This window comes from Mangifera indica, chromosome 3 (genome assembly GCF_011075055.1).
Source record: "Mangifera indica cultivar Alphonso chromosome 3, CATAS_Mindica_2.1, whole genome shotgun sequence".
In the NCBI taxonomy this organism is placed as follows: domain Eukaryota; kingdom Viridiplantae; phylum Streptophyta; class Magnoliopsida; order Sapindales; family Anacardiaceae; genus Mangifera; species Mangifera indica.
Window position 1 is genome coordinate 14,451,509 of NC_058139.1, and position 72,089 is coordinate 14,523,597.

General features: G+C 31.7%; 3 protein-coding genes, 1 long non-coding RNA gene and 1 other non-coding gene across 11 annotated transcripts in view; 3 read left to right on the plus strand and 2 right to left on the minus strand.

The window, feature by feature from the left end:
- The window catches only part of LOC123211312 (DNA ligase 1-like), a 13,421-nt gene extending 11,937 nt beyond the window's left edge, over window positions 1-1,484 (minus strand). For 2 of the 3 annotated variants that reach the window (XM_044629941.1, XR_006501384.1), the window contains exons 1-2: window positions 1,245-1,484; window positions 1-895 (exon numbers count right to left, since the gene is read on the minus strand). The exon at window positions 1-895 is cut by the window's left edge and continues 48 nt beyond it. In XM_044629941.1, coding sequence (XP_044485876.1) covers window positions 1-30 — 30 coding nt within the window. In that variant the 5' untranslated portion in view covers window positions 31-895; window positions 1,245-1,484. Of the gene's footprint in view, window positions 896-1,096 lie in introns of all 3 variants that reach the window. The other variant, XM_044629942.1, reaches the window with a different exon arrangement.
- A 15,219-nt stretch (window positions 1,485-16,703) lies between these two features.
- LOC123210067 lies at window positions 16,704-20,284 on the plus strand. 2 transcript variants are annotated; one of them, XM_044628251.1, is made up of 3 exons: window positions 16,704-16,962; window positions 17,113-17,164; window positions 19,674-20,284. In XM_044628251.1, exon 3 carries the CDS (start codon window positions 19,715-19,717, stop codon window positions 20,054-20,056), a length of 342 nt encoding a protein of 113 aa, XP_044484186.1. In that variant the 5' UTR covers window positions 16,704-16,962; window positions 17,113-17,164; window positions 19,674-19,714; the 3' UTR covers window positions 20,057-20,284. The 2 variants fall into 2 exon arrangements, with proteins under 2 accessions (XP_044484186.1, XP_044484185.1); XM_044628250.1 differs by having other exon boundaries at window positions 16,705-16,962; window positions 17,113-17,160.
- Window positions 20,285-34,978: 14,694 nt separating this feature from the next.
- On the plus strand, window positions 34,979-36,094 carry LOC123212282. Its single transcript, XR_006501518.1, has 2 exons — window positions 34,979-35,650; window positions 35,746-36,094. It is a non-coding gene; the product is annotated as an uncharacterized LOC123212282 (long non-coding RNA).
- A 4,013-nt stretch (window positions 36,095-40,107) lies between these two features.
- LOC123212617 lies at window positions 40,108-40,214 on the minus strand. Its single transcript, XR_006501577.1, has one exon. It is a non-coding gene; the product is annotated as a small nucleolar RNA R71 (small nucleolar RNA).
- Window positions 40,215-48,273: 8,059 nt separating this feature from the next.
- LOC123210037 (glycine-rich RNA-binding protein 2, mitochondrial-like) lies at window positions 48,274-50,734 on the plus strand. 4 transcript variants are annotated; one of them, XM_044628196.1, is made up of 5 exons: window positions 48,274-48,412; window positions 49,508-49,625; window positions 49,711-49,779; window positions 50,312-50,418; window positions 50,504-50,734. In XM_044628196.1, exons 2-5 carry the CDS (start codon window positions 49,514-49,516, stop codon window positions 50,618-50,620), a joined length of 405 nt encoding a protein of 134 aa, XP_044484131.1. In that variant the 5' UTR covers window positions 48,274-48,412; window positions 49,508-49,513; the 3' UTR covers window positions 50,621-50,734. The 4 variants fall into 4 exon arrangements, with proteins under 4 accessions (XP_044484131.1, XP_044484130.1, XP_044484132.1 ...); XM_044628195.1 differs by having other exon boundaries at window positions 48,285-48,430; XM_044628197.1 differs by having other exon boundaries at window positions 48,362-48,430; window positions 49,514-49,625.
- The last annotated feature ends 21,355 nt before the right edge of the window (window positions 50,735-72,089 follow it).

The window sequence follows — 72,089 nt, forward strand, 5'->3', positions numbered from 1 at the left end:
TGGTGGTGGGAACGGAAAGCAACGCGACATTGCACAAAATCCCAGAATATAGAACACAACCGCCTTCCACAAACAAAATTGCCTGAATTATTTTCCAATAGCAAAGTTCCGAAGGAACGGACCAGTAACTATGCTCCTGTCCATACACCATGTCCCCGCATTCATTTCCAGCTTCAATATTCCTCCATGAGCTTCCAAGTCACTCCAACAACTTTGGATATCAAATCTGACCAACCTTTAGCCACCTCCACTTCAAACTTATAGACAAATCATGTCAATTTCACAGATAAATAATTCAAGAAGTAAATGCCAACTGCTGCAGCTACTTATCCAAGCCTAATAACAACTACACTAGCTCAAGAACACACAGCTATAACGATAACAATAGCTCAAAATATGCTCTTTGGTCTTCAAATTAGCTCCAACTATGTCAATCCAAATGGTTTCTTGAGAAATAAAAAGAGTCCACCACAGTCTAATCTTCTATATTGCCTTCTGGGAGAATAAAGAACCATCACCTCCTCGCTATAATAAAAAAATAACACCAAATTCATTCACTAATGGAGATCACCACACAAAATATTATCAAAATCCACCCTTTCATTGAAACAACAGCTAAAACTCTCCCAATTGATTGCTGTCTACAAAACAATACTATATATGCAATCTTCTTCCATGACCAAACCAACACTGTTCGATCACCATGATTCTAGGCATTTTCAGAGCTCAAAAACTCAATCACACAACAGTCAAATCCAGAACTCCAAGTTCTCAAAAGATCCCAACTCATCCCCATTCTATCTGATCCCACACTCAGTCTCCACAACGCCCAAACCCTAATCACTCCCAAATTGACCCAAATGGAAGAAGTCCCTCACTTTGATGAAATGAAACCCTAGAAATTCAGCAAAAAAAGAGAATTACTAAGCACATATTCAGCACCCGATCAAACGTTAAAAAAAATAATAATAAAGAATCATGTTCCAGTCGAAAAATTAGTGGGACAATTCATAACTATAAAAAGAAGACAGAATTGAAAAGAAAAATTAAAAGCTTTAAAGAAGTTTGAAAAAAAAAAAAAACGAAGGAATAAAACCTTTTTTCATCATCTAAGAGTAAATGGGCATAAATCAATAGGTTAAAAAACTAAAAAAGGTCGGATTTGAAAGGTTAAGACGGGCGAAGCAATTAGAAGGGAACTTAAGTGAGAAAAAAGAGTTGGAAAAATTAGAAAGTGAGATTACCTTGTCCGCTACAAAAAGGGTATTGTAGAAGGACAAGATCTCCCCCAATTAAAGAAGGATTTGTGAGATTGTATTTGTTTGATTTTTGTTTTCGTTTTGTTTTGTTCGTGTTTATGTTTCAGAGAGAGAAACGTAAAGAAAAGAGAAAGAGAGAGCGAGAGCCCTCGGTTTGTGAGTGAGTTTCTTTCCAATGTTCGGAAATTACACGCGAGATTGAGAGAAGATGATAACGCCACCCACGGGCACTTTAAAAGAGTTTATATCATTTATATATTTATATATAATTATATAATTAGAGAATATTTTATTTTAACTTAAAATCATTTTATCATATAATAATACATATAAATATATAATTATTTAATATATATAAAATAGATATATAAATTTTAAAAACACATAAAATAGATATATATAGTTTTATTATTATAATTTATATCAATTTTGAGTGATAATATGTGTAAACATGTGTAAGTATGAATAAAATTATACATTAATATATAATTTAAATACATAAATAATATATTATTATTTGATTATATTATTTATATACCACTATATATATATATATATATATATATATATATATATATATAAATTCATTCTCAAACACATATATATATAATTTTAAAAACTCAAATAATTATTTATAAAGTGTTAAACGTAACTAAAACCATTAATTATGTGATAATATCGTTATTTTATCACTATACCCTAAAACTCTAAAAATTTTATCTCATTTCCCTCTTTAATTTAAAAAACTAACAATTTTTTTCCTAGCCAAAAGTTTAAAAAATTCACTTTTCCCCTATTAGGGTTAGAATCAGATTTGGATTGACTCTTAAAAAATTGGATCAGGTTCAGATTGACATAAAGCGAATTTGAATTGCCCTAAACTAACCCAAATATTTTGAATAAATTATTGCATAATATGATATCATGAAAAAATCTCTAATATTATTCATTTTCTTTATTTGACATGGAGAGTTTTAATACATATTTCATATTTTCTAATTCGATTCAATAAATGAATTAATATTGCATCACTAAACACCAAATTTACATCACTCATCAATTTCTTCTTAAAACATTGTATAGGTTAGCTAGATTTTTTTTTTAATAAATTTTAGATATTTACTTGAAGGAGCTACTCTTAGGGCTTTTGCCAAGATTTTATCACTTTCTATTAAAAATATTTATTATAATTTAATAACTCTTTTTAATAAACTTGTAAAACCTATTCACAGTTTTTTTATTTTATTTATTGGATTGTTATAGATACCACTAAATTGAACTTATTATGTTTAGTATGTCATATTCATATACTTGCTAATAATTTTAATATTTATGACAATCATATTCATTATATAAAATAAAAATTAAATTTTTTTATATATTTGATAGGTAATTATTAATCTCGTTAATTATGAATTGCATTATTTTGATGTTAAAGTTGTAGACTTATTTAAGTTTTTGATTATGATATTCTATTTTTACCTCTAAAATTGATTATATAAAGAAACAATAAATAAATTATTAGTATTACACTGAAATAGAGCAATTTTGTTTTGACAAAATATTGTTTATATCAAAATGTATTTTCACGTGTTATTTTGTAATAAATCAAATAATTCTTTGACATTTGATAAAATGTGGTATTTCATAATTAAATTATGTCATTACATGTTAGGTTTTGACACAACTTTATTTTTTACATAATTTGAATTAATTTGGATTGGGTCACGTCAATCCGCAATTATTTGGGTTTGGTTTAGAATTGAGAAATTTTAATATGATTTTGTTTCAGGTTAGGTTAGGATGCAGGATTTTCAATCTGAAACCTGAACTGACACGACACAAATATGATGCAATAATATCAATTGTCAAGTCTACATCTAGCCATCTTTTTCTTTTATTATACATATGTAGCCACATTTTGATTTGAATTTTTTTTTAAAGGGGAGCCCAGTCATCATTGTTTACACAATTTCATTCAAATTTAACAGACATTAAGGAAAATGATTATGTAAGAATGAGAGATTAATATGATAATGCAGGTGTGTAAGTGTGGTTTTGGTTGCGGATGGTGCAATTGGTGATACAAGAATGCATTGAGAGGTTTTCTAAAAGTAAGATAAGATTCAATCTCAATCACAGTAATAAAAAACAGGAAAGAAATGTATATATAGAGGGGAGGAATTGAAAAACAACAGAGAAATTTTGTAGAAATAGAGGGGAAGGATTGGAAAATCTTGGAGGCTTCAGGGATTAAAGTCTGATAAGTTTCTTAGAGATAAACATGGAAAGGTATGAGATTGTGAAAGACATTGGATCTGGGAATTTTGGTGTGGCCAAGCTCAAAGACAAGCTCAATTGGTGGCTTGGTCGGCCAACCATGGTCGGGTAGGTTAGCCATTGGATGGGTAGGTTAGCCATTGAAGTAAGATAAGCTTCCTCCTTCAACTCAACTAAAAGAACCAATCTGGTCATGGCCTGGGTGGGTTAGCCATCAAACTAGAAAAAAAAAATTTGCCACCTCATGAATACTCAACTACAAGTTAAGAAAAGGAAGGTAAAAAAATTATAAATTTTTTCAATTAAAAGAAGAGAGTAAAAAGGTCGGATTCTTGAAAACAATTTATAAAAAATTTTTTTAAAAATTTATAAATAAAATTGAGTAAGATAAGATTTTTGAAAAATTTTACAATATTGGATTTTTGAAAAAAGATATAATATCACTGTATGTTTGACTTTTATAATATTTAAATAAAATATTGACTAAGTAAGTGGTGAATTTTATGTTTTAATTAAGTGAGCAGATGAATAGAAAGTTTGGTTGGATGAGTTTCAATTTTTAAAAAGTATTTTAGATATTTTATATTTTAACCTTTATATATATATATAAAATAGAAAAAAATAGTGATTATATATATACACAAGATTAAAAAAGACTAAAATAATTAATATTTGTTTTTGGCCTTTGGTAAACCATTTTCAACTAGGGCTTGAGGAGAGCAACAACACGCTTAAGAAAGTGAGTTTAACAAATACATCTAAGAATTATGGTTAACATACCATAATATTTTCTTTATCTAAACATAAATAATTAACAAATCCATCTAAAAAAATTTATCAGTATATTATAATTATTTTTTCTCTAATTATAAAAAATTGTTTCAATAATAAACTTTTAAAAAACACTACATTTTTAAAAGGTAGATATCTAGGTTAATTATTTATCACTGTTGCAATAGATGGTAATAATAAGATATACCCATTGATTTTTGGCATTAGTTCTAGGGAAGATCATGATACATGTTGTTGGTTTTTAACAAAGTTGAAGGATCGTTTAGGTGAGGTATCTCATTTAGCAATAATTTCAAATTGACATGTCAATATCTTCTTTGCAATGGTTGAAGTCTTCCTAAGTGTGCATCATGACTATTATTGTCATCACTTTCACTGTAACATGTGATCCAATTACAAAAAGAATGTAAAAATCACGTGGATATATTGGAAAACAGCTAAGATATAAACATAATATGAATTTCAAGAGATAATAAAGTTATTGTCCCGTATGCACCCTGATGCAATAGCGTGCCTGTGTCAGGTGGGTTATGATCGATAGGTAAGGGCATATTTTTCAGGCCATGGGTACAATATAATAATTACCAATATCATCGAGTTATTTAATGCAATTGTCATGCATACTCGGGGTTTGCCCACTACTATGTTTGTCGAGTTCATCAGAGGTACATTACAATTATGGTTTTATGAAAAAAGAAATCATGCAAGTAAGTATCTATTCAATAATATAACATATTATAAATGTGTTTATGTATACTTATACTTAATTACTTACCATATGTGTTGATATTTATATGATTTGTAGATGCTTGCACCAACCTGATAACACCTTGGGTAGAGGAAAAGATCGTCAAATGTATGCAAAAGTCTTCAAACTTAGATATACATCCTATTACATCTCAATGATACGAGGTTTTGGCTAGTGGCCAATACGATAGTATGGTTGACCTTGCGAAATGGACATGCACATGTAAAAAATTTCAACTATCACAAATTCCCTGCACATATGTTATCACCATAGTAAGATATATGAAACCCATCACTTGTGTTCAATGGGTGCATCCTTACTACAACATCGTTTTTACCATGCAATTTATGTGGATGTTGTCAATCCATTAAGGGATCAATCAAAGTGGTTGCATATAGAGGAGGTACATGTTATCCATCTACTAATCATCTATTGTCATTGTGTGGGATGTCCAATAAATAAAAATTGACATCCTAAAGCCATCAATGATCACCGAAATCACTGTAACCATGCAAAAAGACCGTTTCTGTCAAATTCCAAGTAAGTGGAACAACTTCCTTTGTTTGATAATGAAATTTAAGAAGTTTTTCTATTATACATATAATCTAGAGTGATCTAGACATGATTGTGATGATCGAATTGATGAAATGGATTTCATATACAAATAGGATGAGTTATATGCTTGTCTAGTTTCTTGATTATGTGTTTTAGCTTGAATATTCCTAGTTCTTAGATTTGATGCCATGAAATTATGTATATATTTTTTATGGTTAAAAAAATAGTGGAAACAATATGTTTATGATGCTCAGAGACTATTGTTTGTACCTTGGTTATGTGAGTATTGCCAAAATATTAATCAGAAAGGCATAAAACCCTAGGACGTGATTTCCAAATCATGACACACAATCGTGTATGGTCTCATACACATCTATGTGTTGTTTCAAAATTTTCAAAAGTATGAGATTCTTTCACTTGTTCTAAGAGAAGATATACACAATCATGTGGTATGGGACACACATTTGTGTATAGTTTTCCAAAGTGCATGACATGCAACAGAAGACATGTGGCATATACACGTAGAGTAAAGTTCATGCGGGGTGTGTCCAAGTCACCTTATCTTCTGCACCTACTTTATGCATGACCATGTGTTGAGTGTCACATGCTTGTGTATATGGGTCAAGAGGCATACGGGCATGGGTAGAGAAGCACTAGACTGTGTACCCTTCGACAAAGATAAAAGATAATTATACCCCTAGGCTATATGCATAGAAAAGGAAAGCTAAGCAAGAAGAATAATGAACCATTAGAGAATAAAGAATTAAAAAAAGACACAAATTGGATGTTTGACTATATGGATAACAACATAAGCTCAACCAAATTGAATTTGGGTCAAAAGTCAATAACCTTAAGGTTAGTGTGTCACACATGTAGATAGTCACTAGTTACATGCGTAAGTGACGATATTGTGAAAGTGATAAGATTGAATACCCATGAGATACATTACACACTCAACACCTAGGGGTATAGCCACCTAGTTCAATTCATGTGTGTGTGATAAAGATGTGGCTTTTAGATATTCCTCAAATGATTAACAAGATGTACCACATATGTACCTAAGGTAGGGGTCATCTCTGGATGATTAGTTAGCAATTTCAATCAGCTTATACAATAAAAAAAAGAATTACTATCAGAGATTTTTTCATATGATTAGGGTGTCCTAGTTAGATAGCTCAATAGATTATTTGGATGTGCACAAAGCATATCACTAGGTTATCAAATATGTTGATTCTTGCTTACGACTCTTCAATTTCTATGGGTGATCCATATTAGGGCACCAAGGTGTTATAGTGTAATATCCACAGGTAAGCTTAAGGGTATTTTACTCTTTTTCTTAGTCTTAAATTTGATGATTTCTTTAAATTTCAATAGTACACACCCGTGTATGGAGATATACATGAATGTGTATGGTTAATAGAAAGTCAACAAGTAAATTAGATTGTGACCATCGCAAAACAGTAAGTTACCTTAGTTGTGCAGCTAGATACATGACCATGTTTGGTTCTATACACATCGATGTATCACTTCCAGAAATTAAAATAAAAATGTAATAACCCTAACTCTCTTGTATTATCTTTTCTAGTCATAGAAAGTAGAGAGTTTAAGAGAGAGAAAAAAGTCTTTTCGTCATCTGTGTAACTGCCAACAATCGCTAGAATCATCGTAGCTATGTAAGGGAAGCTTTATCACCAAAATCCAAGTAAGTGGAATGACTTCCCTTGTTTGATCATGTGATTTTATGGAATAGTTATATTATAAGCATGATCCAAGGATTTTTAAATATAGCAGTGATAATTTTTATTGATATAATTAATGATGAATGTGAATATGGAGTTATATGCATATTAGACCTATTGATTGTATGAAGGTTTAGTTTTTTCAAATTGATTAATGTCTAAAAGTCATGTATGTGTACTTTGCTTAAATATATCGTACGGGTATCATGCTTAAGGTTTATAAAGACCTATGTGTATGTCTTAAAAGAAGTAATCTTGTTGGATTTGTGATCAAAAAAACGAAAAAGCCCTAGAGTGCAATTTCTAGATCATGACACATAACTATGTATGGTTCTATACACACTTATGTGTTGTTTCAGAAAATTTGAAAGTCCAAAGATCTTGTACTCTTTTTGAAGGAAAAAATGCACAATCATATGGTATGAGACATACATCTATGTATGACTTTTCAAAAGTAGATGACATGTGCCAAAGGACATATGACTTGTACATGTGGATCTAAGTACACGGGAGTGTATCTAGGTTAACTCCCCATGTGCATTTGCTCTATACATGACCACGTGTTGAGTGTCACATATCCATATATATAGTTCAAAAGGGGCATAAGCGTGAGTTGAAAAGCACACGATCATATACCCTTAGACAAAGTCAAAGGATAATTATACCCTTAGGCTATGTGCATAATGAGCTAATCGAGGATAAAGAATTCAAGACAAATATAAATGAGATGTCTAACTATATGGACAATGATATAAACTCAAATCAAATCGAATCTGAGTTGAAAAGTTAGCAACCTTAAGGCTAGTGTCATATAACTAGATAATTACCAGCTATGTGTAGAAGTGATGATATTTGTGACAACAATAAGGCTAGATACCTATAAGATGCATCATACATTCATCACCAAGGCTTATAGCCACCCAGCTCTGCTTAGGTGTGCATGGTAAGGATATGACTTTTAGATATTTCTTACATGATCAATGGGATGTACCACATATATATCCAAGGTAGGGGTTATCTCCAGATAATGTGCAATAGCCCCAATCAACCTATATGGTAAGGAAATGAGCTATTATCAGAGATTTCCTTATGTGATTTAGGTGTCTTAATTAGATAGTCCAATAGACTGTTTGGCATGTGTGCGAGGCATCATGATAGTTTTTACTAAGGCATCAGATATGTTAATTCCAACTTGCATTTTTGTAGTTTTCATAGATGATCTATGTCAAGGCATTGAAGTGTCGTAATGTGACAATAGTTAACTTATAAATGGAATGTGAGTTTTACCTCTAGATAATTTAATAACCATGGATGTCGAAAGGTCTTCACTTATTGAGTTTTACTTACGTGTTTCCTTTATATGTTTTGTAGGTAAAGCTGAGTAGTGGGGCAAGCAAGGATCAAGTGGTCTAGTAAGTAGTTGCACGAAGAAAGGGACACTTAAGTTATCTCAGTACTGGTAGACATAGGTTTTTTATTATTATTATTATTAGTATTTTCAGATACTTTGATATATTTATTTTATCTCAATACTGGTAGAAATTTTCATATAACTATTATTTCATGAGTTTAACTTATAAAGTGTTTTTATTACATTGGTTTTTTGCATATTTTATAATTATGATCATGTAATAAAGTTTTCAAATAGTTTAATTGTGCATGTCTCTTTTAGTATATTCCCAATAGGGGTATATATCCACTCCTAAGAATTGATGATTTGTTTGACTAGCCTAAAGGTGTTTTAGTGTTTTTTAAGATAAACCTAAGCTAAAGGTATCACTAAGTTAGAGTAACAAAGTAGGATATACCCAAGATTCATTTCAGAATTAGATATAGGGATTATGAGTTTGTGGTCATGTCCTTCAAATTAACCAATACCCCAATAGTATTTATAGACCTCATGAACAGGGTGTTCCCAAGATTGTTTGGATATGTTCTTGATAGTGTTCATTGATGACATTCTAGTCTACTCCAGAACTTGAGAGAAGTATGAGCAACATTTGAGATTTGTGCTCCAATGACTGAAAGAGAGGCAGTTGTTCACAAAGTTTTCTAAATATGAGTTCTAGCTAGATAAAGTAGTATTTCTAAGTCATGTGGTTTTAACAAATGGAATATTAGTAGAACTCGGGAAATATGAGGCAGTGTTAGAATAGCAAAGGCCAAAGACAGCTAAGGAGGTAAGGAGCTTTTTGGGATTGACATACTACAGTAGATGTTTTGCTAAAGAATTCGTCAAGTTAGCTCGACCCTTCATAGAGTTGACATGTAAAAAGATTCTTTTCAAATGGTCAAAGGCCTATGAGTAGAGTTTCTAAGAATTGAAGAGAAGATTGACCTTAACTCATATTCTTGCCATGCCAAAAGAGGGTGAAGACTATGATTTATACACAAATGCCTCACATCAAGGTTTAAAAGTAGTACTGATGCAGAAAGGGAAGGTGATAGCTTATGTTTCCTATTAGTTAAAGGAGTACGAAACCAAATACGAAGCTTACAATCTTAAGTTAGTAGTAGTGGTGTTTCCATTTAAAATAAGCCGATACTACCTATATAGGGTGAAGAGTAACATCCATATGGATCATAAGAGCCTCAAATATTTCTTCACTCAAAATGAATTGAACATGAGACAAAAACAATGGTTAGAGTTGGCAAATGACTATGATTACGAGATTAAGTACCATCAAGGTAAAGCCAAAATAGTTGTAGATACCCTTAACAAAAAAGTGTTCTTATCACAGATTACTGTTCACTATAAGTTATTGTAGGAGTTGGTGAGAGAGTAAATTGAGATTATCATTGGGTAGTTGACAGGTCTCTAGATATAGTTGACTTTTTTATATAAGATCCATATAACACAAGCTTCAGATGAGGGATGTCTACATATCAAGTAAAAGATAACTAGAAATCTTAAGACTAAGGTCAATATGGTAGAGGACATCTTGAGGTTCCAAAAGAGGATATATGTTCCTCGAAAACAGAGTTTAAAAGATATGATCCTAGCAGAGGTGTACAGTTCCCTTTACACAGCTTACCCTAGGAGTGTAAAAATGTATCAGGATCTGAGAAAGATGTTATAGTGGCTAAGAATAAAGAAAGATATTACAAACTTTGTGACTAAGTGTTTTGTATGTTAGTAGGTTAAAACTGAACATCAGAGGCCATCTAGACTTTTGCAGCCCCTTAGTATTCTTGGGTCATATCGAAAGATTTGTGGTTAGATTGTCAAGGGTTAGAGGTGGCTATAATGTATTATGGGTTATAGTTGATTGTTAACCAAGTCGGCACATTTCATAATCGTTAATGACACTACGAGTATAAATCAGTAAGGTCAAATCTATGTGGGGAAGATTTTTAGGCTTCATAAAGTATTTAAGATGATAGTATCAAATCGAGACAGTAGATTTGTCTCAACATTTTGGTAGAGTATACAAAAGTCCTTGGGTATGAGATTGGCATTCAACACATCATATCATCCTCAAACTAATAGACAGACTAAAAGACTTAACCAGGTAATTGAGGACATGTTGAAGGCTTGTTGCTTAGATAGAGGAGTGAGTTGGATGGATGTGTTACCATTGATGAAGTTTGCTTATAATAATAGTTACCAAACAACCGTTAAAATGACCTTACAAGGCTCTGTATGACAATAGATGTATTAGAATGAGATAAGAGAGAGAGATGTTTTAGCTTAGTTATTGGGAACTAAGCTGACCTAAAGAATGATTGAGGATGAAAGGATGAAGCAAGCCCAAGACCATTAGAAGAGTTACACAAATTAGAAGAGACCCAATCTTGAGTTTCAAGTAAGTGATAAAGTGTTCATTAAAATAGGCCCTACAAGCATGTTATAAGATTTAGTAGGAAAGAGAAGTTAGTATCGAGATTTGTAGGACCCTTTGAGATAGTAAAACGTGTAGCTAAGGTTGTCTACCAACTTACGCTAACAATAAGCATAGATTACATTTATAACGTGTTCCATATATTGTTGTTACATAAGTATATTAGTGATCCCACCCATGTGCTTAATCTTAAGGATGTCGAGCTCGAGGATAATCTAGTCTATAAAGAACAACTAATTCAGATATTAGATAGGCAAGTTACGGAGCTCAAACATAAGCAGATTCCCTCGATAAAAGTTCTTTAGAAAAATCACCGAGTTGAAGAGGCCATATGGAAGGTTGAGCAAGATATGCAATAGAGATTCCCATATCCGTTCGAGTAAATTTTGAGAACAATATTCATATTACGGGGGAGGATTGTAACACCCACAGGTAAGCCTAAGGGCATTTTAGTGTTTTTCTTAGTTTTAAATTTGTTGATTTCTTTAAATTTTAGTAGTACACATCTATGTATAGAGATATACATGACCGTGTATGGTCAACAAAAAGTCAATAAGTGGATCAAATTGTGATCACAGTGAAACAATAAGTTGTCTTAGTTGTGTAGCTAGACACAATGTCATATATGGTTTTATATAAAAATGTGATAACCCTAACTCTCTCACATTTTTTTTTTCCAGGCACAGAAAGTAGAGAGTGTGAGAAAGAGAAGTAGTTTTTTCATTGCCTGTGTAGTTGTTAATGATCACTAAAATCACTGTAGTTGTGTAAAAAAGGCTTATCACTGAAATCTAAGTAAATAGAGTGGCTTCCTTTGTTTGATTATGTGATTTTGTGGAATAGTTCTATTATATGCTTGATCCAAGGATTTTTAAATAGAGTAGTGATGATTTCTATTAATGTGATTGATAATGAATGTGAACATGAAGTTATATGCATACTTAACCTATTGATTGTATGAAGGTTTATTTTTTTTTATTGATTGATGTTTAAAAGCCATGTATATGTATTTTGCTTAAATAAGTCGTATGAATATCATGCTTATGGTGTGTAGAGACTTTTGTGTATGCCTTAGAAGAAGTAATCTTGTTGGATTTGTGATTAAAAAAGCATAAAAACCTTAGGATGCGATTTCCAGATTGTGACATATAGCTATGTATGGTTCCATACATGTTTATATGTCGTTCTAAAAAATTTGAAAGTTTGAAGATCCATTGCTTGTTTTGAGGGAAGAAATGCACGGTCATGTAGTATGGGACATATGCTCATGTATGGTTTTTCCAAAAGTGGACGACGTGCACCAAAAGACACGTGACTTGTACACGTGAATCCAAGTACATAGAAGTATGTCCAGGTTAACTCTTCGTTTGCATCTGCTCTATACATGATCGTGTATTGAGTGTCACACACTCGTGTATATGGTTCAAGAGATATACAGGCATGGTTTGAGAAACACACGATCGTGTACCTTTAGACAAAGTCAAAATATGATTATACCCCTAGGCTATGTGCATAAGAAATTAGAGTTATATAAGAAGAATAATGAGCTAATAAAGGACAAAAAATTCAAGAAAAATATAGATAAAGTGTTTGACTAATGGACAATGACATGCACTCATATCAAATTAAATCTAAGGCAAAAAATTAGTAACCTTAAGATTAGTGTCATACAACTAGATTGTCACGAGCTATGTACGTAAGTGACAATATTTGTGAGAGCAATAGAGTTGGATACCTATGAGATGCATCATACACTCGACACTAAGATGCATAGTTACTCAGTTCAGTTTAGGTGTGTATAGTAAGGGTGTGGCTTTTAGATATTCCTCACGTAATCAGTGAGATACACCGTATATGTATCCGAGATAGAGGACATCTCTGGATGGTTTGTCAGTAGTTTTGATCAGCTTATGTGGTAAGGGAAGGAGCTGTTATCAGAGATTTTCCCATGTGATTAAGGTGTCCCAATTAGATAGCCCAATAGGTCTTTGGCATGTGCACAAGCCACCATAGCAGTTTTCACTACTTAGCTTACAAATGGAAGGTAAGATTTATCGCTACATATGTTGATTCTAGTATTTGGGTCTTTGCAGTTTTCATGGATGATCCATGTTAGGGCATCAAAGTGTCGTAGTATGACAATAGTTAACTTACAAATTGAACGCGAGTTCTATCACTAGATAGTTTAATTGCCATGGATGCTAAAAGGCTTTTTCAAATAGTCTAGTTATGCACATCTCTTTTGGTATATTTTCATTAAGGGTATATACCTAGAAAAATGGTTTTACATGTAGTATGACCATATTTAGCTTACAAATGGAATACAAGTTCAACATAAGATATTTTAGTAGCTTAAGATGTCGAAAGGTTTATACTTACTAAGTTGTACTCACTCGTTTTCTTTTGTATGTTTAAAGGTAAAGGTGAGTAGCGAGGCAAATGAAGGATCCAGCGGTTTAGCAAACAGTTACACAAATGTAAAGGCCCCTCTTAGATATTCAGTTTTATTTTATTAGACTTGTTACTATTATTAATATTATCAATATTATTATCGATATTGTTTTCAGACACTTATTACCTTATAAGTGTTGATTAATAAAATCATATTTATTACATCATCTTTTTGTACAGTTTCTAATTATGATCATACATTAAAGTTTTCAAATAGTTTAGTTGTGCATGCCTCATTTGGGTATATTCTCATCAAGGATATATATCTAGAAAGAGGTGTTATATTTGCAGATTCTAAACCTTCACCTAGGGTTGGATTCGAGTCGAGCTAAGCTCGAGCTCGATTTGGTTTGTATATAATAGAGCTTTAGTTTGAGTTCGAGCTTATTGAGTTCGTGGAAGTCTAGCTTGAACTTGACTAGAATTCAGCTTGACTCGTTTCGAGCTCAAGTTTTTAATTATTTCGTTATCAAAACGACGTCGTTTTGTATCAAAATTTTTAATTAGAAAATTTGACAAGTAGTTCAAGCTCGAGCTCGAGATTGACTAAGCTTATATAGGGCTGGCTTGTTTCAGGCTCGTTCTAACTAAGCTCGAGCTTGAATGGGCTCAACTCGAATCCAACGATACCTTAACCAAGTTCTTCCTCAAATACTAGACCTACTAGAATGCGTCAACTACCAGCTCATCTACATGACTATCATTGTTACTTTGTCATTGTTTCTTTGCATGCACCTTCCTCTTACATAGAAGTCAGTACAAATTCTCTTTGGTTACAAGCAATTACAAGTCTTATAGAATACTCATACTTAGAGCTTGGTTGACTTACCGCCTAGTAAGTCTACTATGCCTGTAAATAAGTTTATAAAATTAAAATTTGTGCTAACGGCTCAGTGGAATGCTATAAAGCTCGTTAGTGGCGAAAGGCTTTACTCAAGAGTATGATATTGATTCTAAGGAGACCTTTGCTCCAATGGCTTGTATCACTTCTGTTTACAGTCTTATTATTGTTGCCACTATTAAAAAATGACAACTTTTTTCAAATGAATTTGAAGAATGTATTTTTGAATGGAGTCCTTTATGAGGAAGTTTTTATAAAACCTCCACCTGGATACAATCATCTTTCTGACAAGGTTTGCCATTTTTGTAAAGCTTTATATGGACTTAAGCAGACTCTAAGAGCATTGTTTGCGAAATTATGTTCTATCATTAGCCAATTTGGGTTATTCTTTAGCTCTTATGATCATGCACTTTTCATTCATAAAACTGAAAGGGGATGTACTATGTTGTTGTTATATGTTGATGACATAAGTATTACTGGAGATGACATAAGGGTAAAATAGTTTCTTAGCTCAAAATTTGAAATAAAAGATCTTGGTTACTTGAGTTATTTTCTTGGGCTAGAAGTCTCTTTTGATGGTAGTGGTTATTATTTATCCTAAGTCAAATATGCCACTAATCTATTATCTCGTGTTGGTCTCTCAGATAATAAAACTGACAACACTCCATTTAAGGCCAGTATCAAGCTTTCTTCTACAGGGGGAACCATTCTATTTGATCCCATTCTCTATAGATCGTTGGTTGGAAGTTTTATTTACTTAGATGCAACTCGACCAGACATAGCATATGTTGTTCATGTTGTTAGTCAATCCATGATTGCACCTAGTAATACTCACTTTGTGGTAGTATTTGTATCATTTGATATATCAAAAGTACCTTATTCCATGATCTTTATTTTTCTGCTCAATCTTCACTTATACTACATGCATATTCTGATGTTGATTGGGTATGTGATCTCATAGATAGATATCCTACCATTGGCTATTGCTTCTTCCTAGGAGATTCTCTTATCTCTTGGTGTAGTAAAAAACAAATAATTGTTTTTCGTTCAAGTACAGCAACAGAGTATAGAGCACTTGCAAACATTACTTTTGAATTTCTCTAGCTTCAATGAGTGTTACAGGATATGAGAGTTTCTCTACAAAAAGCTACAACCCTCTATTGTGATAATCAAAGTGTCATTCAAATTGTTTATAATGATGTTTTTAATGAGCGCACCAAACAAATTGAGATTGATTGTCACTTTGTTTGATATATATATCCTCAATTGGCTAAATAGTTGATATCTTCACCAAAACTCATCCTTCAGGGCATTTTTATGAATTTATCACAAACTCAAGTTACCAAACTCTTTGCCTCCTTGAGTTTTGAGGTGGGGTAGGAGAGGGGGGCTATTAAAATATTTCTAGAATATATCATTTCTTATTTTAATTTTTTGTGTATATTAATTTTCCCATTTTATAATTATTTTATTCCCTTGTATAAGGTATTATCATGTATAAATTCACACATGTATCAATAGAAAAATATGTTCAAAGTTTATTTCACTACACTATTTAACAAATTTAAAATTAAGACTTTCTTGCTCTTGATTAATGATATCGATTAGTTCTATCTTGGGCATAACTACACCTTTACTGCAGTAGTTTTTTTTTTCTTTTAATGATTTGTTAGAATACTTTGATGTTCAATAGAAGTTAGGAAAGTTCAGGTCAAGAGGAGACGTCAATATGATCATTAGATGATAAGTGCATAAGTAAAATAGGGATAAACAATGTTATGTCTATAATTTTTGTGTATAATTTTGTATATAATTTTTATATATGATTTTATATATAAATAACGACGTGTTATTATCTGATTGGATAGTTAAAAGTTTAAGATAAATTAATACTCAATCATATGATAATATATTATTGTTTATATATAAAGTTATATATAAAAATTACGCATGTAATTTTATTCAATTGAAAATCGGAGGAGGTTAAGTTTAAGAGGTAATGTTATTTTATTTGGGTAAGAGTGACAGCTTTGCGATCTTACATTAGCCTAAATTGCACTCTTGGAAGCACGGATCCAAAATGTTTTGGTTTTCAAAATGGTCCAAAACCGGTACAAAACGTTTCGGGATCAATTCGTTAATTTTAAAAAAAGAAAACGCGTTTCTGTAAGGCGTTTCTTTGAGTTAAAAAAGGGCAACAAAATTCGTTCCCCTTTTACGCTTAAGCAACCCAAAAGCCCAGCCATCTCCTCTCCGTCGCTGTCAGCCTGTCACAAATCCTATTCGTCTCCGGCTTCTCGAAGTTTCGGAGAACGCATCTCCGGTTTCATCGGACATCAGTGCATCGATGGCTTCATCAGTTCTCAAATACTGACCTGTTCGTGTTCGACAGGCGACGACTTCATCAGTTTTTCCGTCTTCGACGCTCTGTTCCGTCTCCGGCTTCATGCTTTAGGTTCGTATGTTGCTGCAACTTTTGATTTTAATACAGTTTATTCTACACATGTAAATTATGTAATCTGTAATTCTTTTCCCATGAATAATTATTGAGTTTCTAGCTAATTTAGCCATTAATTTAGAGCAGTTTTTTTTCTTGTCGTTTCAGAATCTTGCTGAGCAGCTCAAGTGTAGTGTGACAGACTTCAGTTGCTTGGTGGGTATGCTTCAAAGCTTATGTCTTTGTTTTGTGATGAGTTGTTTTTTGGATTGTTATGAGATTTGGATCTTGAAAGTTTTGAATTTGTGTTGTGCTTTAGAAGCCTTTATTTACTCTGCATTTTGTTACTTTGAGGATTTGAAAATTACAGTTTACTGGAAATTACAGAACTTATTTATTTATTCTGCATTTTGAGGATTTTTTGTTTTTTATCTCTCTGTTTCTTTTCCATTTAGTTGTTTCCTACAACTTTAGCTTAAATTTGTTTACAATTCATTTGGTTGATGAGAAACTGGATGAGTGTCTTCGCTTGCTTACCATTCATTTGTTTTGTATGTTATTGGAAGAAATACAGGTGCTTTTGATAATAAAGTTTTAGTGCATTATGATGCTCACAAAGTGTTTGATAAAATTCATAATGAGTAATTAATTTTTTTTTTTTTTTAAACAAAGTCTAAGTGCATTATGATGCTCATTGTGAGTTCCTGCATTTGTGGAACAAAGTCTTACACACTTAAGAATAAATGGATGCCTGATATGTGTTTTTAAATAAAAACTCAATTAACCTGTAATATGCTTGTGCACTAGACATCATAGATGATCCATTCAATCTAACAAGAATCTAATAGTTGTATCTTTTGGATCCTGTAAGCAATATTTCAAAATCAGCATTTGACTCACTGGTAGGCCTGTTTCATATCAATTGATTCAACTAATCCAAGGGAGAAACTTGACTTACAATGTCCCACTTATTCAATTCGAGCAGCTTTAGATTTTAATATTGAAACTCCAATATGTTGAAAGTACCAAATCACCTCTCATTGAGCTTAAGCCAAAGCAGTAAACACCATCTGCAGGAAAACACCAAATCATTGCTGCACCAAGTATTACATTTTTCATGCAAATTAGGCTTCCATTAAATTTTAAAATGTTAAGCTATATCATGTTTAAAGAGTAGGTTATTACAACATATAAAGTCTAATTTATTTTGTATTTGCTTTAGTCCTTAAAAATGTCATAAATTTAACTATGATATATATATATATATATATATATATTTTCTACGTTTTTGTTATAGGTCACAACTTTTCCTATACTATTTTCATGTAAACATTTTGCTTGCATTTTTGTTTGTTTTTTAGGTGGCAAACTATCTCAACATCAAGAGCTTGCTAGATTTGATTTTTCATACAATTATTGACATGATTAAGTGTAAAACCCTAGAGGAGATTAGTAAACCATTAAACGTTATGTTACTCTATTTTATGTTTTACTACTTTGAACATGTGTTTACTTAAACTTGCTTAGTAAAGTGTATGATGGTTATTTGGCTATTGGTATGCGGAACTATACTCTCAACCATGATATTTATGAAAGGGAGATTCATAAATGATGTTTATGTAGAATTTATTTAGCCCTTTGTATTAGATCCTAATGATTATGATGATATTACTATAAATTAAGCATGTTGTGTTTATATGCCAATACTATAAGTTAAACATGTTATATTTATGATGCAATTACTAGGAATTAAGATGTTCTGTTTATCTATTACTTTCACACAAAGGAGACATTGTTACTGCGGTATGCATTGGTAGATACAATTGAAATATTAGGTTTTAAGTCCTTGATAACTATAATTCTTTTATTATTTATTAGAAGTAAATTATTTTTATTAGGTTAAAACTGTACACCAAACTGGACCAAACAATACTTTTTCAGTTTGGTTTGGTTTGAAATTTTTGTGAACTGTTTTTTTCAGTTTGGTTTGAAAAATGTCTTAAACCGCACTAAAACAAACTGTGCTTTGTGGATTCTGAAAATTACAGTCTTTGTGTTGTGCTTTGAGGATTTTATGACTATTTATTCTGCATATGGGTTTATGCAGGGCAAATTTTGTGACATAAATTTGCATAAAGGATATGAATGATTAGAGTTGATTCTAAGGAGAAGAGAAATACCATCCATCTTTTGAGTGTTGAATTGTAGATGTATTTTAAAAAAAAAATACAGGTTACTGTACATTTTAATAAAAAATTGATATTTATCAAGCAACCATATATTTTTAATATTTACACATTTCCCTACGTTTCCATTTCCTAGATTTTTTAGAAAATGTGTTTCAACGTTTCCGTTTCCATGCTACTTCGATTGCACTCTGTAAAACTAAGAAGGGCTAAACTGTAATTGTACCACTCTTATATATAAAGGTCCAAAATATCTCTATTTTCTTTCAAGGCTTTTCATTTGAATAAAATGGGTTTCACTCTCTTACTCTAGAGTCTTCTCCTGCTCTCCCTCTCTCTCTCTCTCTCTCTCTCTCTCTCTCTCTCTCTCTCTCTCTCTCTCTCTCTCTCTCTCTCTCTCTCATTCTACGATTAGGTTTTCCGCTTTCTTTTAATTTTTCGTTCAAGACTTGCTTTCAAATTGATTCTCAACAATTTGTGTTGTATTTGTTCTCTTATGGATAGGATGTCTCGAAATAACATTTAATTTTGTTTGGTCCTTAGATTTAATAGTTCACTGGGGTGTGTAAAGGCATATTAAGGAAATGGCTACCGAGCAGAAGGGAGAAGTGGATCACTCGCCTGCTGGTGCTCCTGGTGTTGGATTTATCAGGAAGGCAGAAGAACAGTATCGAAAAATCAAGGAGCATGCAGAAACGTATCCTTATGTGTGGGCTTCATATATTGTTGTGTACGGTGGTTTTGGACTCTGGATGACCTACAGGTGGAGAAAACTTCGTAAAACTGAGGACAGAGTAAGGGTTCTTCAAGAGAGACTTCGGAAACTTGTTGAAACTGAAGAGTCTGCAAGCTCTGCGGCATCTGTTGAAAAGGTTCCCAAATCTGCTGAAAAGACTTTACAATCTGGTGATAAAATTTCCAATTAAGGTTATTTGTCAATTCATGGGCTTTAGTTTTTCTTTAACATTAATTCAGTTTTGGAAGTGGATTGATTGCGCTTCCTCTAGTTGGGTATGATGTGGTAGATGCATGATTTTCAGAAATATTTTCTAGAATTCCTTATTCAGAACCTGAGCATTTGTTGTAGTATTTAAAATTTCGGAATCAAGATTTTTTTGAATTTTGGTATAAATGATATAATAGATTTTGGAGAAGATTCTAAAGTGTGCAATGGAGCATCGAAATAAGTTACAAGAACTAGATGACTGATCATTGTAATATTGATAATTTTTTGTTGAAATTGAGCTCAAGTTTTTTAAGTGCTTTCCCTGTTTAGGTGATCGTCATTGCTTTTCAGATAAAAGAGAGTTTGTTTCTTGTAGATTTCTGAAGAAGCGTAAAGCTTAGAAACCAATTTTGCAAATGTAGTTTTCGTTGTTTTGGTGGGATTCACTCGTACCACTATTCCCCAGTCATAAAATTGTCTTGTGTATTGATTTTATTTGGGGTATGTTTCAAATTTTGCTGTACAACATTGAGCATGTAACTTTGAAGAGAACTTTCTTTTTAATCTTTTATCAATGTATGTCATGTTAATTAAAAATTAGAAAAATGCATTTACATAAAAGACGTTTAGCTAAAAAGCATTGGAAGAATGTAGAAGCAATGTGACACTCGAAATTTCAATAAAGATTCACATACTTAAGTATAACCATGTCTCCGACCCATTTCATAGTTGATGACCTGTATGTTCAGCAAATATCTGATACTTGCGAAGCTGATGACCATAGGTCATCTTAAATTTTACTTTGGATTCGGATTACATTAGACTTCTTTGCGATTTAGTATTTTAAGCTTCAAATTGGTTGAATGAAGGAGAATGCAAATCTCAATTTTGATACTGGAAAGAAAGCAGGTTCCAGTAATAAACATTGAAAATGAAACTGATAACCTGACATGATTATTGAAACAGAATATAAATGGATTCTCTGGGAGACATTCCAGCATTGCTTCCTGAGGAAAGTCTGATTGAATAGAATGATATATTTGAATGAAATTTCTATTTTCTATCTGGCAATTTGCTCACAAATGTGGCAGATTTTGAAGTTTCAACAGATTTGCAAGTACTCGTTGAAGATCCTACTGTATCACATTGGTTGGTAATCCACAAGTGAAACAAGCAAATACAAGAAATGGTTGAGTAAAAAAGGGTTAACAAAACTGGTATAATATTAGAATTTTTAAGAAGAAATCTTAAGTTTAAGTCTCTATCATGCTTGTAAAACTCTCTGATTAATTATTTATAAAAAAAAATAAAAAAAGGAAAGAAAAGAAAAGAAAAAAATAAAAAAATAAAAGGTTGAGCAACCTTGCTAATATGGGTAAATGAATCAGTAGACTTATTTTGCAGTGTTGGTCTTCCTTCATTGTTATGCAACCAGGACCGATCTCCTTTAAGTTGAGATGCTGGAGCTCCTTGATTCTATACAATATTTCACAAATGTAAGCCCATTATTCAATAGCAGTAGGAGGAAGTTATACATAACAATTTCTTCAGGTTAAGGAAAGAAGGAGAGTGAAAAGTTAATCTCATTCCTGGGTACTCTCTAGTAGGATCTGAAGTAAATAACTAAATTCACAATATTATCCTATTATGCAATCAGAGCTAACCCGGAGAAAAGAATAAATTTAGATAGTCCTTTCTGGCTCTAGTGGAAATTAGATTGTTGCAGCATGAGGTCCTATGGAAGTTCAGTACGAATCAAAAAAATATCTTTGTATAAATATTCCAACAACTGGAGATCACATTTCTCTCTATAGAGAAATCAAAGAATTCTACTGGATATTGTTAAATGGGCCGTCGATCTGCATTTGGAACAGGAGAAATGTCTTTCAATTTTCTTTTGATCCATTATCCTGTATGGGTATGGATAAAAACTCTATCAAAAAATTAGAGTGATTAGAAATATATTTAATTTCAATGTTATATTCAGCCACCCAGATTTCTTATCTAATTAATCTAGTTTTGTTATCTTTTAAAGACAGTTTTATAAATAAAATTAAATACTTCGAATATGTCTTTAAAGTAAATTTTTGACTAATCAAGAATAATCGAAATCTATCAATACATTCTTTAACCATTAAAACTTTTTTTTCAGGAGTAGGATAATTTATTTCTACAGCTAAAAATTTTCCTAAAGCATATCGAACTATTCATTTAATATTGTCAGTTCTCTTGGCTTTAAGAACTCCTCTCTAGCAGTAATTAGAAGCATCACTCTCTATAATCATAAAATCTGTATCTTTTGGTAGAGTTAAATATTGCAAGTTCTTAGTCAAGTTGTTTATCCAAATTATATAATTAGTGTCTTCATTAGTCCATTCCCAAGGCACTTTTAAACTCACTTTCTTTGTTAATTCGTTTATTATCGTAGCCAAATTTAAAACATAGTCCCTAATTTGATTTGCTAGTCCAAAAAATTGTTGTAACATATGTTTTGATTCTAACACATTAGGAAAATCCAACAATTTCTTTGATTTGTGGTCTTCGAGCTGAATTCCCCCTTCTCCAAATTCTTCTCCTAAGAATTTGAACTTAGTTTGAAATCATTCTATCTTTCGCTCAGATAGAATTATTCTATTTTAAAAGAATCTTTCAGTTATTTGTTGAAGATGATTTATATGTTTTTTCCTAGTTTTGCTAAAAACTAGTACATCATCCATATAAACAATACAAAATTTAGACAAAGTCAAAGAAAACCTTGTCCATTTTCCTTTAGGATATGGATGATGCTTGTTTGAACCCGAAAGGTAAAACTAACCATTCATATAGGCCTTTTGGACATGTAAATGTCATCGAAGGTATACTTTCCTCAAACATTTTGATCTACCAAAATCCTAATGTGAGATCAAATCAAGAAAATATTTTTCCAAATCAAGCTTTATTTAACAAAGCTGACTTGTTAGAAATTTTATAGGCATCGTCTATAATTTTACTATTTAACGTCCTATAGTCAATAACCACTCAATATTTGCTCTATTTCATCAACTTGGTCACCAATTTCCTTATCCAAGGAATATAAATTCCTTGGAGTTAAATTATTTAGAACTGGAAGAGTTATGTCAACTTGGTCGCTAATTTCCTCAATTCAGCTTCATCTACACGAAAGATAATGAATCACAAAATTCATTGTCATGCATTGGTACAAGAAACTATAGATAGTTGTATCAAAGCGGAACTAGTATTCCCAGAATATAAACCTTATACTTTAGATATTCTGATAAATACAAGAGTGACTAAATGTATAGCTAAGAAATCTTGTTTTCCTCCCAAACTATGGAAACAATTAGACCAACCTATTATGAATATAATCATAGATAGAGAACAAAATGTAATTACGAAATATGTCCAAAATGTAACCATTCTCTTAAACAAGAAAATGTTCAAAGTCTTGCTATTAGACTATTTAGAGGTTGACTTTATTCTTGGAAACTCATTTTTGAGAGGACAGCCAAAAGTGAGGTCGTTCATCCAAGATAATGACTATATTATTCTTGGAGGACACACTAGTCCTATCTTAGTAAGACTTGAAGTTTTTAAAATAAAAAATGGTTTTAAACCAAAGAAATTAAAGCTTGAAATAGAACACATTAGCTTCTCTGTCAAACTTAAAGAAAAGTGGTGGATAAAAGAAGTTGAGCTAAGAAGAGATAAGGAAATGACTTTAAAAGAATATTTCAAACGGTCTATGCTTATTATAAAAATCGGATCATATGGGGTAGATCATAGGGGGAAAACACCTCTGAAGTATACCTTAAGAGCATGAAAGTAATAATAAGGTGAGAAAGCTCCGAAATATTAAAAGGTTATGATAACTCTTCAAATCTCGAAGACATTAAGAGATTTAAAGAGGAACTTTTCCTTATTTTGATGAAATGCCATTAAAACTTTGGGAAATGAACGATATATTTACTAAAATAAAACTAAAAAACCCTGATGATAAAGTCAAAACAGACTCTCGTAGGTACTTCCCAGACACAAAAGAGGAATTTAGGAAGCAAATACCGAAACTATTAGCTAAAGGGCTAATACAAGAAAGTAACAATCCACACTCTCACCTACTTTTTATGGTAATAAATAGAGTAGAACAAATAAGAGGAAAAGTTAGGATGGTTATCGACTATAGGACGTTAAATAGTCAAACTATAAACGATGCCTATAAAATTCCTAATAAGTTAGCTTTGTTAAATAAAACTAGATTTGGAAAGATATTTTCTTGATTTGATCTCAAGTCAGAATTTTGGCAGATCAAAATGTCTGAGGAAAGTATACATTTGACAATATTTACATGTCCAAAAGTTTATATGAATGGTTAGTTTTACCTTTCAGGTTAAAACAGGCACCATCCATATTCCAAAGGAAAATGGACAAGGTTTTTTTTTACTTGTCTTGCTTTTGCGTTGTTTATATAAATGATGTATTGTTTTTTAGTAAAATTAGGAAAGAACACATAAATCATCTTTAACAAATAACCAAAAGATTCCTTGAAAATAAAATGATTCTATCTGAACAAAAGATAAAATGATTCCAAACTAAGGTCAAATTCCTAGGAGTGGAATTTAGAGAAGGAGGAATTCAGCTTCAAGACCACATATCAAAGAAATTGTTGGATTTTCCTAATGCGTTAGAATCAAGACACATGTTACAACAATTTCAGGGACTAGCAAATCAAATTAGGGAATATGTCCCGAATTTGGCTAGGATAATAAACAAATTAACAAAGAAAGTGAGTTTAAAAGTGCCATGTGAATGGACTAATGAAGACACTAATTGTATAATCAGGACAAAAGACTTGACTAAGAGCTTACAAAATTTAACTCTAACAGAAGATACAGACTCTATGATTATAGAGAGTGATGTCTTTTATTACTATTGGGGAGGAGTTCTTAAAGCCAAGGAAATTGACAATATTGAACGAATAGTTTGAGATGCTCTAGGAAAATTCTCAGTTATAGAAATAAATTCTCCTACTCACGAAAAAGAACTTTAAGTAGCTAAAGAATGTATTAATAGATTTCGTTTATTCGTAATTAATCAATAATTTACTTTAAGGACATATTCGAAGTATTTAACTTCATTTATGAAACAACTTTTAAAGGATAACAAAACTAGATTAATTAGATGAGAAATCTGGTTTGTTGAATATAACATTAAGACTGAATAAATTTCTAATCAATCTATTTTTGCGGCAGACTTTTTATCTAGGTCTATACAGGATAATGGATCAGAAAAAGACTGTAATATACTTCTCCTATTTTAAATGCAGGTCGACAACCCATTTAAGGAGAAATTGTCTGAATAGGAAAAAAATCTAGCAAGACACAGAGGTTAAGTCTATAAATATTGTAATTAAATAGGTAATTACTACTTTATAAGAAAATACTGTTTCTTTATAGGATAATAATTATACTTTAGGAAAAACTTGCTACATCACAAGGATTAATACTTTTCAGGTCATCTCATTCATCAGAAACGGATACTTCTAATCAACAAAATCCTAAGTATTAGAAGGCTAGCACAACTAGCATAGTGGATACACAACAAAAGCTTACAGTGCCAAAATCAAACTATAATAAATGAAGAAACTTTGATAGAAAGAGGAACTTTGAAATTGGATAATGCAATAACAAGAACTCTATGTCAGATAGAGGAAAAGAAATCATTGTTACTACAAATGCCAATAAAAAAGGAAAACTCCAAAAAGATTGGAGGGAAACCTAAAATCGTTGAAACTGTCGAGAGACAAGATAAAACAACTATTAAAAAGTAAGATAAAATTGTTACAAAATAGGATAAGGAAAAGAAAAAACTATAGGAAATAATAAGTATTATAGATCACTTTGAATTTCTTGAACACCTTAAACTAACAGAGGCCAATAGAGTATTATGGGATGACTTGGAAGCTTAGTGTCGAATAGCCGTTGTGACAGTTCTAGGGCTAGTAGAGCTCAATTGGTTAATGCAGAAGCTAGTAGGTAAACTGGCATGGCTGGAAGCAAATAAGGTGTATTATAAATAAGAAGAAGTCGTAAGGAGATCAATTTTTCAGAATCAAATGTTTTTGAAAACTAGGATATTTAGAGACAACTAACTTTGTTATGCTTTACCTTGAACTAGTCACTTTAGAAACATTAATAACACTGTTACAAGAAAAAGATGTAAATGATTTTTTGACAAGTTTATCTGTATTTGTGGATGGAGCTATTGAATTGTATATTCCATGGAAACTCTTTAGAAGAAGAAATTTTGGACAACTCTTGAACAAAGGATGGATTGATGCAATGGGAATAGAGTCTAAGAAGCAATGGTGGATCCTTAAATATCAAACGTTGCAAAACAAGCATTATGCGTATTGGATAAAAAGATTCACACATTTACTTGTGTTATCACTTCTTCAATCCAAGAAGATGATAATATCCAACCTGAGCAGATATGAGAATTTATTGTAGGAGAACCATGGTATGGATTAATGGTTTGAGAAGACATCTCAATGGGATGGTATGCAATACAACAAATAATGAAAAACCTTAATAGAAAGGATTGACATTGGACTATGATCCATATAGGAAAAATATTACAACTTCAATCCAAGACAGATGAACTTTTGTAGAAGAACACTACAATTCATATAGATAAAAGGATTGTAGTAACTCTACCTAGTAAATATGCAAAAGTTCAAGGCACTTTATTCAAGGAAATCAGTCTCAACTCAGAAAAATAACAGAAGGGTTTAAAATCCAAAATATTTCTCAAAAAACCCTGATGGAAACTATGAAAGAAACTTTTTGACTGGTATTAACTGAAGAAAAAGCTGAAGACACTTTCAAACTCTTTATGAATTTATCAGACAAGCCTTATCCTATTTAAAGCCCAAAAAAGGATTAGAAAATTTAATCAACCCATAACAAATGATTAACATGGGGAACGCAACTGTACCAAAGATGCGAAAGACAAATGGAAAGACAAGATGTTGCCAACACTTGAAGATCAAAGATTTAGATTTTGCTAGCATATTTCCATTGGGATAAGATTTAAAATTATTATGTAGAACACATGGGAGACATAAAATCCAATGTCTAAGAAAAAAAGTAGTAAATATTTGTCAATAAGCATCAATTAATAAGCCACTTGTAAAGATAGTAGTTAGACTTTAATAATTATGTCTAAAGATTCAACAAAGGTTGAAATCCAAAATAGTCATTCTCCTATCTATATAAGAGAGAGCTTGTAAATTTGACAAGAGTATAAAATTTAAAAGGCATTCTCTCAAACTTGTGTTCTTTCAAATACTTTGAAAAATTAATCAAGGTACTCTTAAATCTCTTTCAATTATATTATGATCATGCATTTAAAAATATAATTGTTTAATTTTCATTAAGATACATGTATGGTATAATGAAAATGATAATTAAGTTTTGATGAAAATTAATCTTTTTATGTTGCTTCATAAATGGTACAAAGCCATGTTACTTTAAACCATGATTAATCAAAATTTAATGATTTAATAATATTATAATCAGATAAAAAATCAAGTTGTTTGGGATGTTATTGGTGGACTTTAGAACACTTTATTAATTTCTCTTATTACAATATTATGAATAATGAACTAAATGGAAGCAGGTGCTTAAGCAAATTTTGTTTTCATTTACATCATGAGATCGAAAATAAACTTGTCATAGGTTTATTGAATATTGTCATAGATAAACTTGAGGAGTTAAATACCAAGGTAGATAATTCAGACAGGAAACTGAATTACATGATTTATCGAGTATTTTCAGTGAGTCAAGAGCTAACTAAGATAGAGAAATTAATCTCTAAAATAAGCTTTGATTTACAGAGGATAATAGCTCTAGAACATGTTGCTTCATAAATAAAGTTTCTAGGTTTGAACCTATTCTTTCTAAGGAATTTAGTTCTCTTCCTATGAGTTTTCTTATTTTGAAGTTTATTCGATTTATTTTTAATACAACTATATTGTCTTGGGACTCCTTCAAAGTTGTAACAACAAGTGTCATCAAAGCTAAGCTTTTTAGCTTCTTTGTCAAGCTTCGCATTCAAATATCTTATTCTCACGAGTTGCCTTACAACTTTGATTTTTCCTTTTGAGGAATCAACTATTTGATTCTTTTTCTAGAAGCAGCTTAAAGGCCTTATTTGTTGTTTTATCTCATTTATTGGGCAACTTTGCAAAAAATGTATTTTTCATTACCTTATGTGTGCCTCCGGGTAGCTGATAAAAATATCATCTATATTCACAAAAAAAAATTTTGAATTGGCACATATCGCAAAGACGAAGCTTTGTTAGAGTTTTTAGAGTAATGATCTCTACAAGGTTTCTACTAGATATTATTATCCCAGTAAATTCTCTTGAGAGCATATCTTTGAAAAGAGCAAATATTCCTTCACAACTTTTCAAGTCCCTTACCATATCTAAGATTCTGGTACTGGCTTCTAGACTTATCTAGAAGCTTCTTGTAGCTCTTTCCAGTGTAGACCATAAGAATTGATAAGTTTGTCCTAGGTCAAATGACTTGTTTTGCACATAGACCCAATTTATAGTTTTCCAATTTTTGATAGCATCAATATATTACTAACATAGTCAATATTTAGGAAACTTCTACTAGACGATATTTTCACTAATCGAGGTGTCAGTCTTGACATAAATTTTGACTTTATCTTTGTAGGATAAGTCATAAGTGTGTACTCAAGCTTTGAGATTTCTTGTAAAAATCTTTCAAAAGGGTGTACAGGGTTGTTCATTCCTTTTAAAGGATCATCTGTAATCTTGGTTTCCCTGAGATTAGAGATTAGATTCTCTAGATCTTCCATTTTGGCCCTAGAGGGATCTTTTTAGTTTTCCCTTTCTTTGAAGTTTTTCTTTATTTCTTAAGTTTTTCTTCATAATATTTGCTGATTTTTTCAGCATCCAAAAGATTTATATCTAGAAGTCCTTCTTCTACTTTCCATTTACCTTCTTCTTTTGAAATAAAGTATTCCTCTTTTATTGCCTTTAAGCACAATTTTTTGACTTTTTCCCAATCTTTTTAGGATTCTTGAGCTACAAAGTTTGCATATCTTGGCTGTAAAGTAAGATACTATATAGGCTAGTAGTGAACTACTTGAGTGTTTCGTTGTCTACTATGCTTTTTCTTAATTAGGAAGTGAGGCAAGTGATATCACAAGTTTTTCTGAATTCTGAGATTCACAATACCAATACCCTATAACAACCTCTACTTTATCCAACCATTTATTCCAAAATTCTAGTTCGTGGGATTCGATGGTTGTAATCCAAGTAGGTATAAATTGGAGTATCTGCGTGGCACCTTGTCATAAGGCTTTATGAATTGTGTTAAGTAATCTTCTTACTTCTAACCATTCCAGATAGTCTTGTTGAATAGTTGAGTTTCCGTTACAGAGATCAAGAATACACTGTCTGATCTCTTGTTCAGTATATCCTTTGATAGGGTATACTTGCTCTATATCACAAAGAGTTAATGACATAGGATAATATGATTGTATTAAAAATAAATCGAATGAACTTCAAACTAGGAAAACTCATAAGAAGAGAACTAAGTTCCTTAGAAAAAATAGGCTCAAACCTAGAAACTTTATTTATGAAGCAACATGTTCCAAAGCTATTATACTCTGTAAATCAGAGCTTATTTTAGAGATTAATTCCTCTATTTTAGTTAGCTATTGACTCCCTAAAAGTACTTAATAAATCATGTAATTCAGTTTCTTATCTAGATTGTCTATCTTGGTATTTAACTCCTCAAGTTAATCTATGACAATATTCAATAAACCTATGATAGGTTTATTTTCGATCCCATGATCTAAATAAAAACAAGATTTGTCTAAGCACTTGCTTCGATTTAGTTCATTGTTTATAATGTTGTAATTAGAGAAATCAATAAAGTGTTTTAATGTCCACCAATGATGTCCCAAACAACTTTACTTTTTATCTAATTATAATATTATTAAATCATTAAATTTTGATTAATCATGGTTTAAAGCAACATGGCTCTGATGCCATTTACGAAGCAACATATAAAGATTAATTTTCATAAAACTTAATTATCATTTTCATTATATCATGCATGTATCTTAATGAAAATTAAACAATTATATTATTAAATGCATGATCATAATATAATTGGAAGAAATTTAAGATTACTTTGATTAATTCTTCAAAGTATTTGAAAGAACACAAGTTTGAGAGAATTCTTCTTAAATTTTATACTTTTGCCAAATTTACAAGTTCTCTCCTTATATAGATGAGAGAATGGCTATTCTGGATTTCAACCTTTGTTGAATTTGTAGACATAATTGTTAAAGTCTAACTATTATCTTTATAGGTGGCTTATCAGCCGATGCTTATTGACAAATATTTACTACTTTTTTTCTTAGACACTAGGGTCTATGTCTCCCACGTGTTCTGCATAATAATTTTAAATCTTATCCTAATGGAAGTATGTTGACAACATCTAAATTGTTGATCTTTGAGTGTCAGCAACATCTTGTCCTTCCTTTTGTCTTCCGCATCTTTGGTACATATTGCGTTCCACGTGTTGATCATTTGTTATGGGTTAATCAAATTTCCCAATCCTCTTTTAGGCTTTAAAAAAGGTAAGACCTATCTAATGAATCCATAAAGAGTCTAAAAGTGTCTTCGACTTCCTCAGTTTGGACTTTAGCTTAGGCTTCAACTTTTTGAGTTAATATTAGTCTAAAATTTTCTTTCATAGTTTTTATAAAGGCTTGTTGAGAAATATTTTGGATTTTAAACCCTTCTATTATTTTTCTAAGTTGAGCCTGATTGTTACTAGTTGGGTCGTTGGATCCCTTGTCTACCCCGTTACTCACTTTTATCTACAAACATACATAACGAAACACGTGAGTTAAACTTAGTAAGTGGTAACCTTTCAGTACCCAAAACTATAATATATACTGATGGTAAAACTTGCATTCTATTTGTAAGCTAAATGTGGTCACACTATGACACCTTAGTGCCTTGACATGGATATCCATGGAGATGGTGATGACCCAAGTTAAACTTGACATATCTGATGCCTTGGTGAAGCTATTATTATGTCTTGCGCACATGCCAAATAGTCTATTTGGCTATCTAACAGGGACACCTTGTTTGCAGTTGTAATTCTTGATCTTTGATACACACTTGAAAATATAAATTTTGGGATTTCACAATTGTATATTGAAGATGTGGCTACTTCGGTCTAATGTAAGGTGAAATTAGCTTTGAGTGGTTTACGTGATGAGCACAAAAAGCCAATTGAGCATACAAGTTTAACAATTGTAAGTTTTGATTCATGTCAACTAACCGAGAATTAAAAAGGATTAAGAATAGATTTATTGTTTAAAAATCTATTTAAGAAGCATAAGACAAGCCAAAGTATTGTGGAAAACAAAAATGAGCTGGATAAGCATTTGGATGAGGATCTCAAAGAGGATGATATTTCTTTTAACATTTTGGCTTGGTGAAAACTAAATGGCTATTGAATTTTGATAGTTGCATAAATTGCTCGAGATGTATTAACAATTCTTATCCCCACAATTGTGTTAGGGTTAGCATTTAGTGTGGGAGGTCGCATTCTTGATTCCTTTAGGACATCTTTACCTCCAAAGATTGTACAAGGTCTCATATGTATGAAAGATTGGCTTTGTCACATTCCTAAAGGTAATATGAATGAAATACTTGAAGATGCAGAGAAGTTAGAGAAATGTACATGTCACTTCCTTGAAATATATAATTTTAATTACATTTTTATATGCTTACACCTTAATATAATTTATAATTTAAATTATATTGTTTTTTTAATAGTTATCACTAAGTTTTCGATGAATGGTTTTAGTGCACAATCTGAAGAAGAATTTTAAAAGAATTTCTTTGGTAAAAAGAGGCACTTCTTTCAATAAGACATGTTTTATTATGAATTCTAATTTATTCTAGATTCATTGTTCTAAAAATTATATAGATACTTACATATTTGATCAATTATCCTTCACATAAGAATGTGATTGCTAGAGTTTTGTGCATGAAGTGGCTGCTTTCAAGACTTGAATTTTATTGCAACTTTAAACTTTTACCATTGCAACTGCTTTAGTCCCAAAAATGTCATAAATTTGACTACGATTAAAATATTTGTTTTGTTTGCATTTTTTTCTACATTTTTGTTATAGGTGACAACTTTTCCTATACTATTTTCATGTCAACAAATTGCTTTCATTGTTGTTTTGTTTATTAGGCAACAAACTATCTCAACATCAAGAACTTGCTGGATTTGACTTGTCATACAATTACAGACATGTTTAAATGCAAAACTCCAGAGGAGATTCACAATACATTCACCATTATGTAACTTTATTTTTTGTTTTACTTTGAACATATGTTCTGAACTATACTCTCAACTAGAGATATCGATGGGCCGGGCCGGGCCGGGCCGGGCTGGCTCAGGCTCGGCCCATCGGGCTAAAGGGCCGGGCCGGGCCTAAAGCCCAAACAGTGATGGGCTTTCGGGTCGGGCCGGCCCATTAATATATGAAGGCCCAAGGCCCGACCCATATATAAATGGGCCTTAAATGGGCCGGGCCGGGCCGGGTTTTGAATATTTTTTAAAATTTTTAAACAAATTATTTTTCAAATTATAAAACATAAATAAATATATATTATAATAATATTCAAATAGATTGAATTCATTTAATACTTAATCTATTTGTAACATTTTGTAATGATAAAATTAAAATAAAATTATAAACACAAAGAATTATTATTTACGAATTTAGATATATTTTGAAAGATAATTAATAAGAAAAAATGAGATTGAAAATATAATAAAATAATTGAGATTAGGATTTGTAAATGGAAGTGAAAATGAAGAAAAATTAAATAGTTTTATATAAAAAAAATAAATTAATTAAAAAATTAAAAAAAAAAAAAGGCCAAAGCTTCTGCTACAAGGCAGAAGCCTTGTTTGGCTTCTGCCTTGCGGCAGAAGGCAGCAGCACAAGGCAGAAAATCTGCCAATTAAAATTAAAAAAATGTATATATAAACAGTACCGGGCCGGGCCGGGCCAGCCCACGGGCTTAATATCAAAGCCCGAGGCTCGGCCCATGGGCCTAGCCCGACACGCTACAGTGTCGGGCCGGGCTTTCTCGTGCCGTGCTTTTTTTTCGTGCTTCGTGTCGTGCCTCCGTTCAATCCGGCCCAATTGACGTGTCTACTCTCAACTATGATGATTATTTGGCTACTTATGTTGTAAACTATACTCATAACTATAATGTTTATACATGGGGTATTCACAAACAATGTTTATGCAATAATTATTCATTCCTCTATATTAGAGACTACTAATTATGATGTTGTTACTATAAACTATTACTATAAATTAAACATGTTATGTTTAGTTATTACTTTCACATAAAAGAGATATTGTTAATGTTGTGTGCATCGGTAGATACAAGTGAAATATTATGTTTCATGTCATAAATAATTATAATTCATTTATTTTTTATTGATTACAAGCTATTGAAAGTAAATGATGCATATTAGGTTCAAATTGTAAATAAAATCAGAGAAAACTGTATTTTTTCTATTTGGTTTGTTTGGAATTTTTTTAAATAGTTTTTTTTTTCAATTTAATTTGAAAAATGTCTTAAACTACACTGAACTGGATCGTGCACACTCCTATCTATGAGAGATTGTGCACTTTTGATCTAAATGTCCTCATCCCTATCTATGAGAGATTGTGCACTTTTGATCTAAATATCCTCATCCATAGAGTAAAGAGAAAAAGCAAAAGAGGGTTTAACAAAGTAACGTGAGAAGTGGTACTGGTTGTACCTATCATTAGCGAGTGAGTGATTGAGGCAACTAAGAGTGGATACGAACCGAGTCAAGCCCAAAAACTCTTTCGCTTGGGTTTGCAGCTTGAATCAATCGTTCAAATTTGTAACTTGATTTGATAGTTTGAATTTATAGTTTAGATTTGTGACTTGAGTTTGTGATTTATTGATAAAATGAAGTTGTTTTAACTAATAATTTTCAAAATCACGAATTCGAATTGAACCGAGCTATGAATTCAAATGATAAATTTGAGCCAGTCTGAACCATAACTTTAAACAGAATCGAGTCATGAATTCGAACTACTAATTTAGGTTATGAATTCTAGTTGAACTTGAGCAAAACTGAGTCAAACACTTTCTTCGAGTTTGGCTCAATTTTAAAAATGAGGTAAATCTTCTAACTTAGATTTAGCTCAAATTTAAATTAAATAAACTTAAATTAAGCTGAACTAAACTAAACTGATTTTTGAAACTAAATTGGCTTAGATCATATCTAGCTCTAGAGACAACCGTGGGGAGTAGAACGTAACTCTGTTGGTTAGAAAGGCGTTTTATTTGGACAAATATTGTTATTGTCCAAGGAATGGGCATATGGGCCCTCTGACATGGGTTGGGCTAGACTGGAATTTGAAGTATTATATTACCTATGGACGGATACTAAAGAGCCCCGCATTCTTACTTAATTATATAAAAAATTATTCCTATTTAATTTAACAAAAAATTGTAAGTTTTTTCTTTATTTTTTTATAACCAGAATCATGTCTGTATTTATTAAATAAATAAACTTAAAATTAAGATTTTATAAATATAATAAAAAATTAAATTTAAATATTTATTTTAAAAATTTTAATATTTCACTAATTTTACTAATAACTAAGCAAAATATTTGAGAGTTCCCTTCCAACTGATTTGTTGGTGGCAGAAATATTATTAATATATTAGTGCATTTGGTTACTTGATAAACGGGTTAATAGAAATGACCGTTATAATATTCAACTCAAAGACCATTTTTTTTGAAATTGACAATAAATGACGTGCTAAATTTTGATTCCTCTAAACTTCATTCATTCTCCGGAATTCTCAAGATTTCAGTTTTCTCTGACTGTTACTTTTCTCTCTTCTCTTCTTCTTCTACTTTTAACTTCTCATTCTGCCTTTTCTTTTCTGAATTTCATGGTATCTATTGTGATTTACTTGTGTTTTAAAATTTGATCATGCTAATTTCTAGGGTTTCATGCTTTCCTTTTCGTTCTTGTATTTGAATTCCTTCACATTGTTGTATAATGGTATCTACTGCGTGAAACACTTTTTCTTTTATACTCTGTAACTTAATACAATTATTTAAATGTCGAATTTTAGGTTCTTTTTAGTTTATTGTTAATTTGTTATTTCACTTTTGTGCATAATTCTATTGTTCATTTATTTAATCTCTTGTCGTTCTGATCTTCAGGTTTTCCCTCTGAATTGAATTTGTGTGAAACAAAACTTGGACATGACGATTTTTAGTGAAACCATATCTGCGGATGTGCAGCATAAGGAAGAACAACATTTTTTTGAGCTCAGGCAGCAATTGAAAGAGTCTATTAGAAAGAAAATGAGAAAGGAATCTGGTTTTCTTTGGAACACTTCCCGGGAAAACAAGAAATTACCTAGTGACAAGTGAGGGATTTTCTTGTTTTCTATTTATGAGTTGATTCAATTTTTAACCCTTTTTTCTTTTTTAATCTTATAAAGTGCTCTTCTTCTCCTTGCAGCTATGGATCTTTCTTTGGCCAATCTCAACCTTCTACTGCGTGGAGAGTAATCAAAGAAAGCAAATTTGTGCTTGAGGCTAGGCAATCGGCAACAGATTTTTAGAATTTGTCTGCTTCAAAAGCTTAAGTGGCAGTGCAGAAAGTGAAAGCTCAGAAACTTAGGGTCTCTCGAGATTACTCTTTTATATTCTCGATGATTCTAAGAATCTCACTTGTCTGTCTGCTGCCTTGGGAAAGGCAACTTAACAACATCTTAGTTCTTGCATTCAAGGAGCTATTTTAAACTCTCTACAAAAGAAGCATTTGGACGAAGGAAAGAATAAATATGAACCCAAAAAGTCTCAACTGATTTCTAAGGTTTATGGAGAGCACAAAATTTCTCTATCAAAGGAAAGTATGGAACAATGCAAGAAGTTACTTGAACCCAATAATGATGAAAAAGTGAGGTCGAAGCAGGTGAAATCTAATGAAAAGTTTATATTAGAAGAGAAAACTAAAGATGTTGAATATATCAAGGCTGAAGTGATTCAAAAAAAGCTTCAGTGTTCTTCAAAAGGCCAGGTTTCTGATGTGGATAAAGATAAGTAGAAAAAGAAACATGATGAGATCAACAGATTTCAGTGTTCTTCAAAATGAGTAATATTATGTGCAAAAACAATGTATATAATTTTGTGTATACCTAATGACATGTCATCATGTGATTGAATAGTTTAAAATTAAAAATAAAATAATAACTAATCACATGATGATATGTCATTGATTGTACATATAGTTTTATTACTTCAAAATCTATTGAAAAGTTGATATGAGGAGAGAAAATTAAAGATGTTAAACATACCAAGGCTAAGGTGATTCAAAAAAAGCTTCAGTGCTCCTCAAAAGGCCAGGTTTCTGATGTGGATAAAGATACGCAGAAGAAACATAATGAGCCCAACGGACTTGAGTCTTCTTCACAGAACAAGGACCTTAATAGGTCGTCTAAACCAGCCTTGATAATAAGGTTGAAAATTCCACCAAAGCTGCAAATGGGAAAGGAAATGAAAGTCGGCAAGACTAAAAATGAAGCATCTATTCCGTGCCAGAAAAAGTTCTATAAAATGAATGCATGAGGACCAACGATTTCTTAAGAGAGGAAAGATTGAGGATAGTCTTTGTCATGGCAGTGAAGTTGAAAGGGCGATATATCCTTTCTATGTCAAAGTTTATTTAGGTGAGATTTTCAGTCATTTTGGTTCTAATTAATATCTTCAATGTTGTGACCTTTAAATCACTAACAAGTATGATCAGCTGAAAATCTGTAATTGTACAAGTGTTAATATTGCTTAGTAGCCTGCATCTTCTGTCATTGTCATATAATTATAACCACATTGGTTGATTAATATATACTTGATTGTTGTCATATTTGTTTGGGTTGATAGCTTGATCATTTGAATTAATGGTATAGCAGGAGAAGCTCCATCTCTTGCGAGGAGGAAGAGGATGATTGGGCATCCAACATACCTAAGTAGACAATAATGATAGTATACCATTGTGTAACCTCTTCAATCAGTGACGATCGCACAGGAAAAGTAGCATCATTATAATCATTCAAGTATATAATTAAACATATATAAATTAATCAATCAATTAATTAATAATTACATACCTTATCATCGGTGAATATAATTTTTATATAACTCCATCCAGAAATATCTTTCATATGCCACCTGAATATTCATGAAGACGCATCAATAACAACCAAGTCCACCAACTTATACAGGGTATTGATTGTCTTTAGATCTAAAACCGTAATGTAAACATCAATGTTTAAATTTCATTAATTATTTTCTTTCTGGCAATTAACATATATAATTTATAATTATACACTTACTTGGAATGTGAGTGGGAATATGTAAATATCATATTTATGCATATCTATTATCTGATTAGAGCAGATCCTTTTACTCACCTAGGACATCGATTTATATGTCATATCCCACACTATACACCTTGGGGGTACGAATTGAAACCATCCAAAGGATTGACCAATTAAAGATACTCTATAGATACCTTATTTCGTTTGTCGTTCTTTAGTAATACTATATAAAGACAATACAACAGAGCCACTTTGACAATGTCGATATTGTCATCCCCCTATGACCTTGCCGAGAAAACTCATTCCAAATCGGATGTTACACTTTCTTACATCCTCAAAAATAGGTCTCTCGAATCCTATCTCTAGAACCTCGTGGAATATGTGATGCAATGACAATGATCTGACTAAATGGTAGCCCTGTCATAAATGCAAATTTGAATAGGTTGAACTTCATGTCATTGCCATTAATTTTGAACCAAAACTCATTTCTCCTTACACCCCTGATATAACTGTCACAACATCAAGGAGGGCACCAACACTTTGATAAATCTCGTATTTGATAACTAAAACAAATGTCTAAAACATGTCTTCTCAAACAACCTCAACTATGTATGTGTTAATTGATAAGGCCATTAATTGTTACTATTTTAATTTATAATTCCCTTGTGTTATGTGGAAATCTGATGCAATCTAATAGGATTACTTATCTTTTTGCTTTTAGGAAGCTTTGAGCAATTTTGGAATAAATAGGGCCAAAAATAGGAAAAACTGTAGCAGATATATTAAACTGGAAATTTCGTAATGCAGACTAGGCGTGGGCACGTGAAAGAAGAGAGCAGAATTCGGAAAGCAAATCTGAACGTCCAGATCTGTTGCAAGAGTCCATAAAATAGTAAGATTCGCTTCCAAGGAAAGGGATAATCACCAGCTGGAAAAGAGGATTAATTGAGCTAAATAAGGAATGATATTTTTGGAAGAAGGATTTATATTAAAAATACATATCTTTTCCTTTCTTTTTGGGAAGATATGTATCACTTTGCTTGATTGGTTTAGGAGATTAGGATTGATTTCAATTTCCAGATTTTTAGTAGGAAGATAAATATATATATTCTTATTTTTATTTGAGAATGATCATCCATTGTATTAAGAGAATTAGAGAGCAAAACATGTTCTACAGTGGCTGAAGAATTTATCTTGGTTGAAGGGATCTGAAACCATGGAACTACAATGATTGTGAGATTTATTTTTGTTCTTTAATGCATCTTTTAATTATTTGAGTATTGGTTATCTTTCTGAATTATTTTTCATGATTGTGTTGGTTGATTTCTAAGATGCGCAATTAGTTTATCAATTAATATAATCTATTGCTAGTTTAGGTGCTGAATCCGTAATTGTTCAATCCACCTAATCGAAGTGGCAACTAGGTTTATCGTTTGCTGCGTCAGAAACTTTAATCCTAGGAAAATAATCAACTAGATTAAATGCAACGTCGTACGTTTGTGTTGTCTTGCTTCGTTGGTCTTTCTAATTCGTAATGCTATTGTTTAATTAAATTCGAGATCGTATCCGAATTATTAATCACTAAGGGTTAATTGGAATACATGTTTTTGGTTAACTAATCGTAAGGAAGGACAGGTTAATTTAATACCACAACGAATATTCAATTAATTAATTTGATATTTTGTTTCGATGATCAATCGTAGTTCCAATGGTGGATGTGACCAAAGACCAAGGTTTGTTAAATTGATTTATTTCTTTTAGATTATTTTTCTGAATTTTTATTTATTGTTTTCCATTATAATTTGCATTCAGTTCAAAACCCCCTTTTTATTTATTTGTTTCGATTTATTTGTGACGACATACTAATCAAAGCTCTTCGAGGGATCGATCCCTACTTTCCTTTACTACATTTTTTGTTGCAGGAATTTAGGATTTAATTTGGGTGTCAACGACAGCACATACCAAATTTTGGCGCCGTTGTCGGGGAGTTTTTAATTTGTATGTTCGTTACGCGATCTTTGAAACAAGCTAGTTTACAGTTTGATCCAGAAATTGAAAAGACTGCAAAAAGGCTGAGAAAAGAAGCGAAAAGGAGACTGCAAGCACACAAATCAGTTCACGAAACAGAGGAAAACATGGCTGAAAATCAGACTTTAAGAGAGCTTGCTGCTCCAAATTTAAATCAACAACCACACTGCATTACTTTTCCGAATTTAGATGTTAATACCACCTTCGAATTAAAATCTGGACTAATTCATCTTTTACCTATTTTTCGTGGTTCCGCAGGTGAAGATCCTCATAAACATTTAAAGGAATTTCATGTGGTGTGCACTGGAATGAAACCGAATGGAGTAACCGAAGAACAAATCAAGATGAGGGCTTTTCCGTTTTCTTTGAAAGATGATGCGCAAGATTGGTTGTATTATCTACCTGCTGGAAGTATCACTACTTGGCATGAGATGAAAAGATTATTTCTGCAGAAATTTTTTCCAGCATCAAGAGCAGCCAGCATAAGGAAAGAAATCTGTGGCATTCGGCAGCATACTGGAGAATCTTTATACGAATATTGGGAGCGCTTTAAAAAACTTTGTGCAAGCTGTCCACATCACCAAATTAGTGACCAGCTGCTTATTCAATATTTCTACGAAGGACTTCTATCAAATGAGAGAAATATGATTGATGCGGCAAGTGGTGGAGCATTGGCCGACAAAACACCTGAAGCAGCCCGAAATTTAATTGCAAATATGGCGTCGAATTCACAACAATTTGGAAATAGATTAGACCATTCGTCTCGGCGCGTCAATGAGGTAAATATATCTTCTCTTGAAAGCCGACTTGATGATCTAACTACTCTTGTACATCAAATGGCTGTAGGAAAAACAGAGGTAGCGAAAGTTTGCGGAATCTGTTCAGCAGGAGGACATCCAACTGATATGTGCCCAACACTTCAGGAAGACTGCTCTGAACATGCTAATGCAGTGGGCGGATTTTTAGGACAGCAGCAGCGAAATCATAATTATAATCCTTATTCGAATACCTACAACTCCGGTTGGAGAGATCATCCTAATTTTCGTTATGGGAATGCAAATGCGAATCAGCCTTCGAATAATTTTCAGCCGTATCAGCAGCCCTATATTCCTAGACAACAACAACCAAACCAAAATTCTAATTCAGGTACATCTCTTGAGGATATTGTTAAAACTTTGGCTACTAACACTGTGAAATTTCAACAGGAAACCAGAATGAGCATTCAAAATCTGGAAAATCAAATGAGTCAGATGGCTACTGCAATCAGTAGGCTGGAAGCACAAAATTCAAGCAAACTACCGTCACAAACTGTGATGAACCCAAAGGAGAATGTTAGTGCCATAATGTTGAGGAGTGGAAAGGAGCTGGAGATGCCAATTAAAGCACAACCTGCACCAGCACAGCCAACAGAAAACAGAGAAAAATTGGCAGCAGAAAATAATTCTTTCGAAAAGGTAGCGACAGGTAAATATCCTTCTTCCAGCGAATACAAACCTGTTCCTCCTTTTCCTGAAGCTTTAAAATTGAAATGCGAAAGTAATGCGGATTTATATGAGACCTTTCGAGACTGTGAAGTCAATATTCCACTGTTTGATGCAATAAAACAAGTGCCTCAATATGCTAAATTTTTGAAAGAGCTGTGTACATTGAAAAGAAAGCAAAAACTCAAAAGGTATGAAAAAATCAAGGTAGGAGAAAATGTTTCAGCCATAATTCGCAAAAATCTTCCTGAAAAATGCAAAGATCCAGGTATGTTTTGCATCCCTTGCACAATAGGAGGCACAAAAATTGAAAAAGTCATGTTAGATTTAGGAGCATCTATTAATGTAATGTCATATTCTATTTATTCTGCTCTTAATCTTGGACCTTTAGAAAAAACTGGCACAGTTATTCAGTTGGCCGATAAATCAAATGTATATCCTAAGGGGTTAATTGAAGATGTTCTTGTTCAGGTTAATGATAAATTAATTTTTCCAGCTGATTTTTATGTTCTTGACATGGAAAATAATGACCAATCTGCACCTATTTTGCTAGGAAGACCCTTTCTGAAAATAGCTAAAACGAAAATTGATGTTCACAAAGGCACACTGACCATGGAGTTTGATGGTGAAGCTGTCCAATTTAATATTTATGATGCTATGAAATATTCTGATGTGGATTTTCCTTTGTATTCAGTTGATTTAATTGATTCTCTAGCGCAAGATATACTTGATGGTGATGATGAATTAAATGTGGCTAACCATAAAAATATTTTGAAAGAAAGAGATGAATTTAAATTAATTTCATATGTGCAGAATGCAGGGACAAAGATGAATGAATTCAGAGAGTTGAAAAATACAGGTAATTTATTTTATATTGAGCTGCCAGTGCCTAATGAAAAATTGTTACCTTCTATTTTGCAGGTACCAGAGCTGGAGCTGAAACCTCTTCCAAATCACCTTAAATATGTGTACCTAGGAGATGGGAAAATCTTACCAGTGATCATTTCCAGCAAGTTAAATGAGCAGCAAGAAGAGAAACTGGTGCAAATTCCGAAAAAGCTAGAGATTCAAAGTGTAGCGACATCAAAAGTATTTCAAGTTAATGGCCATAGACTCAAACTGTTTTACAAAGGAATGCTAGCTGAAAACATCAAAGAAGTGGAGTTGAAAGATCCCGGATAAATAAATGAAGGCATTACGTCGAGCCAACGACTGTAAACAAAGGCGCTACTTGGGAGGCAACCCAAGCTTTCAATCTTAATTTTGATTAATGTTTCAATTTTAATTTTCTCAACAATTGCGTTAATTTCGATTTATGTGTTTAATCTTTCGTTTTAAATTTCGGTTTTAGTAGGTTTAGATAGTTAATTAGCAATTATTTTATGATTTTTTTTATTGGGTTTATTTTATTTTATTTTCAGGTTACTGTTCAATCGTCTTCTTCCTCTTGCCAGTCTCAATTAGCCTTCTGTAAATGTTCACGTGGGGAGGAATCTGCAGTTTGGTAATCTGGAGCTGGGTTATGTATTTCTGTCAAAAGTCCAACTTTTGACTTTGATATTTGCTTGAAACTAAGGGGGCCATATGAATTTGTGTGATTAAAAGGGCTGGGTTAATTGCTTCCAGAGACATAATCAATAAACACATGCCTCCAAAATTCCTCTCCACCTAAAACGTAACCCTAGCAGCCCCCTTTCCTCCATTTCGAACACCATGGTCCGAACCCGTTCTCAGCATCATCGAGCAGCAAAATCCAGCCATCGGAGACCATCCACACCAGAGCTGTTGTCCGATTCTGACGATTCACGCCGCCATCTCCACCATCTCCATAATTCAAATTGTTCTTCCTTCTCCACAAAACCAGAGAAGTTTCTTCTTCCTTTTTCTTTTAAATTTCAGTTTTATTATTATTTTATTTTGCTTCAACATTGAGGACAATGTTTGGTTTAAGTGTGGGGGGGGGGTTTATTTGTGTTTTAATTTTCTGCTGTTTATTTTTCTGTTGTGTACTATTCTGTCTTATTTTATTTTTTTTTTCCTGCTCTGTTTTATTTACTTGTTCTATTCTTCTCTGCTCTATTCTTCTTTGTTCTGCTTTTATTTTGTTTTGTTTCTCTGTCAGTTCTTTTTTCTGTCTTTTTTGTGTTATGCTTATTCTATTATGCCTAAATTTTCTGCTTTGTTTCGTCTATGTTGTTGCTCCTTGCTGGATAAAGTTTGATTTTTATGGCAGCTAGTGTATCCCTCCCTGTTTTTAGTCAGCTAAACTGTCCATTAATCTCACTTTGAATGAATTAATTTGTATGCATGCCTTGGAATTTAGCCGATTCAATAGGAGAGCATTGTGCACTGATTTGTTAGATTAATTAGGGGTATGCATTTAAACAAATTTTGATAATTGAGTGCTCGAGTTTGTTTGAAGTTAAGGTGAATTTAATTAATCCGTGAGTTTTGAGCCGTAAAAGATTGAAACATTCATATCAATTTATGTTTTCTTTGATGAGTGATATTCTTCCATGTGAATATATCTCTAGAACTTGCTTTGAACCGTTTCGAGACCACATTGAAATATGCATGCATGAAAATGATAAAGGCATTCTTGTTCAAACCCTTTAGCTTAAAAAAAACCAACCTATTTTAATTTCCCTAGTTAACCCTTTGAGCCTTACAAAACCCTTGATTCTTTGTGCTAAAACCATATTACAAACCCAAGCCTTCAAGTAAAAATCCTCACCCAACCATGAAAATTAGCAGGGCATTTAAACTAAAAATTTGTTGTTGGGTGAATTTGCTATCTTGAAGAATTTTAAGTGTGGGGGAAAAGGGGACTTAAATTCTCTTAGTTATTGCCTTATGTTGTTATTGTTACTGCCCTATGTTGCTAGCTTTATTGTCAATTCTCTTAGTTATTCAAGAAAAAAAAAATGTTGAAAAAGAAAACAGAAAAGAAAAAAAAAGGAAAAAGAAAAGAAAGAAAGAAAGAAAAAAAAAAGAAGAGTTGAAAAAGAGAGAAGAGAAAGGCAATAGCAAGTAGCGAAGAAATGTGGTGAATATGGTGGCTTTAGCTTTACATTTTTTGTTCCCCTTAGGTGTTTAAATGTTTTGTTAATATTCATGGTTTTAACCTTTTGTATCCATTAATCCTCACCTTTACCCAAAGCCCCATTACAACCTAAAATAAAGTCCTTTTGATTTATGCATGTATATAATCTAAGTGGTGGAGATTTGGTGCATAAGCAAGCTTATGGTAGAATGTTTGCATTGGAAGAATTTGAGCGAAACACCGAATCATTAAACACATGAGTGATATGAGTGATAACCGTGAGGATGATTCACCAAAGCTTTATACATGCTTTAGAATGCGATTATCTTGATTTGTCTTTGTGCATACTTCCTTGTAAAGTTTGATAATGATGTGTGTTGATGCTTGAATCTTGGTTGGGTTGAATTTTAAGGTATGCACACTTTTTGGTATCGTGAGAAAAGAGATTGATGGAACCTTTTTGTGTTTGTTTTGTTTTGTTTTTTTGTTTTACTCGAGGACGAGCAAAAGATAAGTGTGGGGGAATTTGATAAGGCCATTAATTGTTACTATTTTAATTTATAATTCCCTTGTGTTATGTGGAAATCTGATGCAATCTAATAGGATTACTTATCTTTTTGCTTTTAGGAAGCTTTGAGCAATTTTGGAATAAATAGGGCCAAAAAGAGGAAAAACTGTAGCAGATATATTAAACTGGAAATTTCGTAATGCAGACTAGGCGTGGGCACGTGAAAGAAGAGAGCAGAATCCGGAAAGCAAATCTGAACGTCCAGATCTGTTGCAAGAGTCCATAAAATAGTAAGATTCGCTTCCAAGGAAAGGGATAATCACCAGCTGGAAAAGATGATTAATTGAGCTAAATAAGGAATGATATTTTTGGAAGAAGGATTTATATTAAAAATACATATCTTTTCCTTTCTTTTTGGGAAGATATGTATCACTTTGCTTGATTGGTTTAGGAGATTAGGATTGATTTCAATTTCCAGATTTTTAGTAGGAAGATAATATATATATATTCTTATTTTTATTTGAGAATGATCATCCATTGTATTAAGAGAATTAGAGAGCAAAACATGTTCTACAGTGGCTGAAGAATTTATCTTGGTTGAAGGGATCTGAAACCATGGAACTACAATGATTGTGAGATTTATTTTTGTTCTTTAATGCATCTTTTAATTATTTGAGTATTGGTTATCTTTCTGAATTATTTTTCATGATTGTGTTGGTTGATTTCTAAGATGCGCAATTAGTTTATCAATTAATATAATCTATTGCTAGTTTAGGTGCTGAATCCGTAATTGTTCAATCCACCTAATCGAAGTGGCAACTAGGTTTATCGTTTGCTGCGTCAGAAACTTTAATCCTAGGAAAATAATCAACTAGATTAAATGCAACGTCGTACGTTTGTGTTGTCTTGCTTCGTTGGTCTTTCTAATTCGTAATGCTATTGTTTAATTAAATTCGAGATCGTATCCGAATTATTAATCAATAAGGGTTAATTGGAATACATGTTTTTGGTTAACTAATCGTAAGGAAGGACATGTTAATTTAATACCACAACGAATATTCAATTAATTAATTTGATATTTTGTTTCGATGATCAATCGTAGTTCCAATGGTGGATGTGACCAAAGACCAAGGTTTGTTAAATTGATTTATTTCTTTTAGATTATTTTTCTGAATTTTTATTTATTGTTTTCCATTATAATTTGCATTAGTTCAAAACCCCCTTTTTATTTATTTGTTTCGATTTATTTGTGACGACATACTAATCAAAGCTCTTCGAGGGATCGATCCCTACTTTCCTTTACTACATTTTTTGTTGCAGGAATTTAGGATTTAATTTGGGTGTCAACGACAGCACGTACCATTAATGTAGATTTAATCTTGGACATCGCATTTCACTATACACGTGAAGTCACTTTTGCTTAAAAGTGTCGTGCCTCATTTGAGATTCTTAATTAGTCACTGAGGTCCTCATGTTATCTTTTCTGGAAAACTTGTGGTAAAAAAAAATTATTATCATGACAAAGTTGATAAGAATTTCAGAAAAAAATACACATCAAATATGGAATGCATATCAAAAACCAGAAACCGTTCTAAAATTTGAAAACTATATGTCAAAACATTTTAGAATGAGAAAAATTAAAAAAAATCTGAAATTTGGAAACTATACGTCAAAATACCCAAAAATAAGAAAAATTGAAAAACTGATCTGAAATTTAAAAACAATATGTAGAAAAACCTTAGAATGAAAAAAAAAAATCTAAAATTTGAAAACTATATGTCAAAAAATTCGACAATGATAAAAATCAAAAAATTAATCTGAAATTTAAAAATTACACATCAAAATATCTTAGAATGATTAAATAAGAAAACAGATTTGAAATTCAAAAACTATACATCGAAATGTCCTAACATGACAAAAATTAGAAAAAAACCACACTTGAAATTTCAAAACTACACATCAAAAACTTTAGAATAAGCAAAATAAAAAAACCGATCTAAAATTCGAAAACTATATATCAAAAATTGTAGAATGATAAAAAAAAAAAATTGACCTAAAATTCAAAAAATGCAGGTAAAAAATTTGAAAATTATACGTAGAAAAATCATAGAATGAAAAAAAAATAAAAAATCAATTTAAAATTTGAAAACTATACATCAAAAACCCTAGAATAAGAAAAATTGAAAATAAATTTGAAATTTGAAAACTACATGTCAAAAAATCCTAGAATAAGAAAAATAAAAAAAACTTTAAATTCAAAAACTATAAGTCGGAAAACCATAAGATGAGAAAGATTGAAAGACCAATTTGAAATTCGAAAACTATATATTGGAAAACTCTAGAATATAAAAAAAAATAGATATGAAATTTGAAAACTATATATCGGTAAACCCTAAAGTGAGAAAAAAAATCAATTTGCCCCATTATTAATTTCCCATAGTTCCATAGATCTAAAATGTTTAAAAACCTTGCATTTCCACCCTCTTACGGGATCCCACGAGTATCACTATTTAAAAATTAAAAATTTTTGCCTGCCCACCCCCTCTCGAGGTTCCCTTGTGGGATACTGTTCAAAAAAGCGTAATTTTCTCCCTCCCCCGAAGACCCCAGATATGGATATTGTTTAAAAAATTGTATTTTCCCCTCTCCCTCATAGCATGATCCAACTTGGGGGATACTTACAAACCTGAGATTCCTTGGGGTGTAAAGTTTTCCCCCAATGTGACATGATGGTATGAAAAAAGTTAATATTTTTCAACTACTATTTTAATAACAAACTATCTTATACCTATTAAAACACAATAACTCTAAACTAATTCATCCAAGACAAATAAAAATCAAGTCACAAAATCAATTATTCAAAACACCAAATTTTTTTTTCTAATTGGTAAAATTTAAATACCAAAACAATTCAAATCAGATAAGAGACGATATACTCACATTTTTTATCATTTTCATCGTCGAAAAACGTAAAAAATATCACCCAAAAGTTGAAAATAGAAGCTATCATTGGAATTCTTGAAAAGACTTGGGATTTCTCAGATTATAAGAATAGTGATTTCAGAGAAAATATGAGTGGGGATATGAATTTTGTTTGTTTAAATATAAGAATATTTTGGTCATTTTATATTAACAGGGCATGTTTGTTTAAATTAAACAGAATTAGATAATTTTGTAAGTTCTTGATATTTAGGACAATTAATTTAATTTTTCTATAAAATATGCCAGGAAGTTTCCTCCCGATATACAAATTTGGAGTTGTTTCATGGTAGGACTACTAGTCCACTCAATTTAAGGTATAAGTATGATTGAAATTTTTAACAATTTTGAATTTTATGTTTGTATAATGAGTTATATAAAATATTATTGATATGTGCTTTCGCTTTGGTTAGAGTTTTGAATAAGATCCGTATAAGTGTTGGGTTCAAACCATAGAAACAGAAAAAATAATTTCAAATTTAATGAAAGTAAGGATAAAACAATAATTTTACGAAAATTTCTAACTTGAAGTTAACAAAATTGGATGAAATCAGGCTCAGGGTGTAGTTTTTGACTATTTACCACAAAAGGTCCACAGATTATTAGCAAAAAGTGAGGGTAGTTTCTGATATTTTCCCGGTTAAGAAGATTTTTTTGGAGAGAAATTTTTGACTGACAGCAGTATAAAAGGCCTTAAACCCTAGCCGCTTTCAAATATTTCTCAACGCTTGTCTCCTAAGCCCCTCTTTTCCATTTCTCCTTCTTGGCAAGAGGTATACTCTTCTTTTCATGTAAGCCCTTTCTCTTACTCCTCCTTTGATCATACATGTTTCCGCTTCGATTTTCTTTCGTTTTATTAATTTGATGTTGAACACTATAGTCTTTTGATTTTTTTAGTTGTTTTCTGTTCTACTTTTTGTTATAGCTTTACTCTCAATTTCTGGTACTATGGATAATATCAAAGTAAAAGGAACAACATGAGAAACAAGTTATATTTGTTAATATGCGTTTTTTATTTTGTTCTGTATTCTCTTAACGGTTTAACCTAGATCCGGGTTTTTGGAGATTGTCAGTAATTAATCTTTGTGGTTGCATGATTCAGAAACTTTGTAGACCGATGGAAAAATACATATAAAAATCTATTATTTTTATTTGTCTGAGCCTTTTGTAACGATATTTTGTATATATTTAGATTGTTAGCCGGGCAAGGAGCGTTTTGTAAGATAATCAGAAACAGTTTTTGAATTAGTGATATTCAGAATTTTTTTCTTTTATGAATTTCAGAGAAATATGGACTAGAGATTTTCATTAGGTTGATACGCTTTGTCTTCTGTGACTTCTTGAGCAATTAAGTACTCTGTTCGGTTAAATGTGTTCCATGCATTTGTGAAGTTATTTTATCATTTAAGTCTTTGTTAAAAGCTTTTTTTAAGTGTGATAAATAATACTTGCTTGAAATTGACTTGATAATTGTTTTTGTACTGGTTGACTGGAGCATCATTAAACTGAATTGCTGGGCAAAATGACATTTTACAGTTGGATTTCTTCATGGAAGTTCTACTTGCAATTGATGGTCTGATTGTATAGTACTAGCTTTGTTCTCTAATTTCTAAGTGTGTACAAGTTTTTTAACTGATGGTGAGGATTTTGACACTTGTATAATATATTGAATCATTTTCTGATTTCTGAAATTGAATTAGCGGATAGTTTTTAAGAATGATTCTTCCTCCTAATTGCATATAGGGTGCTGCTTTTAACTGTGTATGTTTGTGTATTGAATGAATTTATATAATTTACTTTTGAGGACTATCAAAGCAATAACCTTTTTATGACATGGTCTTTTGTTTTTGCTCCTCTTTTTGTGGTAGTTTAAGATGGCTTTCAGTAGCAGAGTTGGTATGATTGTCAGGCAAAACGGGCAAGCTTCATTGCCGTCTATGCTCAACTCTATCCGCTGCCTGTCATCATCTAAGCTTTTTATTGGAGGTATTCGATATAAGTTATTAAATATCATAGCAGATATGGATTTATTATTTATGTTTGTCTTTTGACTCTCAACTATGGCTGTCAGGACTTTCCTGGGGGACAGATGACAGGTCACTTAAGGAAGCTTTTTCCAGCTTCGGTGAAGTGGTTGAAGGTGAATTTTAATCTCTGTTGCTGGTGGTTATTTCATATTAGACTTTGTGGTTTGTTTGTCTTTATCATTTATGAAGATAATTGGTGTAACAATCATACTAGACTCTATTTGAGGTCTGTTCTCCTCTATCGTTTATGTAAATGATTGGCTCCAATTGCATCAAAGCGAATTTTAATATTATTCCTTCTGAACAGAGGTGAAAGTTTTGTCCATTCATATTTTTCTACTGAATGTTGCCACTCAAGTTTGTTGGAGCATCATTGAACTTTTAGTTAAATACTGTGAGCTTTAAAGTTAGTCATTGTTTCTTTTAGTTGTAAACCTTAGTGCAATCTTCAACTGCTTATGCGAATTCATTTATGGCTTTATAATGCCAATACCTTAATAAAGGGCTATTCTTTTTTTTTTTTTCTGTTTGTTTGTATGGGTTCTATGTTGTAGGGGAATTTATTATCTCTTCTCTGCACATACAATGTCTGTGGCACTTGATTCCATACATGTGCTCATTCTCAGTACTTGTTTTGGTGCACAGCAAGAGTTATAACTGACAGAGACACTGGGAGATCAAGAGGATTTGGGTTTGTTAACTTCGCCAGTGATGACTCTGCCAGCTCGGCACTTTCAGCTATGGATGGTCAGGTCAGATAATAAACAATAGTCAAATCTTGTTGAAAAAAATGCTAAAATAAAATTATACGTTGATTCATGTTCCATGTCATCTCAGGAGCTGAATGGGAGAAACATTCGCGTAAGTTATGCCAATGAGAGACCAAGTGGGCCTCGATCATTTAATAACAATTTTGGTGGTGAAGGAAATTTTGGAAGAGGAGGGGATTACTAGCTATCCTTAACTTTAATCTTGTAGCATGCAGTTCATTTTTTTATTAAGGATGCATTATTGTTTTAATGGGTTGAAATATTTGAACTAATGGAATTATTATGTGGTTTGCTACAAGTGTGTGCCCATTATTGTTGTTAAATGTGTTGGCAGGGTAAGCCTTTAAATTTCTGTGCATATGTTGTGTAGCACTGAATGGATCAGTGTTGAAAATATATTATTAATTGTCTGATTACTGCAGGTTGCAGTTGCATGGTAATGCAGTATAAGACTGCCAGTACAATACTATTCCTTCTTCCCTTTGCAAACTGGATATTTGTATGGCTAATTGAACCAAAATCTGCACATTAATATTAGTGTCCTCACTATGAAGCTTCAGATCTAGTTGTAGTCACGGTATCGTGCATAGGCAACATCTAATCTTTAAAATAGTCTCCTCTATAACTTGTTTGTAATAATAATGGTAATCGCACCAGAGGCAACAAATACCAACTTATTCTCACAATTTTTCCACTCTTAACTTCTTCCTAAACTCTGTAACTCCTCTATAGCACTGAGTTCTGGTTGGGAAATGTCAGTTTCTTCTAGTCCCATTGATGTCACAATGTGTTTTTGACCAATATTTTAGAGTTTTCTTAGTTTGTGATTTGAATGTGATTATGTGCTAACTCATGTGGCATTGTTTGAGTGTATTAGTAGTGTGTCTGAATCATGCAATTATATTTGAAAATTTTTGAAGTAAATGTGTTTAACTGAAATGAAGAAGATGTTATTGGGAATCTAAATGTGTTCAATTCTTTTAGGGTTTGTTGCAGAGAGTAATGGATTGTAGATTTATTTTAACTGCATAGCATTTAAATATCCAGTTAGTGAAGATATTGTTAAAGCTTATCATGTGAATTCGTCTACTGATAAATGTATTTGGTTAGTTTCTCACACTCTAGTTTTTGTGTTCTTTGAAATGCTTTTACTGATTCACTTAGCTTTTGGATTAGTAGAAGTAGGTGAGTTTTGTGTTGTTTGATGGTGTTATTTTGTTGGTTGCATATAGTGCTATTAGTTGTCAAACAATTGCAGCAAGCCATTGTGCAAAATTATAACACACTTGGTGTCCAATTTTCCATTACCATCTCCTGAAAGGATATAGTCTTGTTTGTTGTTGAGGATCTCTTACTGACTGTGGAAGCTCTGTCTAAGGGATGGGTTATCGCATGCTGATGTAGGGCATTATGCTTTAAGAAGATTTGATTTAGTATTCATTTTCACTTATAAAGGGAGCTTGTTAAAAAACATAGTTTTGTTCTTTTATTTTGTTGACTGCACATATCATTTCAGCCATTGGTGCAATGACTTCAACTTTGCACAGCGGCCTTGCATGACGGCAGAATTTTGCTTTGATCGAATTGATATTGTCAGTTAGGTGAATAAATTATCATGTATCTATGTATCATTTGAATAAAAATTGATATGGTCAGTTGGGGAAAGTCGATGAGGGGGTTTGTGTTCTCTAGCCTCTTCTATTCTAGCTTTGGCCACATTTCCTGGTTTATATATGAATTTTCTTTCCTCTTTAGTTGATTTTAATTTTAGTATCTGTTACCTTCGACAGATACATTATGTGGATTTTACATGTTAGTATATTATACATATGAGTGAGTGTTCAAAGTTTGTTAAATATTTTTATGTACGCAATACATGTTATAATTATTGTTATTATTGTCTTGATAAATTAGATATATTTTAGCTTTTGTGGAGTAATAACTTATCCAAGTAATACTAAGTAGCTGGTCACTGGAATTGTGACGCGGCCTAGACTTGCCCAGACTGCTAATAGAGGCAGCGGTGGGAAAGTTTTTGGAATGGGCGAAAGGAGCAATGTTGCGTGGGGGTAAAAGCCCCTCCGAGAAGCAATAATGGTATACGGGGAATTCTATAGTTGGATGCAAATCGAGTTTGTTCGGATTTGAAAGTTGATTCAGTTCGGTTTGAATTTGTTTAGTTTGAATTTGAGTTGAATTCAAATCAAAAGGTTTAACTCATTTTGAAATCGAATCGAACTCAATTGAGAGAGTTTGGTTCAATTTGACACGCGAGCAAGGTAGTTTGATTCAGTTTAAATTTAATTCGTGATTTAATTGGATTTATGTTATTCAATTGTTAAAATAATATTGTTTTATTCATTATTAGATAAAATGATATTTGTCAATGAGTCACGAAGTTGAATTATGAATTTTATTCATGGGTTTGAATTAAATTTGAATTGAATTTTAGACAAATCATTTTTACTTAAATTAAATTATACCTAATTTTGGTTTGACGGGATTGAGTTAAATTTAAATTGAATTATTTTTTGTTTGAATTAAACTCAAAGAATGTTTGAATTCAGTTTGGTTTGTATTTATCTCTCTAAGTAAATTTATAGTTTTAACTACACTATCTTTGTAAATAATTCAAAGCCACCACACCCCCCCCCCCCCCCCCCCCGGCCTGGCAACTTACCAGTTTCTAATGGATTCGTCGAGGTACGGTAATAGCAAGCATGTGTCATATTGTGTTGCTCGTTTATTCTACTTTCAAATTTTTATTTATCTATATAAAACTTTGGAATAATTAATTATGAATCTGAATTTATTTTCTGGTATAAATAAATTTACAGAAGTCTTCTCTTTACTCAATCTAAACTCAAAGACAGTCACTATTTTCTTCCCCATTGGTCGGCCAAATTCTATGAACTCGTGCAATGAACGGGGTCTATTTTATTTACTTACCTTATCAAAGCAATTAGGGGGAAGACGATTTCCCACCCCCTTTGGGTGCCTGTATCAGTAAGGGGAACGGCTATTTCCCATCTTTTTGTCTCTCTGTGTGTGCAGTAAAAAATTAAAACAAATAAATTAAAAGAAAAAAAAATTAAAACAATTATCAACGGTGTAAGTCAGTTGTAATGATTACAATCGCACCATTCTACTGTGATTATTACTTTGTCACATTGATATAATGCAACCTTAATAGGAAATAACATTATTTTTATAGGATTGTTAATTTTTTTTCAATTCAAAGTAGGGGTCTAATTAATAAAAATTTAAGTTATAGAAAAATGTAACTTTCTTGTGTATTTTAAAAATGTAAGTGATATTAATCATATAATATAGATATACGTAAAGACATAATAAAATAAATAGAAGATGAACAATTTTTATGTGGCTCAACTTCAATAGCAACATTTTTCAACTTTAACAGTGGAGACAACTGTGGAGTTTTGTTTCTTTCTTTAGCGGGCCACCTGTTTGTTTTCAAGATAAAAATATTCTTCTGAAGTGCTTTTTCTTGTCATCTATGCTTCCAGCTCTATCAACATTGCTATAACCGAAAAGAGCTGAATAATAACCAAATGTGTAACATAAACCATATTTACATGTTTAAATCCCTTGTTCAAACTACATATTTCACAATCCGTTTTATTGTTGACAAGTGTGATTCTTGTGGATTAGATTTATATCTCGCAAACATCTTTATATTAAAACATATGTCAAGCCTACTAGTTGTAAGGTATAACAAAGTTCTAGTCATATTTATACAAAGCTAGTATGGACTTAGCTTATGTCTATCTTTAGTCAGTTTTAGCGTTGTGCTCATAGGTGAGTTCACATTTTTACATGCATCCAATCCGAAGTTCTTTAGCATGTTTTAGCATATTTGGATTGAGTTATGACAATTCTATGTTCAAGTTACTTAATCTATATTCCTAAAAAGATGCTTAGCTCACCCACTATCCTCATTTCAAATTCATGTTGCATTAAGCTAATGAATTCTTGAGTGTGTGCACATGACATGAAACCAAAAACTATATCATCAACGTAAAATTTGCCATACATTATGTCATTTTTAATATGCTTAATGAACGAAGTTTTATCATAAATACCTTGCTTGTGGCCATTATTTACAATAAAAGTGGTCAATCTATCATACCAAGCTCTTGGCGCGTGTATTACTCTATGCAACGCCTTTTTGAGCTTGTATGCATGTTTAGGAAAATGAAGATCTCAGTATCCGATTGGTTGTTCCATATCTTCAAGAAACCATCCAAAGAGGAACTTTTTACATCTATTTGGTAAAATTTAAATTTTCAAAGAACATGTAAGAGCAAACATCAAACGAATAGACTTAATGAAGTAAATGTTTCATTAAAAATAATCCCTTCCACTTGAGTGTACCCATGAGCTATAAGTCTAGTTTTATTACTTACAGTGTTAACAAATTTTTTAGATTTATTTTTAAAAACCTATTTGGTTCCAATAACATTTCAATAAGATGGTTTTGATAAAAGACACCATACATAATTACTTTTGAATTGTTAAAGCTCTTTTCTTGCATGATAGAAATCCAACAACCATCCATCAAAGCTTGTTTAGCATCTTTAGCTTTATCAAAGAGAGATAACACAAACAAATAATTTCATTTTAATATTTCCTCCTAGTTACCATTACTTTTTTTGGATTTTCTATGACAATGGATGGTGAATGAACTTTCTTGTATTAGAAATTTCCTGATGTTAGTTAACATTAATTATGATTTTTGATTTAATAAAACCGGATAATTGAATAGTCCAATGATAGTTTATAGATAGGCTTAAGTGATCATTAAGGATAAGCCTAATACACTTAAGGTTATGATCTCGGTGGACAACACAAGTGTGAGCCTTAAAATTTATTGGACTTTGATAGGGGGTCAATTAACCTACTATAAATTGACTAGGCCCCTACTCCAAAACCCAATACAGAATAAATGCAGTATAACTTACCAATTCAAAGCTATCATTTAGAGAGGTTTTTGGAGTAGAAGACTAAGTCACAAAGAGGTAATCTCGACAAATAATTTTAAGTGATTTCAATAGATTTTTCAGTTTCAAATTACATAGTGATCTAGGTATTTCTAAAACCCTAAAGTTTAATTCAGTATTTTATAATCTATGCCTAAATCTTGAGATTGTAATTGAATGATTTATTTTATTCTGTTCTATGAAATAAATCTAACATGTGGTATCAGAGCAATATGCATTAGATTATAAAATCTGAATCTGGGAATTAAACCTTGAAATTATATTTTGAAAACCTTAAATCTACAGTTTTAAAAATTTTTTTATTATTGCTTTTAATAATTCTAATTCTGAATTAAGGTTCTTGAATCAAAATTGGGGTTTCAATTTTTTTTTTAAATTGGGGATTGATTCAACTTCAGTATAAATCAAACCTAAGAGATTAGGATTTATGTTGAAATTAGGGATTTGGTTTAATTTTTAAAATAGGGGTTTCTTTTAAATCAAACTAAGGTTTAATTCAATTAAGGTTTTTAATTGAAACTAGGGTTTAATTGAAATCCTATGAAGGTCTAAAGTTTCTGAAATTAGATTAAAATTTCAAAATTAGACTTCATAGGTTTTAGTTAATTTTGATTTTAAGGTTTAAAATCAATCCCTTTAATCTTGAAATTAGGGTTCCAAAAATTCCCAATTTTTATAATTAAGGTTGATTTTCAGTTTAGCAAATTTAATTTTTGGATTCGAATTAGTTTTCTGATCAAGTCTCAACCCAAAACCTATTGTGTGTGGCTTTCAATTATGTCCAATTATTGGCAAAATTGGAGGTGGTTGGACCTTCACTGGCATGAGCTATGTGCTCACACCCTTTTTCCTTCGATTAGCATTGCAGTCAACGTCAGCATTAGGTTGAAAGCACCGCGCACGTCATTGGCTCTTCCTTGTTCTGCCATGTCTTGCTAGCAAATGTCCGACGACCTAATCACTTGTAAAGGAAATTGAGTGAGCCGGTCGTTGATTTCCTCCTCAATAGAAATCGGTTGGATGATTGTAAGTAGAAATTACTGTCGTCAGTGCCCCCAAAATCTTTTCTAGGGTTTCTGTTTCATGGTTTAAACCAGTTTAGGAAAACCTGGTTACCCGATCTTAAACCCAAATGGGTCAATCGACCTAGAAGTCTTCAAAATAAAAAAAAAATAAAAAAAGGTCAACCTAGTCAAAGCATAGGCAAACTGACCTGATAAACTAACCCGGAATTGACCCAATTGGTCAAACTCGACCTATAGGAAATAGAGATCTAGTCAACAGTCCACTCAGGTATAATTTGACCCATTTACTTGACCTATTCAGCTACTTGACCCGATCTGGAGCATGAGCTACATGCATGGTAGATGAGGCATGGCGTGTGGAATGCGCGTGCCTAAAGAATTATATAAGTCAAACGTGTGCACATGTATGATTGCGCATGAGCGTGTCCTTGAGGAGCGTGATGGAGAGTGTTATGGGATTAGGGCACGTGTCTACTATATTTAGCACGTAGGAGCATGTGAAATATATCTGGAGGTACGTGCAGGAGTGTGAACTGTAGTGGAAGAGCATGAAACTATTCTGGGTAGGCATGAGGTGCGTGAACATGCTCTCAAGGTATGTTCGGTGCGTCAACAATTCCTAAAGGTATGTACAAGCTTGTAGTTTGTGTAAATAACATGTATAGTCTTCTAAAAGCATGTTCATGCATAGAAATGACGAATTATATTGAATGATTACATGTGATTGTGTGTAATTTGTTCCTAACATGTACATATGCATGCATAAAGAATCATTTGGATATGTTTGTGTGTGTCAAAATCCTTTGATAACATGTAATAAAGTTTTAAAATTTTCTTGGGGTAACACATGAAAGGTTTTATAGGGTGTATGTGAGTATATGAAAGTTAATTAAACACATTAGTGTGTGTAAAACCTTAAGGCAGCGCATGAAACCCAATAAGAACATGTGACCGTAAGTGATCTAAAGGTTTAAGGGTACACATTACAACATATGAAAGGCAAACAACAACCCTTGACTAGCATTAAAGACAAATATCAGCACATGAATGGCTTGGGGTGGCATGTAAAGACATATTAGACATCTTATAAGTCTCCATTTGAGATGAATTGAATTTTAAGTTAACTATTGTAGCATAAAGCACTATCTGAAAGTAAAAATTATTGTTCAATGGGATAAATGCAATAATTTAAGGAAAATTGTCAGAAACAATAAAGTATTATGTCTCATGAAATCTTACTTAGGGCAATAATATTTAGTATCATTGGAATATTTTATGTGTTTTCATGATAGTAATTACTAAAGTGATACATTATTAAGACTTATAAAATTTTCTCTTTGATAATGATACATTTTTTGGTTTTTAAAGCATAAGGTTAATTTTGAAAATGCATTGGTCATGAAGAACTCAATACACCTAAAGGTGATTAGGCTTATTCAATTGACATATGCTTTCTTATTAAACAGAAGAGGAACAATGGTCTAGAAAGTTTTATCTGCCCAAAGGTGATATTTCTTTTGAAAACCATATGTTCTGAAAGTCTTCATATGGTTTTAACCTTGTATTTGAGATCCTAATAGCATGTCATTTTTCTGCCCAAAGGTGATTTAATGATGATACACCAAGAATCCCTATGAGGTATGACTTATATAGTTTTAAAGCTATTTTAATTATTGCTCAATGCGAATTTGTTACAATATTTAATTAAGATTGTTAGTGGTAATTTGATATTATATCTCATGAAATCTTAATTTTGACATTATTTAGTCTCAGTAAAAGTTATTGTAAGTTATCAGAATGTTTAATTGACAAAACAATGCATTCATTGAAGTTTGCAAAATTTCTATATTCGGTGAAAAAGACATTCTTCAATTGACACATACAATTTCCTGCCCAAAGGTGGTTATTATGTGTTAAAATTGATGGTTGTATAAGGTATTTGTGGAATTACATTGGTCGTGAAAATTTTAATTAACCCAAAGGTGGTTGCGATTTTCAATTGACATATGTTTACCTTCTGATGTGAAAAAGAGCAGTAACCTAGGAGATTTATCTGCCCAAAGGTGATTGATTTCCAAAAGTCATTTATTCCTCTTATTTGTAACCTTATGCTCGAGGGTCCTAATTACATGTTGTATTCTCTGTCCAAAGGTGGTTATATGATGATGCACCTAGAACCTTTATGGATAATAGCTTATAAGGTTTTCAAGCTATTTATTGTCAAACGACATTGTTTATTTATTACATCCGTCTCTGATGGACTTCATCATTGTTAATAATAGTAATAAAGCCACGATTGAGGTCTTGATTGACTCTGACTTTAAAGAGTTAGACATAAAGGTTGATTTTTGCACTGCTAATTAAGAATATATCTTTGGCCTAGTGAGTTGATGAACCATCTAAGCTCGAGATGAAAGCTCAATTAAATAAAAGGATTTCTAGGATGAGTGGGAGAAATCCATCAAGTTAAAGTGGTTTGTCATAAGAAATCTCTTGTTGATTACTTCGTTAGAGGTTTATCCTGAGGATTACTAAAGTGTCTCATAATATTGGAGATACTCTTTAATTAGTAAAACTTTGAAAAGGTATGATATTCCCAAAGGAGTCAAAGATTGATGAGTATGTGTTAGTTTTCAAAAGGCCCCATAAAACTAACTTTTGACTTCAATCAAATTAAGATTAGGTATGGTTTAGAATCAGATATGAAGTTATATTAATCTAATTCATAAATGTTCTCAAATAAGGAAAGCATAAAGTGAAGGAGCCTTAATAGAAGCCTTAATGGTAGACTTGATTGTTCAATTGATACTCAATTGTAAAGGAAGGAGCAATAATAAATGGTACTAGTTTTAATTGCTCAAATAAGGTTAAGGTTTTGAATGTAAAGTTGGTCAACAGATAAAAGCCAAGTAAGTGGGAGCCCACCTTTAAGTTGAAAACTATATGGATATTAAGGTTAGTAACATGGGCATAAAGAAAATTTTACCAAATTTCTAAGTTCTGGGACTCCAAAATGACATAGCTATAAAACTCAATTGTAGTTTTAAACCCATGATGAGAAGCAATAGTGATTGAGTATTCTTGGGGTAAAGTAGACAAGAAACATAGTATGTTTTAAAAGAATTTCTGGTAAATCTATGTCGAAAATTTTCTTTGAATCCTTTGGGCTTGAAGAAAACCTAGTTTGAATTGTTGGCTAAGTTAGGAATGGTTTGCTTAAAGTAACCTTTATGATCTTATTGAAAAGAGATTAAAATTGATATTAGTTGTTTTTTCGTCATCAGTCACTTGGGGTATTTTAAAAGATAAGATATTTATCACCCAAATCAAGATACTAAAGTGATTAACTCCAATATAAAAAAGTTCTTGGGCTTTGAGCTTTCTAAAAGTGATACTCTTCTATTTTAAAGAAGGTGGAATGGATAAGTCTAATTCTTAAAATTTCTGAAGGTATGAAGGTGTTATGGCTAAAATAATAATGGGAGTCAATGAGGTTTACAAAGACCTATGAAATCTGAGATTACTTTAAATAACGTTTCCCTAAATAATTGATAGCTAATCTTATAATAGGATAAGTCAAATGTAGTTGATGAAGGTAAAGCAATTCTGATATGATTGTCTATTATAAAAGGACGATTTGTCATAATCAAGAATTATTTTATGTATCTTAGCAAAGGAGACCCTATGACATTAAAAGCTCATTTGAATTAGAGTTATAAAAGGTGAATATTAAAGTTGTCTTTCTAAATGAAAACCTTAGTAAAAGAGGTTGTATGGTACAATTAGGTTTATCAAAAGCATAAGGGATGAAACCTTTAATATAGGTAGAGATAAACTTCTTGACAATGGTGTTTTAATAAAATACATTTTTATAGCCTCATAAAGAATAAATTGGACCAATATAGGAATATGAAGATCAGTCGGAACAAATTTATTTTTGTATGGTTCAATATTTGAAGCTTGATGAATATACAAGTAACTTTTGCATTTATGGTTCTCAATTTACACCTCTCAAATCCAAGGTTAATTATTTGGTTGTGGTTTAAGAGGTAATGAGATGCTTGCAAAAGATCAAATTTTGGTAGTTATAAAGATGATCTAAAGTTTATTTTAGGATATATTCTTATTCTCGTTCAATGGCCTATATTTGGAAAAGTGCTAAATAGTCATGTGCAGTAGCCTCAACCATAAACATTCAATTTGTAGTTTACCATAGAGTAGCTTCTTGAGCGTGTGGTTGAAGGATTACTTAAATAAACTACTTAGTGTCAACTATTTAGCAGTGCAATCAGGTAAAAAACCATTGATAGATTAAAACATACAAAATTATATTACAATCAAGAATCTCATAAAGAAATGAGACATTCGGCTAAAATATAATGCAAAATTGATAAAGGTTAAACCCCTAACCAAAGGAATAAGGCTTATAACCCATGAAGTCATGTTGAAAATATAAGGGTGTTTAAGGTCTTTTGACATGTAGGGTTAGTGGGAGTTTTTATTATCATTGTTTTTATTCATATGTTTCGTTACTTATTCTTTATTTATTAATCATGATCATATTGATATATTTATTTGTCTATGAATGTATGCGCATATATACGATTAAAGTACAACATGTGTCTCAAGATAAGGTTTCTCTTGAGTATGACAGTTGTATGTATATGTTTTACAAATCTCGAGCGAGGTTGAAACATATAGACTTCGTTGGAAGTAAAAAAATTTCTCTTATTTCTTTTGAAACATAAGGATAAAGAGAAATCATAAAGAGGACTGACAGAAATATAGCACATGTTTGTGATCACATTGTTGGGTGCTATTTCTGCCATACTCCTAGATTTGATCCGTGTCAATTTGATTATTAGTAATTGTGATCAGAGATAATCTTATGTTGATAAAAAACATAAGTAATGTCTTGGTTCGTTGTTAATGGTCATATTAACTGGATTGTTTATTAAATTGTAATTTATCTTTGGACTATTTGGTTTTTTAAAATAGTAGTCACTTAAAGTTAAAAATGTTAATTACCTGAGAGTCAAAATTGTTTTTCTTTTCTTAAAATGAAATAAAAATAATTAATGTTGCCTAAGTGGGAGAATGTTAGAAATTTCCTGATGTGGGCTAACATTAATTATGATTTTTGATTTAATAAAACCGGATAATTGAATAGTCCTATGATGGTTTATAGATAGACTTAAGTGATCAATAAAGATAAACTCAATACACTTAAAGTTACGATTTGGATGGATAACACAAGTATGGGCCTTAAAGTTTATTGGACCTTGATAGAGCGTCAATTAACCTACTATAAATTGGCTAGGTCCCTGCTCTAAAACCCAATGCAAAATAAATGTTGTATAGCTTACCCATTCAAAGATGTTATTCAAAAAGGTTTCTGGAGTAGAAGACCAAGTCACAGAGAGGTGATCTTGACAGATAATTTCAAGTGATTTCAATAGAGTTTTTGGTTTCAAATTGCATGAAGATCCAGGTATGTCTAAAACCTTAAAGTTTAATTCAGTATTTTATAATATATGCATAGATCTTGAGATTGTAATTGAATGATTTATTTTATTCTGTTCTATGAAATAAATCTAACATCTTGATCAACGAGAAAGGTTTTTTTCTTAACCAATCTCTTAAGAAACTTGATTAGATTCACCTACTTCTTTATCTTGATGATTTTTAGTTTTTTCTTCAGGAACAATAGATGTGCTCACATTGAGATCTTGTGTGGGTACAATATTTTTTGTCTCACTTTCTTTAGAATTTCCTGCATAATCTTCTTCCTTGGAAAAAAAAAAAGTATATGGATTATATAATTTGCTCAGTTCGCATATTATAGATTTTATATACTCTACTATTAATAGAATAACCCAAGAAAATTCCTTCATCACTTTTAGAATCAAATTTTCTCAAGTGTTCTCTATCATTAATTACAATGCATCTACAATAAAAATATGAAAGTACTACAGATTAAGTTTCTTACCATTCCAAAGTATGTTGTTGTTTCATACCCGATTTTATGTAAACCTTGTTGCTTATATGACATGATGTATTTATTGCCTTGGCCTACAACTATTTTGATAATTCTATTGCATTAAACAATACTCTGGCCATCTATTGAAAAACCTTATTTCTCGTTAGATTATCCCATTATATGGAAGTGTTTTTGGAGTTGAAATTTCATGCTTAATACCCCGTGCATCACAAAAGTTATATAAACTCAAAATTCTCAAACTCTTTTATAATCATAATGAATTCTTATAATACTTGTAACTTTACAATTTTTTTCAACCTACAATATAACTACAAGATTTGTGAAACACTAAATGTACTAGATTTTTCTATAAGAAAACCTACCCATGAGTATCTAGAAAAATCATTAACACATACAAAACATACCTTTTTCCACCAATGCTTTAGGTTTGCTTGGGACCCATAAGATCCATGTGTAAAAGTTCTAACATGTTTGAAATGGATATGTGTTTCATTGGTTTGTGTTAAGACTTTGTTTGCATACCTTGTTGACATGGTCCACAAACCTTTCCTTCAGTTAGCTCTGAAGTGTTAGTAATCCTCTCACCACTCCTCTCTTCGATAATTTTATAAGGTGTATAAAATTTGGATAACTTATAGTGCCAAATTTCAACTAAATAATTTTATAATGAATTATACAATAACCATATTATTGACAAATAAAAATCAATTATCGATACTTCATTGGTTGAGCAATTTTATGTTATATACTTTTGAATATATAAATGAGTGTACACATACATGACAAATAGGTCGGATCAGAGTGAGACATGACTGTAAAGCATGATCCCTATTATACGGGTCATGCCACAAGCCAGTTTAGTGTAATCCAACATTGTAACTGTGCCTAAAAAAAAAGAATTTAAAATTTTGTTGGCTTCTGTGGGTGTGAAAGCCATAATGACTTCTACACCTGTGGAAGCCATTTTGTGCTAGGCCACAAAGACTATTGGCAAACTAATAGCTACTAGCTAGTAAGGATGGCAACGGGGAGGGGCGAGGAGGGGATCTCAATCCCCGTCCTCGTCCCCGTAGGGGATATCAATCCCCGTCCCCTACCCGTCCCCGCTACGGGAATGAAAATGATTCCCATTCCCTCCTCACAAAGAAAAATCCCTTCCTCATCCCCTCCCCGTCCCCGCGGGGAAAAGTCCCTTCCCCGTACCCACAAAAAAATATATTCTTTTTACTTTGTAAATACAATATAAATATATTAAATAACAAAATTAAGCAAAATTAAAATTAATCTACTATTTCAAATATCATAAATATAATATATTAACTTCTTTAATATGCACAACAAAAAATCTAAATAAATTTGAAAAACATAAATAATTTAAAACTATAAAAATATATTAGTATTTTAAATAAATATATTAATATAAAGGGACGGGGATAAGGGCTGGGAGGGGATACATGTATCCCCATCCTCGACCTGTCTCCGATTGCGGGGATTTTTTTATCCCCGTCCCCTTCCTCGTTTCTATTGGGGAATCCCCTCCCCGTTATGGTCGGAGAGGGTCGAGGCCCCTAAAGTCGGATCTAAATTGTCATCCCTACTAGCTAGGCTAGTAGCCATTGTGGCCTAGTAAAAAAAAAATTATTTTTTATTTTTTTTCAAATTTTTTCCTATATAAACCTTCCTCTCCAAAAATTCATATATACCCTCTCAATCTTTCATTCTTTTCAATTTCATATCCTCTCATCAATCCCTCATTCTTAGACTCTTTGAATTCTTGAGCAATATTTTTTTTGTTTATAATTTAGTTTTCATTTTAATTTGGTTAATCAATTATTATTTTTCGTTTATCGAAATATTTTACAAATGGATCTACTCAAATGAGTTCAATCCATTTAAATATTATGACATTGATAATATTATTGATGGTCCATGTGGAATAGGACTATGGGCATAAATAGGTGAAAGTAGGATAACCATAGGTTCGACATGAAGAAAAAGAAAACAAAAGTCTATGGTGTGATATCACTTTGATCAAATTTAGGAAACATTTAAAAGAATAGTAACTCATCGAGTAGTGTGTAAATATTGCAGTTCATGTTTAATATATGCTAATCAGGTGGCATAGGGTATCTTTGCTAACATATTACATATTATTGTAAAAAATTTTCACATGAGATGAAAGTGCAACAACAAATTACCTTCACCAGATTATAATCCATTTGTCCTAGAGCCAGTATAACAAGAGGTCTGAGCAGATTTGGGCACAAGGGAGATATATCCACTTTCATATACGATCAAATGAAAATGTGAGACTACATGAGAAAGTATGGTGTCACTTTTGATCAACTTTTTTCGCACGTTAAATATAAACTATTAGAATGGATGATGCAAAATAGTGTTTAAACCATATTTAAAAGAATTTCTAAGTTTACTTTTAGGTTAGATATTTTTAGAAATTATGAATTAATGAAATTAAAAGTTATTGAAGAACTTTATAATTTTAATGATGTTATTTTAATAACTTCAGACTTATGGGTTGTCATAAATCAAGACATAGGGTACCTATGCATAACTGCCTATTACATTGATTTTAATTGGTAGTTGTGCAACAAAGTAATTGCATTTAGAAATATAGAATATCCACATAATGGTCTTACAATTTATCAAATATTAGCTAATATTTTTTATGAATATAAAATTAATAATTATATTTTTACAATGACTTTTGATAATACAAAAAATAATAACAAAGTTATCAAATTAATGTTTAATAATATATCTGTTCCATTTAATAGAAGATTATTTTGCATTAGATGTGCATACCATATATTAATTTAATAGCTCAAGATGGTTTGACATGACTAATGACAAGATATCAACAATTAAACATGTCATCACATACATTTCATTATCTCCATCATGAATTTAAGCATATTATGAACAATGTAAGTCAATGTGGTTAAGACAAAAAAAATTAAAAACAAATGTTAGAATTAGGTGGAATTCAACATACCTCATGGTGAAAACATGCAACATGTATGAAGTACCTATAACACGGTTCTTCTATACCTAACCAAAATATAATTTTTTTAACTTGTAATACCCTCTTCAAAAATATTGTGTTTAGGAGGAAGATGTCACTAAATTGATTATTTGAGCATGCATTTATTTCAAAAACATATAACAATATTCATACAATCTTTAAATAAAACTTCATTGATTAATCTTGAAAAATTACTGAAACACCTTATCAAAATAAAATGTCAAAAACAAACAAAAGATGTCCTAACTCAAAACATAAATTGGAATGTCATAATATGTGTAGTTAAATACATAAAGATCCATGATAAAATAAAACTGATAAAAAATGAAATAAATGAAATGCCGTTACGACTTTTTATGCTCGTTAACCATTACTTGTCTCACAGTCATCATAATCACCTGTATCTGAGGTGTAAAAGTAGAGGAGTGTATGACAAAAATCTCAATAAAGAGGAGATTCTACTGCTAACTTTTACATAATCCCCAAAATGCTTTTGGCTCAATCCATATTATCTTTGTCATCTAGAGTCAGCATTAAACTCTCGTAAGGATGATGGTGGGTCTTATCCTATCATTTCTATGCTCAAACTAAATTACAGGGAACGTTTAGGCTACCTTTTTGAACTCTCAAATTGAATTATGTTTCATTCGATTACTAAGGAACTACTCATTGAATTTCTATTTGGCTTGACCATAACTTTACTTGATGGAAGCATTATCATCTAAAAGCTATAACTGATACTATATACTAGATTGATCCAATCGAATCGGATATAGAGATTTGAGATCTTGGCTATGCAAGTTATCTCTCTATTTCACCATACCAAAACTATGTCTAATTGGCTGTATTGCGAGTAAGTATTCTACTATAGGTACAATGTCCTATTATGGGTGGTGTAAGGAATTTGTACTCATAATGCCCTTTTAAAATGATTTTATGATGTCTAGTAGATATGCATCTCAAGCGTTAACTTAACTTTGCCTGCTCTTACTACGATCTAAAACATATCTTGTCCCTTAGTAAAACTTCATCTCTTAAGCACTAGGTACTACTATGTACCTGTGATCTCTATACTATCTCTTAGGATAATCCCTTAATCTCTAGCTTATTTTACTTACTCTTTTATTTCTTCTGTCGTTCATACATGGGTGGTGCTTCTTGACATATGGGGGTGTATATCCCTTTGCACATACATGACTATCTTTCTCATAACCTTTCATTGTGTGACTACATTTCCATATTCATTAGGGTGTACCCTTTAGATATTTAATGCATTTTCCTTATTCAAACTTGTCTCAACTACACCATTTCTTAGGGGTATTCTAGTTATTTTACTCTACACATGGTCATGCTAAAACTATACATGGGTAGCCTACATGTCATAGTTGATTACTCATCGATCAATAACATCTAATGATTGTTAGAATATTAAAAAAACTTGAGCTAACTTCGGGGTGTCGCATTCACAAGTATGTGACCTATACCACACAATCATGTGGCAAACCTAGAAATTAGACTTTGTTTCGTACTCTAGTTTGGTTTTTATGCATCTTATTAACATCTTCTCATATTTAGCACAAAACAACACTTATACTAAGACTATATTCAAGCAATGATCACATGTATCATATCTAAATAATCATCAAATAGAAACTTATAAAAGCAATAGCATAAACTATGAACCAATTGTCCCTCTCAACAATATTAATCGACGTAATAGGGATTATCATGACAAAAATCACTTTATGGTTCATATGTGTATCATAATTTCATCTCAATATCATTTTATATATACATATAGGTTTTAATCAATAAGTCAGATGATGATTTATTCAACTTAACTTATCTGAATCAATGGTAACAACATACAATAATCTATGTTCATACACTTACACAAACATGGTCAATGCCCATAAGTAATCTCCAGGCCTTATTTTCAATAATAAACATCCTCAAATGATCACATCATCATCATAATTGCCTTAATAGAAACAATGATAAAATAGGCTTACTTACCTCAATTTTATAGAAAATAATTCATGTAAGTAAGCCTCATTCTTTTTAACTTATCTATTTCCATACAACAAAAAACGATCATCGTAGCTGCCACATGATAGCCTGGTCAATGGGCTTCAATGTTCCACCTTCTCTCTTTACGATCGTGTGTTTAGGGATTGAAATAGTATCTCTAAAATACAATGAACATGCTTTTTTAAAAACTAAAACCATGTACATTATACACAAATGTGTATTTAGCATATATGACCATGTATCACTTAATTCAAACTTTAAGTGGAAATCATCTTATCCAGCTGATGTAATAATGACACATGGGCATGGCCTTGACACAAAGGTGTGACCTTCACTTATAGAGTCGCGTATTAGTTCATATTTTAGCTTTAAGCTCACTTAACAACATAAATAAACATATGAAAAGACCATTGTGCCACAGACTAATGCTCAGGTATATACTATCCAACTACTTAATTTTTTGTAGTATGTTAGAAATTAGTGATATTTTAAAGAGTTTAGGTATCATGACACTTTCCAAAATATATCTAAACAATTGGAACATAAATTTTAAAAAAATTGGAATGAGATTACTTTACCTTAAACTGCTAACACAGTTTTAAATCTTAGGGCAAAATTATTAGGAGTAAAAAATTTATTAGATGCTATTAATGAAAATTTATTAGTTTCCACCAGTAATTGCATAAACGATGTTCAAGAATTTATATTGGATATGTATAGTATTTATGAAAATAAATATGGAAGGAAGACACAAAGTTCAGAACTTGAGATAAGTTCTAATAGTTCAAATAGAAGAAAGTCACACATATGATCCCTCTTACACAAAGGTATGCAGTCTATAGGTCAGAGTATAAATTATGGTGATTTTTATAATTATATCAATATCGATCATTATCCAAAAATTTTTAAATGATATGGTGATGAGAAATTAGATGTTTTGGCATGGTGGAAAACAAATCATGGAAGTTTTTGTTAGGGTGGGTGCCCTAAAGCCATTCACATTTGACTTATGGATGAAATTTTGTATTAATCATTAATAAATAGATTTATTGTTATTCTATTCATATGTGCTTAATCACATGATAGTGTGAATAACATACCCTTAAAATTATAGAACTGTGACAAAGGAATAAGATAACTGATTATGGGAATCTTATATGCATATTAAGTGATCATATTGGAAATGTTTATAATTCTAACATTGTAATGAACAATGACATATGTAAAGATGATGAGATTATCATAGTGTTGAGTGACCCTATAAAAAATGACAACAATTCTCACGTTTTGAAACTATTATAGACAGCTTGGTGTAACATATGGGTGTACATTATAAACTTGTTCATCAGACTAACTTAACCAGATGATATCCATATAGATGGGTGCTTCAGTTTTTATGGAATAAAACCTCTTAACACTATAGGTGCATGTGATCCCTTGATTGAGGTCGTCAGATTGTTATATGTAAGGATAGGTATGCTTTGACATTATCTAATGTGTTATTGTAACTGAGGTATCTATAGAGGTGGTAATCGATCATATTGTGAGATACATGGAGGTTATGATTGATTAATAAAAGATTTATCACTCTTAAGAAAAGAAGAAGATATCTCACATGAAAATACTAAATGATATCCATGATTGTTTGAATGGTAGCCATAATGGTATTAGGCTGTAGCCTAATCTATGATGGTCATTGATGTGTATATACTGAGATAGACACATTTCTATGTCTCAGTCTCATGAGATATTGGTTGACAAAAAGATTGAATAATACGTAACTATAATGTTGTAAAAGCTTAAGAGATGTCCACTAACACTCTATCAATTGAGTGGCTAAGATGTTTTGCTAGAGGTCAATCTTAGTCTGTGTTTGGATTTAACCCAAATTTGAACATTATTGACTCGATAGATAGCTTATGGGTTATACACATAAAGAAGTTGAATCGAACTCAAAGGTAAGAATTGTTTGTTGACAATCTTGGTGTTCAGGGTCGAGAGAGAGATTACGAATAAACTAGGTTTGTCATTTAGGATTGAAAGGATACAATTGATCATGTTTTAACCTAGTGCATAACCATGCACCTTATTATGCCAATCATGCACTTGGTGGGATAGTGCTAACCATGCAAATGCATGATACCAACTGTCACCATGAGGAAAAAACATGTTGGTCAACATACACATGTAGTATTAGTTGTGCAAGGTTTTAGCTATGTCAGTTGGCACATATATATGATGCTGGTCGTTTAAGTGTTTTGATGGAATACCAGTTATGCATTTTACATGCCAGTCATGCATATGTGAATTAATGAATGTTATGCTTGGTTAAATTTGTAGCTATGCTTGGACACCTGCACATATAAATTTAAAGCATGAGTTTGAGAAAACAATAAAAAAAAACACCAAAAACAATAGCCACTTTCTATGCTCTTACCTTCTGATGTGAACATATCCATCCAGCTAAAAAAACCTAATAGCCTTTTTGCTTAGATTTCTACTATTTATGTTTATGCTCTGCATGAATACTAAGGTACTGCCTCGTAAGGGTTAGATAACGTTGTATCTTAAGCCACGTGAAGTTTGAAGGAGCCATTAATGCAGGTATAAAATCTAAAATACCCTACGAGTGTTTTGAATGTTTCATGAATTTTACAATTAAAATGGGTATCTTGGTTGAAGTTTTTTAAGATTCTTTTAATTTTTTTAAGTTTTTAATTTTGTTGTACTACCAGTTATTGGTGCCTTGAAAACCCTACAGTGGTATCAAAACCACTGTTTAGCATAATTTTTATGAAAATTATATCTATAATTAGTTTTATTTAATTTTTTATGCTGATTGCATATAACTGGATTAATTAAAATAGGGCACAAAATTAGTAAAGATGATTTGCAATCATGTTGTTATATGATACATTGAATATTATGTACAACATAAATTGTGTTAAATTATTGAGTGATGATTTCTGATATTTTGTTTGAGTTTTAAATTATTGAGTGTTGATATATACGGATTTTAAATTGGTTTAATATCATAGGTTTCATGTTGTCACATGAAATCACTTTTGAACTTTGTTGTTTGCATGATATGACGGTTATCACTAATATGAGAACGATTTACATGTTGTATTCCTTCACCCTGATGACTAGCTTATCAAGAATTGAAAACTTTAAAGGTTTCTTTTGTTACTGGAAAAACCTAAAAATTGGGTTTTGTGAAAAACCACTATGTTCTACTGGAACCAAATCATACATGATGGTTGTCAGGTGCACACTCTTCAACACCACATGGTGGTGCTAGGTGGCACTTCTTGGCACCATGCTAAGGTGCACAACTAGACATTCCTTATCTAGTTGCAACCTTAATATTGTGCCAACTGTGCCCATGATAGATTCCAACCATGCCCATTGTCTTCTAAGTCGTGCATCATTCTAAAATTTTGATGAATTTTAGAAGTACAGTTGGATATTTTACCTGCATGCCTAACAAAGTTAAAAATATTAGTTTAGTCTTGTTTTGTTGAATTGAGACTAATTGACATTTTCTTAAGCGTTAGGATTGAATTACAATTTTGTAAAACTTTAGGGATCAAAATGTAATTTAAAACTTTGAAAAATAATAATAATTAAAATTCAATTTAAATTGTATGTATACGTATAGATTTATGTATGCATGGTGCCAAGTATACAACCAAAGGACCTTATGAATGTCTTTTATTTATTTATTTCTTTTAGGTTGTAATTCTTCAATGGGGCCTATGCCTCTTGCTTTTTTCCCTTTTCTTCTTTTAGATTAGGTTGTTTTTATTTTTTTAGAATTACGTAACTAGGAAACAAAGCCTTGTAATAATCAAAGACTGGAGACAAAATGACAAACACGAAGACCTAAAGAGGAATATCCACTTAGGTTAACCAGTCAAACTCCTCTTGGCTTGAGGGTTTTAACATTAGTTATCCATAAAGCCTTGTATGTTTTATTTTTACACTGCAAAATGTATGTATAAGTTTTATTTGGCATATAACACCTAACATGTGACTTAAAATTTGATAAGACTAATTATTGAAACCTTCAATTTAAATATTAAGTCTAAGATTTAATTAATGTTTTCAAATATGATGCCCAAATTAAGTCACTATTTCATTGGAACCTTATTCGCCAAAGCAAAGGGTAAGTTTCTATCAGTCGAAAAAGGATATTTGGTCTAACTTAACTAATGTACTTTACTTGTTCACCAAAGTGAAGGTTAAACATGTTAAAAACATAAGTAGAGAATGCATTTGTTGATGCAAGAAGGTGTGTAGTATCCACCTTATTGATACTGAGAATTAAAATTGAGGTCACATAATTTATTAGGTTAACAGCTAACTTGAGATCATGGACTTATGGTAATTAATTTGAAATTTTCCTATTTGATTAATTTAAACTTGTTTACCAAAACAAAGGGGAAAATTAATGCAATTAGATCTCGCTCTATTAGGAAGTTCACCGAAACTTTTCAAGTACAATAATGAGGCTATTGGCTTGAGAAAAA

Excerpts from the sequence above, each read along its gene's own strand:
- LOC123210037 (XM_044628196.1), top strand. The coding sequence starts at position 49,514 with ATGGCTTTCAGTAGCAGAGTTGGTATGATTGTCAGGCAAAACGGGCAA. Across the intron at positions 49,626-49,710 it reads ATCTAAGCTTTTTATTGGAG|GACTTTCCTGGGGGACAGAT; the intron begins GTATTCGATATA and ends TATGGCTGTCAG. Across the intron at positions 50,419-50,503 it reads TTTCAGCTATGGATGGTCAG|GAGCTGAATGGGAGAAACAT; the intron begins GTCAGATAATAA and ends ATGTCATCTCAG.
- LOC123210067 (XM_044628251.1), top strand. The coding sequence starts at position 19,715 with ATGGCTACCGAGCAGAAGGGAGAAGTGGATCACTCGCCTGCTGGTGCT.